A 68,106-nucleotide genomic window follows, 5' to 3' on the forward strand; every position below is an offset into this window, starting at 1 on the left:
TCTATAACTTTGGAGCCTGTCCTGGAGCTCTCTGTAGACCAGGCTGGCCTCGAATTTACAGAGATCCACCTGTCTCTGCCTCCCAAGTGCTGGGATTAAAGGCGTGTTCCACCACCGTCCAGCTTAAAGGAAGATAGTGCATACAGAAGTAATTTTATTAAAGGAAACAAAACAAAAGATAGAGCCTCGTTGCTGAAAGCCAGGACTGAATCAGGGACCCTTAGATGTTCAGTCTGACCCTCTCCTAACTGGGCTATTTCAGCCTCCTGCTTGTGTTCTGAGACAGGGTCTCTCTACACAGCCCTGCCTTGCCTGAAACTCACTCCGTAGACCAGGCTGGCCTCGAATTTGCAGAGATCTGCCTGCCTCTGCTTCCCGAGTGCTGGAATTAAAGGCGTGCACCACCATGCCCATTGCCCTGGCCTACTGAGATTACATTTTGAATCCATCAAGTGTTAATTAAGGCATTCACTGGCTGGTTTTGTGTCAACTTGACACAAGCTAAAGTCATCAGAGGACTCAGCTGAGGAAAACCTCCATGAGAACCAGTTGTAAGGCATTTTCTCAATTAGTGATCAACACAGGAGGGCTCAGCCCACGTTGGGTGATGCCACTGTCTTCACCTAGACCCTGGGGATCTGAAACAGCTCTGAAAAATGACAGAACGAGGAAAACCAGACCTCCCTCTTCTCCTGCCACAGGAAAAGGCGCACCGGGCAGTGAGGGGGCCAGCACGGCTTGGTGGGAGAGTCGTTGCCTAGTGAGAGTGAAGTCCTCGGCTCTATCTCCAGTACAGAGAATGAGGAGAGAAAAGACGCAGAGGGGAGAGGAGGGGGAGGGGCCATAAAGGACCTCCCTCACATTGCTAGAGTTCCCACAGACAAAACTTATGACTGCAGATGAAGGGAAATCAAGTGTTGGGCCTGGGGAGTCGGATCTACCTGTAAGGGACCTGCCACTCAGGCACCAGGACCTGAGTTCAGTCCCTGGTGCAGAGGAGGATCTGAAAGGGATCGCTGGCCCTGGCCCAGAAAACAAGTTAGTCAGAAACAAGAAAGGGGGCACTGTGGGCTTGAGAGATGGCTCAGCGGCTAAGATCACTGGCTGCTCTTCAAGACAACTCAGGTTCAATCCCCAGAACCCACATGGCCACTCACAGCTGTTTGTAACTCCAGTTCCCGTGGGTCTGATTCCCTTATATATACATGCAGGCAAAACACCAATGCACATAAAGTAAAAATAAATGTCTTTAAAAAAGGGAGGGTCGGGGGGGCTGGAGAGATGGCTCAGAGGTTAAGAGCATTGCCTGCTCTTCCAAAGGTCCTGAGTTCAATTCCCAGCAACCACATGGTGGCTCACAACCATCTGTAATAGGGTCTGGTGCCCTCTTCTGGCCTGTAGGCATACACACAGACAGAATATTGTATACATAATAAATAAATAAATAAATAAATAAATAAATAAATAAATAAATAAAAAGGGAGGGTCGGGCGGTGGTGGCACACGCCTTTTATCCCAGCACTCGGGAGGCAGGGTTCCAGGCCTGGACTACAAGAGCTAGTTCCAGGACAGCCAGAGAAACCCCCAAGCCTAGACAGGGTGAAGCCCCGCCTAGAATCCCCCAGTGAGGGGCTAGGGGTGTGGTCAGGGTAGAGCACCTTCTTCTGCTAGTGATGAAGCATGGGATGCACCACTGTGCTCAGTACAACAGGGGTCAAAGGAAAGTTCTGCACCCTCTTGACCTGGAAGTGACTTCCCACAAGCAGATGAACGGTGCCCCAATTCCTTCCTTCCTAGCGGACCCAGAACAAGGTCAGTACCCGCCAAGTCCACATTCACTCCCCCGTGTGTCTGGACCACTTGTCTCCAGTGTTCACCTGGACCAGGTTGTTCAGTGGTCACTCAACTGATGGCTTCGGTCACCCGAGGCTCCTCGTGAAAACAGGCTGGTGGCAGGTCACAGTGCGAGCTGCAGCCTCTCCTAGCCCTAGGTAACCCTTCCCATAGAAGAGAACTTTTTTTTCTGGTTTTTCGAGACAGAATTTCTCTGTAGCTGTGAGGTCTGTCCTGGAACGAGCTCTGCCTCCCGAGTGCTGGTATTAAAGGCGTGCATCACCCCTGCCTGCTCTCTTTAACCAGGCGTGCGAGTGTAAAACATTCTCAACTTTTTTTGGTTCCCCCAACCACTCCCTTTGTTACTCTGGATTCGCCCCCGTGGCCCGAAACCTGTCCCTTGTTCCCGAGGCCCAGTTCTCTCTAGTAATTTATTCTTGTAGCCCATACTGACTTTGAACTTGTGGCAATCCTATTGCCTCAGATTTGCTACTGCTGGGATGCTCTGCACACATTCGATTTTGCCGCGTTTCTGGAGGGTTCAGCCCAGTTTCCCAATTCCTTCGTCCCACACAGTGGCGTCAGAGCCGATTCCTGGCCACGGTGACCGTGGTGTTCCCTCCAGCGGTCCACTAATCATTCTCCGCGAGGCCCGGGTCAAGTTTAGCGGTTTGTGAAGCGTTTGATAGCTGCAGCCGCGACTCCCCGCCTTCGGGCTCTGATTGGACAAGTACATGACCCTAGACACGAGCCTCTGACTAGACTGTGTTGTGATTGGGTGGCTCTCCTAGACTCCGCCCTTCGGACCTGACAAATGCTGCACTCAGCTCCTAAACCAGTCCTCCCTTGCCACGCCCCTGCAGCTTGATTGGCAGCCCTTTGCTGGCACCTGATCATTGCAACTGAGCCAATCTGGTGGCCACTGGGCTTCCCCTTTCCGACTGTTTCCCATTCAGACGTGGCCATGAAGGGATTGGACAAGGCAGGGTTCCGGGTGACCTGCACCAGGCATTTCCATAAGCCTCTCACTGCGGCACGCAGGAGGTGGAGGCACGAGGATTAGGGTTTGAGGACAGTCCAGGCCACACAGTGGGACACTTCCAACGCCCGCAGGCCACAGCACGGACTACCTGACCGTTGAGGTGACTTAAACCTCAAGTGAGCAGGGGAGAGCCAGTGGGAGAGACACTGTCCCGCAGTGCGACACTCTGGGTTCAATCCCCAAACCCAGAAACAACGTGGACCCACGCAGTCAATTGCCACTCGGCCTCAAGGATACAGCGGTGGGGTTCTGTCAGCGAAGCACATGGGCCCCAGGTCCACCCAGCACAAGAAAGCCGGGGTCACTCGGGCGATGCCTGTCTGAGGAGCCTGAGACGGGAGTGTCCCTGGGGCTCAGTGACCCGCCACCTGTCGCAGAGGACGGATAGCCAGGGTTACCTTGGTCTCCACGCGAGTGCATAAGTCACTTGTCTGGACCACGGTAGACTCCCCGAAATCCAGAGACTCACCAGTGACAAACCACTAATACAGAACCCGCACACATCCTTCCCCGGACTTCATGGCAGCTCTATTGTGGGAGGGGGAGTGAGGCGTAGAGGATATTACTCCAAGCCGGGCGTGGTGGCGCACGCCTTTAATCGCAGCCTTCGGGAGGTGGCTCTCTGTGAGTTCGAGGCCTGCCTGGTCTACAAAGTGGAGTTCCAAAAGTGACTCCAGAGAAATTGCTGGAGTCTTCTCTCTTTCCACCGTGTGGGTCCCAGGACTTGAACTCAGTTTATCACGCTAGGCTTTTATTTTTCTATTTTTTTTTTTTTTTGTGGCTCTGTGGGGACCCATACATTTGCCCCGCAAGGACGCTGTACCTCGCACTCTAATCCAAAGTCACGACCTCCCGAGCACTCAAACGACCACTCTTTACAACCAAATCCGCAGCCGGTGACTGCCACCGCGCATTCGGGGCTCTGGGCACCTCAGTCAGAGGAGGGTAACTTTGGGTCAAGAGCCCGGTTGCGAAAGCGACTAAGACCGTGGCGACGGAGCACCACATTTCCACTTCCGGACAGGAAATCGACCTCGGAATTGGTAACTATTGCAGGTGGGCTGGACTGCTCAGTCCTCCACTAGCGGCTGATCCGGAGCCGCCAGTGCCCGCCTCTACTCAAAGGCGATTGGATAGCGGCGCTGTCAAAATGCGCTGGCGGCGGCGGGGCTTAGCTTTGACACCGTCCCAGAGCGTGGGGGCGGGGTCAGCGGGTCTTTCCCGGATGCCCGGATGCTCACCAATGGTCAGGTCCACTAGCAGGGCTAGAGGGCTCGGCGGTGGGGATGCTTGCAGCCAAGCCTGAGAACCCCAGTTCGATTCCCAGGTCAGGGAAATGGGGTCCCGAGCCCCGCGGGTGCTGATTCTGACATCCATCGTGTTCTCTGCAGCTGTCCATCCACACATGTACTCAAATAGACTGATAAGGCTGGAGAGATGCTCCGCAGTTAGCGGTCCGCTGCCCCCGCAGAGGACCGCGTGGGCTCACCACCGCCTGCCTCCAGCCCTGGGCAGCCGACGCCCCCTCCCGGCCTCCGGGGGTACTGCACGCACGGGGTACAGTCCTGGGGACCCCAAGCTCCCTCCCGGCCTCCGCGGGTACTGCATGCTGTGCACATGCGCAGGTACAGTGCTGCGGCCCCTGGAAAGCACACAGTATGACCAACGCAAGGCCTTATTCCTCCTGGCTTTCAACATTCTCTCTCCCTCCCTCCCTCCTTCCCTCCCTCCCTCCCTCTCTCTCTCTCTCCTCTTTCTTTGGTTGTTTTTTTTTGTTGTTTTTTTTTTTTTTTCCACTGAGATTCCCCTGCCTTTGCTTCCCAAATACTGGGGTTAAAGGCCTGTGTCACCATTGCCCGGCTTCACTTTGTTTCTTCATTATAATTTTATTCTTTGTTTGAGACAGAGTCTCACTCCATAGCTCAAGTTGGTCTCAGACTCACAGAGAGATTCCCCTACCTCTCTGTTTCTAGTACCTGAAAGACAGGTGAAATCTCTGCAAGCCCTACAATCAAAGCCCCATCCCGATCCACTCCCCCACTTCACCCCACCCGATTCCCACACTCCTCACCCACCCCAAGCCCGCACAACTCCCCCATTTCCCACCCCAGCCCACCCCACTCCTCACCCACCCCCAGCCCCCTCCCACACTCCTCACCCACCCCCAGCCCAGCCCACTCCCCCACCTACCCACCCCCAGCCCTCTCCCACACTCCTCACCCACCCCCAGCCCGCCCCACTCCTCACCCACCCCCAGCCCAGCCCACTCCCCCACCTACCCACCCCCAGCCCTCTCCCACACTCCTCACCCACCCCCAGCCCACTCCTACAATTCTCACCCACCCCCAGCCCACTCCTACAATTCTCACCCACCCCCAGCCCACTCCTACAATTCTCACCCACCCCCCAGCCCACTCCCATACTCCTCACCGACTCCCATCCCGCCCCACTCCTCACCCACCCCCAGCCCGCTCCCACACTCCTCACCCACCCCCAGCCCGCCCCACCCCTCACCCACCCCCAGCCCGCCCCACCCCTCACCCACCCCCAGCCCACTCCCATAGTCCTCACCCACCCCCAGCCCGCTCCCACACTCCTCACCCACCCCAAGACCGCCCCACACTTCTCACCCACCCCCAGCCCGCTCCCACACTCCTCACCCACCCCCAGCCCGCCCCACTCCTCACCCACCCCCAGCCCACTCCCACACTCCTCACCCACCCCCAGCCCCTTTCTCAGCTCTGGAAGCCTGCGGTGTCCGGCTGCTGACAGCAGGTGGCGACCGTGCTCGCCTGCGCGTGCCGCCGTGATCCCCGCAAAGCTTCCCAAAGGAACAGACGCGACCTCCGCACCCGGACTGAGATCTGCGGTGACAACCGGGGTCACTCAACGCAAGACACCCTAAAGTGCTTGTGTGTCTCTACGGAATATTCAACCAACGGTTACTCCCCAGACGACAGCCGGGAGCAGGAGTGAACGAAGCAGAGCCTGGGACTCTGGCCCACCGCGGCGGGGACTGTGTGACAAGCCCGCCTCCAGGGGAGACACGCCAGCCTTCACCTCCGCCCTGCGCGCCTTGCTTCTCAAGTCTCTGTCCTCCGAGAACCCAGCTACAGTAATTCCCAGAACCTGATGCAGGAGGATCACAAAGTCCTCCTGCATTCTTATAAGAATAAATTTTAGCGGGCGGTGGTGGCGCACGCCTTTAACCCCAGCACTAGGGATGCAGAGGCAGAAAGATCTCTGAGTTCGAGACCAGCCTGGTCTACGGAGTGAGTTCTAGGACAGCCAGGGCTATACAGAGAAACCCTATCTTGAAAACCGCAATAAATAAATTAAAATTGTAACAAAATAAATGCAATAAAATAATAAAATGATACAATGGCTTTAAAAATTAAGTAACTCAATAAATGAAAGGAAAAAAGACAGACAAAACAGTAAATAATATTTTTTTAAAAAGAGTAAGAGTAAGTTAAGAACGGTCGCGGGGAAGCGGGGGGATGGCCTAGAGAGATGAATCAGCACTTAGGAGCACTTCCCTTCCCTTTCCCAGCACAAAGGCATCAGCGTTGTCATGCCCACGACTCCGCTGCATGCCGTCTTCTGGCAACTGCAGACAACCGCACTCCCATACACACAGCCCTCCAAACATACACACAACTAAAACTCCTTACTTCGATATTTAAAAGTAAGGTTATAACATAAAGTAAATAAAATAATTAAATATGGGGCTGGAGAGATGGCTCAGTAGTTAAGATCACTGACAGCTCTTCCAGAGGTCCTGAGTTCAATTCCCAGCAACCACATGATGGCTCACAACCATCTGTAGTGAGATCTGGTGCCCCCTTCTGGCCTGCAGGCACACATGGAGGCAGAACACTGTGTACGTAATAAATAAATCTTAAAATAATAATTTAATTAATAATAATTAAAATAGTAATAACAATGACTAGCATATACAATGCCCTGGCTCTCTAGGACTGGAAAAAAATAAATGAAATGGATTTGTTATTAATGCTGGGCGGTGGTGGTGCACGTCTTTAATCCCAGCACACAGGAGACAGAGGCAGGCAGATCTGAGTCTGAAGCCAACCTGGTCTACAGAGCAAGTTCCAGGACAGCCAGGGCTACACACAGAGAAACCCTGTCTTAGGAGAAAATTTTGTAATTATTTATTTATTTGTCTGTTTATTCATTTATTTGGTTTTCTGAGACAGAGTTCATCTGTGTGTAACCCAGGGTGTCCTGGAGGCTTCAAACTCGGAGACCTGCCTGTCTCTGCCTCCTGGGTGCCGGAATCATTATTTATTCTTATCATTATTATTTATTATTTGCTATTATTATTAGTACTAGTATTGGTGTTTTGAAACACATTCGCACTCTGTAGCCAGCTGGCCTCAAACTCACAGAGATCCTCCGGGCTCGACCTCCCAAGTGTGCCACCTCCCCCAACAAAGGAAATGCCGGCACCATGACTGGAGAGTTCTGCAGTAGCAGCCGTGGTGGTGACGTCATCTCACGTAGTCATAATAGGCATGAGCGCCACACAAGGGAGAGACACCCCTCGACCCCACACCCCCCCTAGGCCGGCTTCAGCTCGCAGCCCAGCCCCGGGCTCAGGAGCAGGAGATCTATGGTCCTGCCAGGGCCTTGCAGTGACAGTCATGGCTAAAACAGATAACGACGGCTTGAGAACTGACCTAGCACGTGCAAAAGCCCTGGTCAGGAGCAGGACCAGTGGGGGAAATATATATCTGGAGAGCGGGCTCAGAGGTTCCCAGCACTGGCTGCTCTTTCAGAGGACCTGGGTTAGAGTCCCAGCACCTACATGGTGGCTCCAGTTACAGGGGATCAGACACTCTCTTCTGGATTCTGAGTACCAGGCACACACATAGTGCACATGCATGCAAGCAAACATTTATACACATTAATTTAAAATGTTTTATTTATTATGTGTAGTGTTCTGCCTGCATATACACCTGCAGGCCAGAAGAGGGCATTACAGATGGTTAGAACCACCAAATGGTTGCTGGGAATTGAACTCAGGACCTCTGGAAGAGCAGGCAGTGATCTTAACCTCTGAGCCATCTCTCCAGCCCCTTGTTTTTGCTTTTTTGAGACAGGGTTTCTCTGTACATTAATTTTTTAATGAAGGGAAAGTTACTGAAACCCGGGTCTAATTGAGTTAGTTACTCTCTCTCTCTCTCTCTCTCTCTCTCTCTCTGTGTGTGTGTGTGTGTGTGTGTGTGTGTGTGTGTGTGTGTACACGCCCGTGTGTGGTAGGGTGGAGGGCATCCTCGCCTTCTGCTGTGTGGGGCATAGGGATTGAACTCACGCCATCAGGCTTGGCAGCAGTCCCTTCACCCTCTGAGCTCTCTCACATCCCACTCGTTCTGTTTAGACCTGCTCTTACTAGGGAGCTCAGGCTGGCCCCAAACTCACTGTCACCTCCCTGCCTCCGTGTACACTCTCCATGCAACTGGAGTGGCATGGAGGTGGAGGAAGGGGCTCCAGACCAGAGTCCACTTCACCCCAGGGTGCCCTGTGGAGGGCTAGAATCTGGCTCTGAGGTCCTGCCAGAGTCCAGGGGTTGACCCCCCACCTTTCTACCCTTGAATTTGGAAGTCTGGTGATGTAGCTTTGTGCCCTCAGCCTTTTCTGTTTTTCTTGTAGTCCAAGTTAGCCTGGAACTTGCTGCGCGTCCCAGGGTCCCAGGATGGCCTTGAACTCTTAACCTTCCTGCTCCCACCTTCCAGTGCTGGGTCCGAATTCAGGAGATGCTGAGGATAGGGTCTTGGGCGCGTGCGTGCCAGCCTGGCTATGCCCCCCCCCTTTTTTTTTTAAATTTCTTAACCTTGCGACTAAATTGAGTCCTGATCCTTGGGCTTCAGTTTGCCGAGGAGCAAGGGCTAGCCTGTGTCACACAGGCAGGTCAGTATCACTTCACAGGACACGGGAAATTTGGGGGGTTCTCAAGCTACGATTTCCACTCCATCAGCACACCCCAGAATTCCAAAAGTGGGCTCTCTGATTTTTTTTAATTTTTTATTTATTGGAGATTTTTGTTTGGTTGGTTTTTCGAGACAGGGTCTCTCTGTGTAGCCTGGCTGTTCTGGAACTCTCTCTGTAGACCAGGTTGACCTCAAACTCACAAGAGATACGTCTGCCTCTGCCTTCAGTGCAAGGATGAAAGGCATGCGCCACCGCCCGGCTTTGAATTAATTCTTCTGCATCTTATTGTATGTATACAGATGTCTTGTCTGCATGTATGTGTGCGCACCTCTGGAAATGGAGTTACAGATCACTGTAGGACCACCACCTGGGTGCTGGGATCGAACCAGGGTCCTGTGCAAGAGCAGCCGGTGCTCTCAACTACTGAATTATCTCTCTAGCTCACCCAGATTAAAAGGAAATTAATTCGTGTGTGTGTGTGTGTGTGTGTGTGTGTGTGTGCGCGCGCGCGCGTGTGTGTCTTCCAACATGTAGATCCAGCGGATCGAAATCAGATCAAAGGTCTTGGCTGCATCATCGCCACCTGCTGACCCCTCGCATGCCCCAAATATTCAGCCTTAACCACCCTGAAATCCTCTCCCAGCTCCCAAACGGCACCGGGGATGCGGGGGTTAAGCCGAACCTTGGAACTCCGTGATTGACAGCCGGGCCACAGACTGAACAATGAGCAGCTGGGATCGCGGGCCACGTGGGCTGCTGGCCTCCTGATTGGCCAGCACCTGCTGAGACGGCTCGTGCAGCCCCGAGCCCACGTGCACCCGTGGCCCGGGCACTGATGCTTCTCTCAATGGGTGCAGGTGGGAGCGTGGCTTGGGGCGGGGCCGAGCGGGGCGGGGTCGGAGGGGTCAAAAGGCCCGAGGCCCAGCAGGAGGGGCTTCCTCCTGGCCTGAACTTGGCTGACCTCTGTGGCTTCCTCTGGGGTCCCTGGGGCCTCCCCCGTCCTCTGAGGTGGTGCGTGGGGGCAGCCCGCTTCCTGCAGGCAGTTTGCGCGGGTGGGGGAGGAGAGGGAGCTGGAGGGGCGTTGACCCGCACAAAACTGACTTCGGCAGGGAGTTTGCCCATGTTGAGTGATGGGAGAATGCACCAAATGTCGCTCCTCTTGTCTCCTAAGTTCTTTTTTAAAAATATGTTTTCCGTGTGTGCCTGAGTGTTTGCGTATATATATGTACACCACGTGCATGCTTTATTAGTACGCCTGGCAAACTCTTACTCGTCCCTCAAAACCCTAGGCGACTCACCACATCCGTGACTGCTCCTGGTACGCTTTCCTCGGTATCTGAAGGGATGAGCCCCCCCCCCCCCCCCCGGTTACCTGGGAGCGGTGGTTCTGGAACCGTAGCCCCTGCAGTAAAGACGGGGCTTTGGGCATGCGGAGGCTTCCTCCGCAGCTGGGTCCTGACCCTGGGGAGACTACAGGGATGGGTGGGCGTAGGCTTTTCCGTCTAAACCCGAACCTGCCCCCTGCAGGACTCACCAGACTTGTGACTTCCACAATCTTTAGATGACTTCCTACAGCCAGAACAATGGCACCGCTGGTGGAATTTTGGTGAGAGGTGGTGAGGGGCGGCGGGGTGGGGTTGTTTGGGGGTTTTGGAGACCGAGTCTCACGGAATCCGCAGCAACTCTCGTAGACCTAGCTAGGAAAACAGCCCCCCGCACAGTGCCTGCACCTGTGACCCCGCTGCGCAGATGAAAATGAGCGGTGAGGCCCGGGCCTGCTCTCCCAATGTCAATCACCTGGACTTCACCTGCTCCAGAAAGCAGGGGGTGGGCCTGCCTACTTGGGGCCCGGGTCAGGGTGGAGCCCCGCCCAGCGTCCCCAGTGAGGGATGGGGGCGTGGTCAGGGTGCAGTCCTGCCTAGCATGCTGGTCCTATGTTCAGTTAACACTATTCTGTGATTAAAGTTGGCGCACGCCTTTAATCCCAGCAGTCAGAGGCAGAGGCAAGCGGATCTCTGAGTTGGAGGCCCGCCCAGTCAGGACTATATAGTGAGACCCTGTCTGGAAAAACACATACAAAATAGGCTGATATTCCCTGCTCCTTCTCCCTCTTCCCTTCTCGGTCAAGGCAGTGTTAGGCACAGGTCTGCCCTGAGTTGACGCCAGGGTAGAGGTTCTCAGCATGTGGGTCGTGACCCCCTTGGGATCATATGAAATATCTTGCGTATCAGTTATTTACGTTATGATTCCTAACAGTAGCAAAATTAGTTATGAAGTAGCAAGGGAAGAAGTCTGTGGTTGGTGGGTCTCCGCAGCATGAGGAACTGCCGTCTTACAGGGTCCCTGAGAACCAGGGTCTAGATCTAGAAGGCTCTACCATTCCCCCTTTATGGCTGGTCCTGTACCCCAAGAGTTCAGGGCTTCGAGAAGCTGGACCTGACTGGAATCTCAGGGGCTATCTGGGAGCTGGGAGTGCTGCAGACTTCATGGTTCTGGCTTTTGACCTTTCCAGCCTTCCAGCTTGTTCGAAAGGTACTCTTCCATCATCAAACAACTGCCGGAGGAACTGGACAGGTGAGGGTTTCCCTGGGAGGGGGGGCACATCCTCGGGGTAGGGGCGGCCTGAAGGAAGGCTGGTTTCTAGTGGTGTTCCTTCAGGTTTGTTTTCAAGCTGGGGTGTTGATTTTGTAGCGGTGCAGAAGGATGGCCAGTTCCAGGCCTGCATGGGTCACCCAGCCACCAAATCCTGTCCCCAAATGAGCAATAGCAGAATGCATGCTTTTAATGTGTGCAAACTCCCTGCATCAAATAGAAGGGTTTTGGTGGCACCCTCCTGTGGTCCTCCTGAGGTTTTTCCCTAGGGCAGGTTCAGGGTCTATTTCTATAAGGATGCTCAACTGCTTTCTCCGCCATCAGTGTTCTCTCTGAGATGATGGTCCAGCTTGACAACATCTCCATCTTGGTAAGCTACCCGTGCCGGGGGTGTGGGCAGCAGGGAGGAGGCCTGTGTGTGCACTAGACAGGGGAGGTTGGCCAAGGAGCAGGCAGAGCCTGGGAGGCTGCAAGGAAGACTTGGGCTTGATTTCCCACTGAAAAGGATGTGGTGAGTAATATTTTATTTAAAAGCAGAGCTAAACAGCTAATGGGTGGCCCAGACCAGTCATCCCAGCCCAGGGAGGTGGAGGCAGGCGGGGGAGGATCGCTTGCCTCTGCCGTAGTGAGTTCAAGGCCAGGCTGGGTTCCATGGGCCTCTGTTGTCTCAAAAGTAAAGGAACCGGGATCATGGAGGTGAAGGGGTCACAGACCCACTCACTCCTCATCTGCTGTGATTTCAGATATCCAAAATCAATCAGTCCTTCCAGGAGCATCACAAGCAGGTGAACTGGAGCTGGGGACCAGAGCAGGGGTGGCGGGGTGGAGGTGGGGAGATGCAGCTGGTGATCAATGTCCTGGGAGGAGGGGTGGAGACAGGACTCCAGGGAGGTGGGAGCCACCCTGGGTTGGTGACAGGTAGGAGGGAGTTGATTCAGAGTGCTTAGGCCTAGCTGTGGCTCATCTTCCTGCCCGGGTCCCAGGTGCCCCGCAGTTTCTGGGTCAGGGGCTCCCAGCTCCTCCCCCCGCCCCGCCCCAGCCAAGGCACGTGCGTCCTCATCTGCCTCCCCTCCTGCCACCTGGCCTCTTTCCCAAGGGCACTGACAGGAAGGAAGCGCTGCCCAGGGCCAGATGTCACTGGTGGGCAGCCAGGGCCAGGACTGCAGCTCAGTGGGGGTGGGGATAGGGCAGTGGCGGGGGTGGCGGGTGGGCAGCAAGGACCGGAGACTGAAGGGGGTTAGTGGATGGGTGCCAAAAGCTCCAGGCAGGGTCTGCAGCTCAGGATGCTTAGGAAGGTGCACTGAACAGGTCAGCAGAGGGCAGAAGAGATGTTCTTGTTTGGGAGAGTGACATTGTCCAGGCAGGAGGAGGAACGGCCCTCTGCAAAGGCCAGAGGCAGGGGTCCCGTCCTGTCGTCTCGTCACCCCCCCCCACCCCCGGCGTGGGGGCAACTGGAAGGAAGGAGGCAAGAGTGACAGGGCGTGCAGGGCTTATGGGGGCTGCAGGGAGCTCCGGGCCTTGACCCCGCCCATTGAGCCTTAGGAGCCCTGGAAGGCAGTGGTTGGAAGAGCCAGGGGACTGTTCTAGCATCAGGTGCAAGAATGAAGGGCTAGTGGGGGGCTGGGCTGTAGTCACTGAGGGAATGATTGACAGGTACATAGGGCCAGTCACTGCCTGTATCTTGTGATATCCCGGGCAGCTCCCTGCAGCTCCTGGTTTCCCCAGTGCCCCGCCCTACAGCCTCACACCCGGGAACACAAGCCTCCCTCCCCCAGGAGCAGCAGGGGGGAGCCGCAGCTCTCCCTCCATTTACTCTGAGCACCAGGCACACTAAAGTGCCAGTAAATTGCACGTTAATGAGCCGGGGGTGGGGGGGTGGATCGGGAGGGCTCCCCTGGGTTTTGTGCAGCCCCCAGGCTGGTGCTGCCCTGGAATCCATCATCCCCTTCCAGGGAGGCAGCTCCCTGGGTCTGCAGCCTCCATCCAGAGGGCTCCCCCTCCATGGAGGGGGGGATCCACAAAAGCTCAAAGAGGAAGGAGCAAGACTGCTGAAAAAAATAGCCCCTGGCTGCTGTTTGAGTCCCTCAGTTTCCCCACGTGCAAAATAATAAGGCCTTTGATCCATGCTGGGGAAGGGCCGGTTGAGTTGGGCAGGCGGGGTTGGGGGTGTGGGGGGGGGGGCTTGTACCTCAACGGCTGCATCCCAAGTCCTATTTGTGGTCTTAACTGCTCTTTTAGTTGAAGGTTTTTGTTTTGTTTTGAGACAGGATCTCAAACTCAGTATGTAGCTGAGGATGATCCTGAACTCCTGATCCTCCTGCCTCAACCTTGCGAGGTGGGCAGGTGGACACAACCATGCTTGGGTGTGTGTAAGGTGGTTTATCCCCCAGTGCAGAGCTTGCCTCTGTACAGAGAGGTTGCCAAGCGCAAAACATTGCACATTGCCACACTCCTTCCCCACGTTAGTGCCTGCTGTAAGGCTCAACCCTAACTTATTCCAGGTGGAAAACTTCTTCCAGCTGGTGGAGATCTTCAGCAAGTCCCCCCGTATCCTGGAGATGATCAAGGTGAGTCTGCCCTAGAGCTGGAGGAGACAGACACTGGCTGGCAGAGTCCTGTGACTCAAGAGGTCCATGGGCTCTGTCCAGGCTGTCCAGAGTTCGACTGAGAAAGAAGCCAAGCAGGGCCCAGAGACCACGGCCCCCCAGGACCCCGAGAAACTCAAGGCCACCCCGGGGCCTCAGCTGTTCACCAGACGTCAGTGCCTCTCCGAGACAGAGGAGCAGCAGGACCCACAGCCTGTGTGGGACAAGGAACCCACGTTCTGGAGCCATACCCTGACCCAGGAACTCTGGGAACTTTTCAGGGAAAACCCGGAGAACCAGCAGGCACAGGAGGGTGAGGGCCCCTCACTGACCAGCTGGGGCGGGGTGGGGGGGAGTGCCTTGGTGTCCAGGCAAACCTCATTGCTCTCCATCTCTCCTTCCTCCTCACCGGTTGTCATGGCGATAGAGGAGCTGCTGGGACTGGTGAGTACCCTCGGCTGGGACCCCCAACATCTGCCCTACAATGCCCCTCCCACTTCATCCCTGCACTCTGCTGGGTGCAGCCCTGGACCCCCAGGCATCTGCTGGGTTCCCCTGGGTCATGTGTCCCCTAGCTGACCCAATTCTGTCTCCCAGGAAAACAAAGACTCCTGCCTGACTGACTCAGAAAGAGAACCAGAGTTGGAGCCCAAGCCCAGAGGCAGCCTGAGTGACTTCTGTAGGAAGGCAGGGCCTGGGGCGTGGCGAGGCAGGGCCATGGAGGGGCAGAGGTTGCTGGGTCCCCCTAAATTCTGTTTTCTCACACAGCCCCTATCCTGAGTGATACTTCCTTGGGTCTGCTTGGTATTTCCCAAAGAGACATCAGCCAGCTCCAATGTGAGACCCAGGTGAGCAGGAGTCCCGCATGCAGACATGGCTGATAAGTCACAAGCCAGCAGGGTCAGCTTCTTTCTTTGCACCACAGGAATCTTCTGGAAGTGCTGGTCCATTTCTGAAGCCTCTGTGAGTAGGGGGAGAGCAAGATTACCATCACCCTGCCCCTCCATTCCCCATCCTTGCTCCTCTGTGTCCTCACCCCTGTCCTTACTGGTGGTGGGAGGGGAGGGGCCAGGGCCAGTGAGAGGGCTCAGTGAGTAAAGGGGCTTGCTGGCAAGCCTGGAACTGAGTTTGATCCCTGGACCCACATGACTAAAAGTGAAAACTGACTTCCACAAGTTATCCTGACCACACACAGACGCAAATTAATTAGTAAAACAATAATTTTTAAAGCATTGGAGAATGAATCTCTCACTTAAATCTCAACACAGATTCTCCCAATTCTGTAGTCAGAGAAAACTACTTGGAAAAGGGAAAATAATTCGGGCCATAAGAGGGTGCATGAAAGTTTAGTCTAATTGGGAAAACATTTTAGATAGGATGGGGAAGCAGATGTGGCTATGTCAAGAATTGAGAACTCTGTGTCTCCTTGCACTCGAGGGGCAGGCAGGAGGATCAGGAGTTCAAGGCCAGCCTTGGCTACGTAGGGAGTTCAAGGCCAGCCTGAACCTATCTTGAAAATCTCATACCCTATATGTCCCCCACCCATTCCCGTCCGCTCGACGTCTCCCCTCCTCCTGTCCCCAGGTCCTGGGACTCTGAGAACTTAGAGCCCAGCTGGGAGAGACCAGCTGCATCACTCTGGCAATCAAAGAGGCTTGCTGTCCCCCAGGCCCTGCAGAAGGTACGAGTGTTGAGACATGGGGAACTCCTGTTGGCGATGGCCGTGAGCTGCTTCACACAGCACGTCTTCACCTGTTGTCGGAGTGGCATCAAGGTGTGGAGTCTAACGAACCAGGTGGCAGAGGACCGATTTCCCGAGAGCCACTTGCAGTGTGGCATCCAGGTGTGCGGGGCAGGGAAGGTACCTGGGACGGGGTCTGGAAGCCACCAGCGTGGATGGACCGTCACTCATGCGGCCGTCCTCTGCAGACCAACGGGGCCTACCTGCGCACCTGCCTGCTGTCCTCTAACAGTAGGACCCTGTTCACCGGCGGACACAACCTGCCATGCGTGAGCGTGTGGGACCTGGCAGCCCCGTTCCTGTACGAGAAGTGCCAGCTGCCCTGCAAGGGCCTGTCCTGCCAGGTGCTAGCCAGCACAGAAGAGAACATTACCTTCGCTGGCTTCACAGATGGCAGGGTCAGGATGTGGGACCTACGGAGTCAGGGGATAGTCAGGTGTGGACACAGGGACAGGAGCAGCAACTTCTACACACCCTGAGCCTCTTCCTGACCCAACCCCTCTCCACCAGAGTGGAGCCACGCCCCCAACCCCTCACTGGAGGATTCTAGGCGGGGCTCCATACCTTGACCACGCCTCCAGCCCCCTCACTAGGGAATTTTACCTTTTGTTTAGGATAACTTGCTGGTAGTCCAGGTTAGCCTCAAGCAGAGGATAGCCTTGAACTCCTGATCTTCCTGCCTCCACCTCCCAAGAGCTGTGTGTGCGCCTAGCCTATTCATTGTATTACTTGTGGATGGGGCCTAGCAGGGGCTCACAGCAACCCACAGGATCCTCCTCCTTCCATCGAGTGGGTTCCTGGAAATGAACCTCAGGTCACCTTTCCCGCTGACCACTTGGGAGCCATTTGGCAACACTTTTACGTTTAGTCATTTATCTGGTACAAGGTCTCTGTGTAGACCGCGCTAGCTTTGGCCTCCCAAGTGCTGGGATGACAGGTGCCGTTGTCAAGCACTGTGCAGTTCATGAGGTTAGACCATGTGAAGCTTGCAAAGCTGATACTGAGCTCACTCTGTAGCCCAGGATAGCTCTAACTTGCAATCCTCCTACCTTAGCCTCCTGAGTAGCTGGGATGACAGTTTTGCATAACTGTGGCCGGCTTTGGTCTCCCCACTCCTTTCTTGAGGTGGGTTCTCACTATATATCCAGGCTGATCTAGAACTCATGACAGTCCTCCTGCCTCAGCCTCCTCAGTGCTGGAATTACAGATGAGGGCCAGCACACTCGTGTTGGTTTGGAACATTAGGTGCAGGGACTTTGGGATGATGTCACTGTCCCCGTCTTGCCAAAGGTAGAAGGCGCTGCCTTCGTGACCTGTGGGATCTCGGGAACATGGACCCCAAAGCTAGGCTCACTCCCTTTGCTGTATCTCTGGCTAGGGACCTCGAAGGCCCTGTCAGTGCAGCCAAGAGCCTGGTGGTCAAAGATGACAATGTCTGGATGGGAGGTCTGGATGCCTGTCTACGATGCTGGGACCTGCGCATGGTCAAGGTGTCGCTGGAGTACAGATTCCAGTCCCAGGTGCGCAGACCCCGCCCGGGCTGGATGGGCATGGGCCCTGGAGGGAGAGGACAAGGTGGACTCAGCATGGGGAGCTGGGACATCCCAGATCAGCTCGTGATTCTGACATAGAGGTCAGCCAGGCAGTGGTGGTGCATGCCTTTAGTCCCAGCACTCAGGAGGCAGAGGCAGGCGGATCTCTGCGTTCAGGGCCAGCCTGGTTTACAGAGCTAGTTCCAAGACCGCCAGGGCTACACAAAGAGAAACCCTGTCTCAAAAAAATTTTTTTTCATAATGGGCATGGTGGTCCAGACTATTATCTCAGTACTCAAGGCAAGAGGATAAAAAGTAGGAATCTATCCTGGGCTACATAAGGAGACCTTATCTCAGGAAGGGGTAGGTCAGGCTTAGTGGGTACAGAGTTTTCTTAGGGTACTGGGTCCTATCTCCAGCATTGTGCCACACTATACCCGATACCCCAGCACTTGGAAGATGGAGAAAGGAAGATCATAAGTTCAAGGTCATCCTCAGGTACATGGGGGGGGGGTGAAGGCTAGCCTAGGCTACAGAGGGAGACCTTGTCTCAATAAAACCAAAAAGGGAGAGAAACAGATCCTTTGCTATCCTATTTTAGCCCTGTAAAGTTCATGGCCCTTTTCCCATCTCAGATTAGCAAAGGGAGACCCAGGGACTATGACAGGAAGCAGCCGGGGTGGTCAGTCCGGGGGCCCTTGCTACCTGCTGGGCTGGAGTCTGACCTCCATGACTCTGCCCTGTTCATCCCAGATCATGAGCCTGTCCCACAGTCCACAGGAAGACTGGCTGCTGCTGGGCCTGGCCAATGGCCAGCACTGCCTGTATGACAGCAAGAGGAGGAGCGAGGTGCTCCCTGTGGGCACCAAGGACAAGACCATCTTAGGCCTCAAGTTCTCCCCAAACGGTAAGGAGCCCAAGGACAAGCGCACACGGCAGCATGGACTTTCCAAAAGCTTCCACTGTTTGCTCAGTGCCCGATCATCGCTTTGAGACCCATCACACTGCAGCATCCCTCTGTAGCCCAGGCTGCCCTAGAACTCTCTGTAGACCAGACTGGCCTGGAACTCAGAGATCCACCAGCCTCTGCCTTCCAAGTGCTGGGATTAAAGGTGTGCGCCACCACCTATTGGCATAAACCACCCTCAGTAATCAGTTCAGGGTCATCTTTGGCTATGTGGGGAGTTTGAGGCTAGCCCTTGGCTATCAAAGACTCTTGTTAAAAACACCAAAAGCAAACACAACAAAAAGGCGGAACAAGAAAACTTCATTTTTTTTTTCTGCCATTTTGTTCTTTTGAGGCAGAGCTTTAGGTAGCCCAGGCTCATCCTCATCTCAAACTCTTGAATCCTCCTGCCTCAGCCTCCTGAATGCTGGGTAACAGGCACTTGGCTGCCAGATGAGAGGGTGAGTGGGTGGGGTCTTGTGTAACCTAGCTGTCTCTCCACCTCCTCCCAGGCCAGTGGTGGGTGAGCGTGGGGATGGACGACCTGGTCACCATCCACAGCATGCCCTCAGGAAAGAAACTCTTCCAGGTACCCCCGTGCAGGGTCGGGGAGAGGGGCTGGGCTCAACTGGGGCCCATGGGCTCATTCGGCCTACTGTCACACAGGTCCCTGAGACTGCCGCTGTCACATGTTGTGACGTGACAGCCAATAGCAAGCTGATTGTCACGGGTTCTGGGTACTGTGCCTCCGTGTACCAGATCAAGTACTGACGGCTTCGACTCCTGACTCCTCTCTCCCAGCTTCACAGTGGCGGGTGAGAGTCCTAAGGGTGTACCCGACCCCTCATCACATGTAGTAAAGCAATTGAGAAGGCAGAGTGGTCTGTTCTGTCCTCAGAAGAGGCATTCTTTTGTTTTTCGAGACAGGGTTTCTTTGTAGCTTTGGACCCTATCCTGGAACTCGCTCTGTAGACCAGGTTGGCCTTGAACTCAGAGATCTGCCTGCCTTTGCCTCTTGAGAGACTGGAGGATCTCTGAGTTCAAGGACAGCCCAGTCTACAGAGCGAGTTCCAGTACAGCCAGGGCTATAGAGGGGCCCCAGATCCTGCTGGGAAGATCATTTAGTGGGTAAAGTGCTTGCCAGGCAAGTCTAAGGACCTGAGTTCAAGTCCCTAGATCGCATGTTTTTTAAAAGAAAAAAGTGCAATGGCATGCCTGTGATCCCAGCTGTAGGTGTGGAGACAGGAGGATCCTGGGGCCAGATGACCTGCCTGCCTTGTCAGTGAGGTCAAGATCCTGTTTGAAAAAAAAAAAAAAAAAAAAAAACCACTAGGGGCTGATACCCAACTGGCTCTGCCCTCGCACGCTTGACACACACACAAAAGGAAAGCGAGTTGATAAATAGTTATATTTCCCCAGTGCCTCCAGCCCCACCCAGCCAGGAGGGAGGGAGCTGTCTGCGTGGCCATCCTTGGGCAGGTGACCTGGAGGTGTAGACAGACCGGGCTCAGTACACCACCTCGTACACAGTGGCCTTCTTGTCCCCTGAGCCTGTCACAATGTATTTATTATTCCTGGAGATGTCGCAGCTCAACACGGAGGAAGACTCTTTGGACTGGGACAGAGAAAGAGGTGAAGGCCAGCCTGACCACCACGAAGTGCACAAGCAGGAAGCCTGGTGCTTGAGGGACAGTCAAGGCTGATGGGTGTGGGTGTAGCCAGCCCCTTCTAGCTGGGGGCAAGCCTGACAGGCCACTTAAGATATGGTACAAACTCAAGGCTCGCCTTCAGATAGCTCAAGGACATGGAAGCACACTTTTGCAGCCACCTGCCTTTCCTCCTAGTCTCAGTCTACACACTAGGCTGGCCTCAAACCAGCCATGCCCCTGTCCCACCCACGTGCTGGGTACCAGGGGTACAGTGGTATCCCTGACATGTGAAGGATTGATAGGAAGGGGTCCCAACAGCACTAACTCAAAAGAACAATATAAGGATTGGAGGTGGTTGGGGAGGATGGGAAATCTGGAAGACAGCTATGCCACGTCGTCGGAAGGAGCTTCAAGAGACTTAGTAGAAGCTGCAGTTGGAGCCTGGGGCTGACTGGGGAGAGTGCTTACCCAGCACACACACAGCCCTGGCTCCATCCCACCCTCGGGTGACTGAGCAGGACAGTGAGGCCCTTTTCCAAACCTCACTTCATCTATGAAGTAATGAGACAGCAGCGAGAGGAGGTGTAGGCTGCACTGCGGGGGGCGGGGGGGTTGAAAAGCGCCCCTCACACACACTTCAGGAATATCGCTCAGCCATGGACCGGAGCACGGCTGTGACACTTGCCACAGACTGGGCCCCGGGGGACATTCTGCTCAGCACAGAACCCAGTGTGGGGCTCCTTAAAGGGAATGTCCGGGACACAAGAGTGTAGAGGCAGCCACCGGCTAGGGAGGGTGGGTACCTGGAAAATGCTGGCCCCATAGGGTGTCCTCCAGGCATTGAGCAAGTTGTCCTTGCCTGTGCTAACAAACCAGCGTCCTGGGGAGGGAAAAGAGACCAAGAGACCCGTAGTTACAGAGACGGGGACCTCCCAGGGGTAGGGGCTCTGTGCCTGAGCCTTTGAAAGTCGGCCCGCCCCACCCTGCCACTCTACAGTGTTAACAAGCCTGGAGAGCTGCCAGTCAAACCCCACCCCCACGCTGACTACCCAGACTCTCCTGGAACTCGCTCTGTAGACCAGGCTGGCCTCGAGCTCACAGAGATCCGCCTGCCTCTGCCTCCAAGTGCTGGGATTAAAGGTGTGCGCCACCTCATCTGTTCCATCCTTTTGTGACATGTGTGTCTGGGCATTTACCTAAACCGACTTTGACCTCAATAAGTGGCTGGATGGCCAGGCCTGGGCAAATCGTTCTAACTTGAGCCGTTTGGGGGTGGCCCATGCTCCCTCTATTGTCCCGTGGGGTCTCCCAGGCTGTACCGCAGGAAGCGAACTTGAGCGACAGCACGCAGCTCTCATGCAGGCGTAGCTGGTACTTCTCAGGTTTGCGCACGTGCAGGACCTCCACATGGCTGCTCTCCATCCCCACAGCCAGCCAGTCCTGGTTGGGACAGTGGCCCAGCGAGAAAATCTAGGGCAAGAGACAGCACTGAGACCTAGGGGTGCCCTGCGTCTCCCATGGGGACAAAAAAGCCGGTGATGTGTCACATTTTAGCGCTAATATGAAGCACAGGCGCTCTGACTGCGGGATTCTGGGTCAGTCTGTGCCTTGGTGTTTTGGATTTTTGAGACATGGTCTCACTATGCTGCTTTGGCTGTCCTGGAATTCACTCTGTAGACCAGGCTGAACTCACAGAGATCCACCTGCCTCTGTCTCCTAGTGCTGGGATTAAAGACATGTACCAGACATCTTGTATTTGAGGCAGGGTCCCTCACTGAACCGGGAACTCACCTATTCAACTAATCTAACCCTCCAGCCAGTCCCAGGGATCTCTGTCTCCACGTGCCCCAGGTAACAGGCAGGTGCCCGTTAATACCCGGCTTTTTATGTGCATTATAGGGATTTGAACTCAAGTCCTCATACTAACTAGGCAAACGCTTTACCCACATAGTCCTGTCCTGGGCCTGGGAAGGGCACCCTGGGGGAGGCGGGGATGGCAGGTGCACCTGGGAGCTGAAGTCGTGCTGCTGAAGCTGGCGGCCCTCCCGCAGGTCCCAGCAGCGTACTGTATTATCCAGGCCCCCAGTCCACAGCCGGGTTCCATAGTCCGATATGTCTATGCAGCTGGCCCCGTCCGTGTGGCCCTGAAATTGCCTGTAGGTGGAGGACAGGCATCCACATCCATATCCCCGTGCCTCCCCCACCCTACCCCAGGCCGCACTACACACCTGACCATAGCCTGGTTCTGCAGGTCCCAGACCACGATGTTGCCATCGCTGCAGCAGGAGAAGCAGACTTTGGCGTCGGGGCTGACAGCCAGCGCATAGCAGGCCGGGGCGGAAGAGGTCAGCTCTGCCTTAATTCGTGGTGTGGGTGCTGCCAGGTCCCAGATGGACAGGGTGCTGGCTTCGCCTCCCACTATCAAGCTCTGCCCGTCTGGCAGCAGCTTGCAGGAGCGGATGTAGTTGTCGCGGTTCTGCCGCAGTGAGAAGCAAGCCAGAGCAGAGTTGGGGCCACCCAAGTATTCACAGACCTACCCTATAGACCACGCCCATCCCTACAGACCCCGCCTAGTCCTGCAAACGCCGCCCAGCCCTGCAGGCCCCGCCCTCACCAGGCAATCCAGCTGAGCCACGGGTGTCTTGCTGCCCGGCTGGCCCACGTCCCACACCTTCACGCAACCTTTGCCGCCCGTGTACACGTGCTGTGTGGAGCCACTGATGGTGACTGCACACACTACCTCGCCGTGGGCCAGTGTGTGTAGCTGCCGAGCATGGCGAGGGATGCCCGTGCCCACCAGAGCATCCGATGGAAAGGGCACCGGCTGCATCTGGCCATCCGCAGACACGTGGAAGGAGTAGGCCCTGCAGAGGCCGCAGATGCGGGTGGGTGGCCCACCCCACCCCACCCCACCCCACCCCAGCACAGGTGTTCCCAGGAAGATGGGGACCCATGCCTCACACACACCCTGGTGACAGCACAGCCCACGTGCTACTCACGGCTTCGCCCCAGGGATGCCAGGCAAGGAGATGGACGAGCCTCGGAGATGCGGGTGTGACTCAAATGCCATCTGCCAGAGGCCAGAGATGTGACCCAAAGGCAGGGCGTCCAGCACCCCTCACCCGGGTCCCATCCCATGCCTGTCTGTCCCTCAGCCCCTCCCCAAGGAAGCAGAAAGATTTGAAAGCTTACTACTATACTTTTAAAATAACCTCCTGGGCCAGGCTTTTTAAACCCAGCCGCATTCCTTTTGATTTTGCCCACAGTGGCCGTGCTACGTGGATAAGGTTCGGGTCATCTTCCCACACACATACTGGACCAAGCCTCCAGTTTCTCCTTTATTTCTTTTTTCTTTGTTTTTTTTTTTTTGTTTGTTTTTTGCTTTTGCTTTTTTCAAGAAAGGGTTTCTCTGTGTAGTCCTGGCTGCCTGGAACTCACTCTGTAGACCAGGCTGGCCTCAAACTCAGAGATCTGTCTGCCTCTGCCTCCCCAGCACTGGAATTAAAGGCGTGTGCCACCACACTCCCACCCCCATTCATTTTGAGACAGAGACTCATGTGGTATGGGGTAGCCTCACGCTCCTCATCTTCCTGCTCCCCAGGGCTAGGGTGACAGACGGGCACAACACGGCCCGTTTATGTCGTCCTGGGAATGGCGCCCAGAGTTTCCTGAGTCCCAGTGTTAGTCCCTCCTTTTTACTAATTCTGAAGTAGGTTTCTCCATGCCCCCACCCAAAGACCTCCCCAGATCTGCTGACCATCCTAGCAGTCTGGAATCCGAGGACTCACCAGGGGTGAGCGTCCGTACACGACAGAGCTGCTGACCTGGGGGGACAGGTGGAGGCTGACGTAGGAGCTGGGCATGGAGAGGTCCCCGTTGAGGGTGCTGTGGGAACCCAGGCTGAAGGACGAGGTGAAGGGGCTGGACAGGGTCAGGGGACTCCTCAGGGCTGAGTGAGAAGGGCCAGGATACACATTCAGACACCCAAATCCCATTTTTCCTGTCTTTCAGCTGACGAACTCCCACATCCTCCAAACATCCAGACTCGGTAAGAGGAGGACAGGAAGTCACGCAACTAGCCTGAGGTCACGCAGCAGGTGAAGGCCCTGACTTCTCTCACAATCATTAAGCTGGGAGTCACTTTGTTTCCCTGGGCTTCAGTTTCCTAGACTAAGAAGTAGCCAAAACAAGAAGACTGAGGCCCAGGGTGAGGCAGCACCTGGCTGGGGGTGGATCTGGGGTCTGAGGTCCGACCCATCAGTCTCTCACCCTTCCCTCACTTTTTCTTTTTCAGACAGGGTCTCACTATGTAGACCAGGCTGGCCTCGAACTCACAGAGATCCGCCTGCCTCTGCCTCCTGAGTGCTGAGATTAAAGGCGTGCACCACCACTGCCAACTCTCTCATCCTTTCTATTCTGGGGAGTCCCTCTGTATGAAAGGCACACCAAGCAGGAGGGGACTTACCGATGCTGTCTGTGGATGGTGCTGGTTGAGCCACCAGCTGACAGAGGTGACCGGCAGAGCTGGGTCCCGGGGTGGACGCATCCTGGGGTGGAGAGGGACCACATGACCTAGAGGCAGGAGTGCCTGTGGAGAGATCATTCTGTGGAGAACAAAGGGACACTAGTCACTTCAAGGGCCACTCTAGGGCCGACATAGGGGAGCATGTGGCTGCCGGCTGGTCTCTCAGGCACTAGGTGGGCACACAGCTGAAAGCCGAGTAGACCTAGGTCCGTGGTGCAAACACAACCTCGGGAGTGTGGGTATAAACTGGGTCCACAGAAGAGAATGCATGCAGACAGGTGGGAACGCTATTCTTTTTTTAAAACTACCTTTCTTTTTTATATTTATTTATTATGTATACAATATTCTGTCTACATGTATGCAAGCAGGCCAGAAGAGGATGCCAGAGCCTCCATATGGTTGCTGGGAATTGAACTTGCGACCTTTGGAAGAGCAGGTGGGAACTCTTTGGGACAGCAATGTGTCGTCATCCAGAGACAGAGACAAAGTCTGAGGCCACTGAGCTGGCAAGATGTCTCAGTAAGTAAAGATGATTATGGCTAAGCCTGACAATCTGTGTTCAACCCCTAAAACCCACATGGTAGGAAAGAACCGACTCCCAGAGTTGACCTCTGACCTCCATGTGTGCAATATGGCACACACACAGCATGGCTTTTTCTTTTAATGTTCACTGGGCAGTGGTGGTGCACGCCATTAACCCCAGCACTTAGGAGAGAGAGGCAGGCGGATCTCTGTGAGTTCAAGGCCAGCCTGGTCTATAGAGTGAGTTCCAGGACAGCCAGGACTACACAGAGAAACCCTGGCTTGAGAAACCAAAAAAAAAAAAAAAAAAAAAAAAAAGGTTCAAATTTAGAGGCTGAGCAAGGTGCGATGCACACACCTTTAATCACGGCGCTCCAGAGCAGAGGCGGGGGATCGCCAGGCCAGCCTGGGGTACATAGTGAGATCATGTCTCAATAAACAAAGAAACTGACAGGCTCTTAGGACAGTGGTCCCTTTGGTTCCAGAGGTCCCTGGTGTCCTGAGGGGGAGATCTGAGGAAGGGGCCACCAGCCAGGCCTCTGCTTTCTGTAGGCATATTTTACCAGACAGGGTTCGGGTAGCTGAGCCTAGCCATGAGCTGACATCCTACAGAGGAAGATGACTTTGGACTCTGGATCCTCTGGTGACCTTGGTGACGTAGCTCCTGGAAGCCTGTGGGACACCCTTGAGGGTGTCTCCAGCTAGACCTGCCCCTACTGCCAAGGTCTCCCTGGGGGGGGGGATTAGATAACACGGGAGCCCACAATGACTGCTGGTTGCCATGGCAACCTTCGGGGGGGGCTAGAAACAGATCATCTCTAACCCTGGGTGAAGTGAAGGGCAGAGGGTCTGGGCAAGACCCGGGAGGGACCCCGGACTTTTGGGGACATCTGGGGTGGGGGAGGGGAGGTCTCTGCCAGGACCCAGTGCTGCGGCAGGGGAGTGGGGGTGGGGGGTGGGAGTAGGGGGGTGGGGAGGTAGTTCCTGCCATTGCAGGAAGTGAGTGATCCAACTAGGTCCTATTTCTTTGCCCAGTTTGGTCATCAAGTTGCTTTTAAAATGTTTTCTGAGACTCAGCAGAATCTTCTGTCTGGGGGTGGGGGAGGAATGAGGAACGCAAAGAATCAAGAAAAAAGGTCAGGTGTGGTGAGTCATCCGTCCCCCCAGTACCGAAGAGGTAGAGGCAGGAGGATCATGAGTTCAATGCCATCCTAGACTATATGAAGAGTTGGCGGCCAAGAAATATTGTCTCAGAAACAAAACAAAACATAAAACCAACCATCAAAACCAAACAAACAAAAAAAATAAATAAAGAAAGCAAACAAAAGACAAATGAGAAAATCTCGACTGCCCTAGCCTGGCTGATCTGCTCCTTGCAGGCCACCCTGGGATGATGGAAAAGGGGTTTCACGCACGCCCCCTTCCGTACCAGGGCTGGGTCTTTGCTTCTGGGGAGTGGTGAGCCCAAACTGGAGGCCAAGGAGGCTGGGCTATCCGCGAGGTCCCTGCGGGCAGGGATGCAGACGGGCGCCTTTCCACAAGGGGTGGTTGCAGGGCTGGGTGGCTCTGAGGGTTGGTCCTGAATTCAAGAAGGTGACATTGAGAGGGGACTGGGTAAAGAGGAAAAGACGCCCACAGCGGCCATGTAGCCCCGCCCTCCACAGGAGCAAGGAGAAGGGCTGGGCCTCACTTCTGGGGAGCCTGAAATCCAGGAAATGAGTGGCCCACCTCCACTGTGGGCCTCAGGGTCCCCACCTGCGCTGTAGCAGGCATTCGAGTCCTGCAAACCGGTGGCCCACGTGTCCCCTGTCTGACCTCACCCGCTAGAGACAGACGGGAACTCTCTCTCTCCCTCCAGTCCCCCTTCCCTGCCCAGCCCCAACATCTCACCTCATCCACCACCAAGTTATAGTCACTCTTGTCTTCATCACTTTCCTGGGGAGGGGAGAAACAACAGGGGGCACAGAGCCCGTCATGCCCCTGCCTCCACACCACACCTCTCTGGAAGGTTTGTCTGTCCACCTCTGACCCACCACCTCCCCTACGCCTAGTCTCGCTACCTTCAGGGAGCCTTGACCATGCTCGCCCAGGGAGACCCCTACAACCTCGGTACCTCTGCACTATAACCTCTCAGGCTCCCACTGCCCTCTGGAGGGACACCAAGCTCCAACTTCATTCCCAGATGCTGAAAAAAGCCTTTCCCGACCCAGAGAGCAGGACAGATTAAATTGGATGCACAGGGAGGAGCAAAGGGTGCAATCTGAACCGAATTCTACAGAACCACTGTCTCCGGCTTCCCTCCCAAGTTCACTAGCCCCTGAGCTGCTGAGGGTGATGCCTAGGGTCTCCTAGAAGCCCTCTGTCCCTAAATCACTCCCCCAGTGCCTCACAAGAGGATTCTAGGTGGAGCTCCACTCTTGACCACGCCCCCAGCGCCTCACTGGGGATTCTAGGCGGGGCTCCACCCTGACCACGCCCCCATCCTCTCACTGGTGGATTCTAGGCAGGTGCTCTACCTCTGAGCAATACCCCGCAGTTCAGCTCCTGGCGGAAATATATCAAAACAGCTGTTTGTCTCTTTGGCTACAGACACTTAGCAGTGAAGCCTGGTAGGACAGTGTCTTTTGATTGGCAGGTGCTCCGCAAGCAATGGGAGGCTACAGAAGGCTGTAGAGTGAGCATCATGGACACGGTTCCCAAGGCTCTGCTCAGGGGTAAGTCTGGGTCCATCTCTTTTCACCCCAGTTTCTGCTTCTCTCTCTAGAACTCACATAAGTCCCTGACAGATCCTTATCTTCTGCTCTCTGCTGCTTTCCATTGCCACCTTGGCTGCTAGAATTCTCCTCTTCCACCAGACTCTCAGGGGGCGAAGGGGAAGCACTCTGCAGGGAGACAGGAAGCGGTAAAGGGCGGGCTTGAGGTGGTTCTTCGACTACATTCTTGTCCAGCCAGTACTGACTGAGTGCCCCTCATTGGGGAATTCTGGGCGGGGCTCCACCCTGACCACACCCCCAGCCCCTCACTGGGGATTCTAGGCGGGGCTCCACCCTGACCACGCCCCCTGCCCCCTCACTGGGGATTCTAGGTGTGGATTCTACCCTACCTCAGCATCAGTTCTAAATTCTCTGGTCTGTACAGATGGGAAACTGAGTCCCACAAAAACGCCCACCAAACACTCATAGCTAACCCCTTGAGAATGGGGGATGCGAACCTTCCCACAAAACCTGTGCCAAGCAAGGAGTGCACCTGCATGAGGACCCCAGCCCGTTTTTCTGAGGCACACCCATTATAGTAGAACTTGAGAGACTGAGGCAGGAATTGTCATGAGTTCAGAGTAGTGTAGGCTATAAAGCAAGACCATGCCTCATATTAAAAAAAACCAGAGCTGAGCCGGGCGGTGGTGGCGCACGCCTTTAATCCCAGCACTCGGGAGGCAGAGGCAGACGGATCTCTGAGTTCGAGGCCAGCCTGGTCTACAAGAGCTAGTTCCAGGACAGGCTCTAGAAACTACAGGGAAACCCTGTCTCGAAAAACCAATAAACAAACAAACAGACAGACAAACAAACAAACAAATAAGTAAATAAATAAATAATAAGCCAGAGCTGGCTTGGTAGTGTACAATTCTATCTCCAGAAACCAAGAGTCAGAGGCAGGAGGATCTCTGCGAGCTCAAGGTCAGCTGGAACTATACAGTGAGACCCTGGGCTCCCGCCGCCCCAACACCCCGCACCCCCTACAGCCGCCACTGCCAGCCCAGGTGAACTCACCCTGCTCGCAGCTCTGTCCACTTGACGGAAGCCGAGAGAAAACACACAGAATTAGGGATTGGACTCGGCGGTGCATGGAACAGTTCCTTCCCAGCTCAGAACCCTTCCAGGAGATGCCCAGGACATGACTTGAACCCCATGGCTGCAACCCCTACTATCGGTTACCCTGCCAGTATCAGCCAGGGCCACCCCTACTCACCTCTGGATCCCTCGGCGTCCACACCCATGCGTTCTTCCTTGGCTGCAGCTGCCAGCTGAGCCTGCGCAGCCAGCGCCCCGGACAGGGCCAGCAGCCCCGAAGCCCCAGTGCCCACCAAGCCAGCTGGGCGTGGGGTGAGAGGTGCAGGGGCGGCATGGGACAGCGGCTGGAGCTGATTCTGCTGCTGAAGGGGGAGAGGATGGCCAGGGGGGCAAGGGGTGGGGACAGGGGTGTGCGGAGGGGGGATGAGGGGGGTGTCCCTGAGGCGGTGGGCTTGGGTGACTCACCCCCAGGAGGCTGTTCAGTTCCCCCACGGTCACCTGCTTGGCTCGGTCCACAGCCTGGAGAACCTGCTGCTGGTGCTGCGGGTGGAGGGGACGCTGAGCGGGTTGCCGTGGGCCCTGGCCCAGGCTGTCTCTCTGTCTCTCTATGCCTCTATCTTTGTATCTGTCTGTCTCTCTGTGTATGTCTCAGCCCATGTCCCTTTGTCTTTATCTCTCTGTCTCAGTGCACATGAGGGGAAGAGGTGGGTACTGGCTGTCTTCCATCTTGTTTAGAGCCCAGGTCTCACAGCCCAGGGTCCCCTCCATACCTGGCACTGGCTGCCGTGCCTGGTGTTGGGGATTTGAACTCAGGTTTTCATGCTTGTGTGGCGAGCTCTTTACTCGCTGAGCCACCTTCCTGGCCCCTTCTCTGGCTATTTTCAGTATCATAACCAATTTAGTCAGGTCTCAAACTCCCAGCAATCCTCCTGCCTCAACCTCCTAAGTGCTGAGATGGCGGGAATCATCCTGGCTTCCTTCCTTTGCGTTGCAAAACAAAACAAAACCAGGAAAACCAGGAATGCACCTTAGCTGATGTTCAGAAGTTGGGCCAGGAGGACTGGACCAGGTACCCTAACAATAAAGAACTTTATGAATAAGCACCATGCACACAAACGCCTGCTGCCAAGCACCCACCCCAGAGTGGCAGCTCGGGCTAGTCCTGAATTTCAGCAGCAGCTCCACCCAGCATGTTCATCCCCAACACTGCAACATTAAATATGGAGGAATTCGATAAATTTGAGCACTCGTGGTTGGCGACCCCACACGGGACACAGGGTGGAACCCAGGCCCCCCAGCCTTACTGTGAGATCTTCTCTCACCCTCAGGAAAGGGGGGCAGCAGGTCCCACAGAAGAAAGCAGGGATGTTGCATGGAGTAACCGGGGGTGCCTACACCAAGGTGATACTCATTCTCATGTCTCTGGAGGAACCTCTCCAGGCAGAAGTAGCAAAGGCCAATACCAAGGTCCTGTGGTCAGCAGGGGCCAGGAATTGCTCACACAGGACACAGAGCTTTCTGATAGTTCCATGAGCTGTTCACACAGGTCCCCCTGTCAGCCCTGACTCTGTTTTCAACATCATTGTACTAAAAACACCTAACAAAATTTACTACTCTGAACCAGTCCAAGTGCATGGCTCAGTGGCTTGAAGCCCATTCTCACTACTGTGTGGCCTTCCCGCTATTCGTCTCCAGAACTTGCCAACTCCCCACTTTGAAGTGGTGTCCCAGGTCTCTCCCCAAGCCCCACTCACCCACCATCCCACTTCCTGGCTCTGGATCTACTAACTCGAGTGTGGAAACCTGTGGTGTGTCCTGTGTGTGGTTCATTTCACCAAGCATCATCTGTAAGGATTAGCCCCATAACTGCTCACCTAACCCTCAGGATACCCTAAGCAGGAGCCTGCTGTAGGAACTCCTTCAGCCAGTAGACTTTAAGTTACCCGCCCATATAACTTGGGTGTGGCCTCTTATACTATAAATGCCGATGTCAAGCACACACTCCCTCTCTCTTCTGGCTGCTGGATTCAGTTCCTGTTTCCCTGTTCGTGCAGAGGACTGTGATCTGTGAGTCCACCCCTAAATAAATAAACCTTTATTATACTCGATTCTGAGCTAGTGTGGGATTTCTTTTTAGCTTCCTTCCTCAGGAGGTAAGCAGAGAGGCACATATCCTGCCAAAGGTCACACAGCTCAGGTCTGTGAGCAGCGAGGTACAGGTGCACCCCTAGCTAACCATCCAGAGCAGAGAGCCAGGGTTAGAAAAAAATGGCTCGGTCAGTACAGGGCTTGTCAAGCAACCATGAAGGCCTGAGTTCAGTTCTCCAAGAACCCCGTGAAAATCCAGGCATGTAGTGTGCGCCTGTAATTCCAGCACGGGTGAGGAGACAGGAAGACCCTGGGACTCACTAACTCAACAGCAACCCTTACTCAGCAGATTTCCAAGCCAGAGTCCCTGTCTGGTGGGGGCGGGGTGGTTCATCAGGGGAAGATGACTGGGGTCAAGCCCTACGACCTTAGTTCAATCCTTGAAAACCCTTGAATGGGTGTAAGGAGAGGACCCACTCCCGCAAGCTGGCCTCTGATTTCCACATGTGTGCCATGGCCCATGCATCCCCTCCCAAAAATAAATATCGGGTTGGCCCAGTGGTTAACAGCACGAGCTGCTCCTGCAGAGGAGCGGGGTTTGGTTCCCAGCACCCATTGGCCGTTCACAACCTTCTATGACGTCATCTCCAGGGGACTCTGCAGTACTGCATACACATGATGCCCAGACACACAAAATTAAATACATATATAAAATTGTAATAAAAGCAAATGGAGGTGAATGGCACCTTGGGAAGGACACCAAGACTGACCTCCGGCCTCCCCACGCATACGCATGCAGAAACGTGAAGAGCGGGAAGTCCCTGGTCCACACCTTTGATCGCGTGGCCTCCATTGCTCCAGGGTCAGGGACCCCACCCTGTCCCTTCCCCACCCTCTGCACAGGCTCACTCACCTCCTGTGTGAGGAACGGGACCATCTGGGCGCAGATGGCACTGAGCCGCTTCACGATCTCAGCCTAGTGACAAGAGGCATGGGATTGGAGGAGACGACCATCTCCACCACCCCAGCACCCACGGTCCTGAGCATTTGGGAAGCTGTCTGACTGGGGAGTCATGGCTTCCTGCTCCCCCTTCCTCAGAGATATGGAACTTAGATGGATGGGTTCCCAGGCACTGTGGGATCCCACTGACACCCAGAGAAGCTGTGTAAAGGGTGGGGGTGCCCAGCTGGCATGTTCCAGCTCTCCTCAAGTCTTTGGGGGTGCTCTATGGTTGCCTCTGATCCCCCACCAGGAACCAGGCGATCAGCACTAGACCAACAGAAACCAGTAACATACGCAGATTGGCCCTCCAAACCCTCCCACTCCTAGTCCACTCCGTGTCTAACTGCAGGGAGCCCAGTGTGGGGCTCTGCCGTGAATCTTAGGTCAAGAGGCTATGACTCCATTCATCTAGAGGTCTCTGAGCCCTCAGAACCCCCAAGACCACTGGCCACTCTGGGGACCAGCATTGGCTATCCACCTCTGGGATTAATTTCCACAATGTAAAGCCCATCTCAGAACCCCAACACCACTCGCTAGAGCCTCAGGAACTCATTGGGTCAAACCTTACAACCTAGATCCCTGTCTCAGCACTCTAAGCCCTGAGAATCTTCAAGGCTAGCTCAGAACCTTCAGGGCTAGCTCAGAACCTTCAGGGCAAGCTAGAACCTTCAGGGCTAGCTCAGAACCTTAAGAGCTAGCTAGAACCTTCAGGGCTACCTCATCAGAACCTTCAGGGCTAGCTCAGAACCTTCAGGGCAAGCTAGAACCTTCAGGGCTAGCTCAGAACCTTCAGGGCAAGCTAGAACCTTCAGGGCAAGCTAGAACCTTCAGGGCTAGCTCAGAACCTTCAGGGCTAGCTCAGAATTTGAACTCTACCTCAGAACCCTGAGGGCCATCTCAGAACCTAAACCCACATTCAGAATCCTAGTCTCAGAATCTCACAGCCTAGGAGTTCATCTCTTCAGAGACAGACACAAAACCCTTTGGTCTGTCTCTGAAGCACAAGACAGGCTGAGCCCAGGCAGCAGGCCGAGCACCTAGAGAAACAGCCATTCCAGCCCTCCAGGCCACTCTCATTAGGGTCACACACAACAGACTCTAGGGGTCCATCACAGGCTCACAAGGTCCATCACAGGCTCACAGGATCCATCACAGGTTTCCAGGGTCCACCACAGGCTCCTAGGATCCACCACAGATTCCCAGGGTCCATCATAGGCTCCCGGGATCCATCACAGATTCCCAGGGTTCATCACAGGCTCCTGGGATCCATCACAGACTCCTGGGTCCATCACAAGTTCCCAGGGTCCATCACAGCCTCACAGGCTCCATGTGTCCCACCACAGGGCTCCTGGGATCCATCACAGGTTCCCAGGGTCCACCACAGGCTCCTGGGATCCATCACAGGTTCCCAGGGTCCACTACATGCTCCTGGGGGTCTATCATGCAATTGCAGAAATTTGGCTCTTCAATGAAGTCCCTGCTGGAAGGGAAGTTGCCTCCAAGACTTCCTTGGCCTACAGCCCAGGCCCTTCTCCATGGGGACACTCCATTCCTCTGCTGTTCCTGCTCAGGCCACTGTCTCTAGATGCTGAGAATACTTTTTGTTACAAGATTAAGATCTCTTCCCCTGGCCTTGGGACAGCCCTCTGAGGCCTCCAGAGATGTTCAAAGATGAACTCTGCCCCCACGGAAGTGCTCTGCCCCTTCCCACAGACCCCTGTTCCCAGAATGGTCACCTGTTTATTCATCTCAATGTTGAGGCCGTAGGACATCTCGTAGTACTGTCAAAGGAAGACAAGCAGGGCCAGTTGTGTAGCAGTCGGCCTCACCCGGGGGACACAGTCTTAACCCACGCCTCGGGGGTGGGGAGTATCAGGGCAGAAAAATGGAAACCCTGAACCTCATGCGGGAACCTCAGAACAGGGAACCCAGAAGGCGGGTCACAGTTGGGCTCAGACAGAAGAGACAAGCAGGCAGTCCCCAAGACGGGGAACGGGAGGCACCCATAGAAATAGCACCTGATACCCCAGACCCCAGGCTGCCTTCTTTAGGGAGAACACGAGGGTGGGGGCAGCAAGGGCGGGGACCCCTACCATCACGTAATGCCTTTGCATCTCTGTCTTCTCACTGGCCAGCTTTTCACACTCCAGCTTGAGGCTGGCAGGAAAATTGGACAAAAAAGGGGGATTGCCTCACCACACCCCACGTGGGTCAGTTTTCTCAGTGACAGGTAGGGGCTGCCTACCTCCTGCCCCCCTCCTGCCACGTCTTTAGAAACTGCCCTGGTCCAGGCCTACCCTCCTGGATGAGATAAAACCCTTCCTCAGGAAGGCTTTCCCAGAACCCACACACCGCACCTTGGGAGCAACACCTCCACCAGGAAGCCCTCCAGTAGACCCAGTGAGCCCCGCCCCTTGCCTTAGAGACCACGCCCCCTTCATAAGTCGTCGTCCTCCCCTCCCCCAGCTGCTGTGGAGGGGGGGCCTCCCAGTGCCCAGAGCTGTCCCACCTCACCTGTGGTATTGAGCTTGGAGAAACTGGAATTCCTCTTTGATTCGGTCACAGATTTCCAGGACTGAGAACTTAAAAGGCTGGCCGGACTGCAATGGAGTCTGAGGGGGACAGAGAGTAAGGACACAGGGGTGGGAGGTGAGTTCCGGGGAACCAGGAGGCATGGATCCCTTCCTCGTCCTCCCCTCCTGTAGCCAGAAATAAGGGTCTTGGTACTCACCGGGTGCCTTCCCTGGGGGTACATCCTGCTGATGAACGGGTGGGAGAAGGGGCCCCCCAGCTTCGTGGAGGCTTGAGGATGTGGCAAGAGGAAAGCTGGGGTGCAGAGGTGGAGCTGGGAAAAGAAATTTAGGGTGCAAAGCTGAGGTTGGGAGTAGAATGTGGGAATGCTAGGTGGAGCTGAGGGTAGAATGTGGGGTGCGGGGCGGAGCAGAGGGGCAGAATTTGGGGTGCTAAGCTAGAGCTGGAATGCGGCGGGACTGAGGCTGGAGAAGCTGGGAGAGAAGCCGGAGCTGGGGGAGGGATTTTCACGCAAAGAAAGAACAGCCAAGGAGAGCCTGCCGGGGGCAGGGGACCCGGACCCCGCGCTGCGCCCCACCTCCCGCCAGCGCGCCCCGGTCGTCCAGCCCGAGGGCAGCTGCAGCCCACGCCGCAGGTCGGTGGCCGCCCGGGGTCTGCGCTGGTGGCCAGTGGCCGCTGTGGCTGCGGAGCCGCCTCCCTCCGCGGGACTTGGCTGGGAGCCGCGGGCGGGACCCGCCTTAAGGTAGCACCGGTCTGCTTCCTTGGCTCCTAGACCCGCTGGGGAAACTGAGGCTTGAGTTATAGCCTAGTGTCCCCACCCCACCCCCACGCGAAAGGAAAAAAAAGAATGAAGGAGAAAAACAAGTTAGAAAAGAAAATTTCCTTGCGCGCTCCGGGAGCCCTGGGGGGCTGCAAGTGGCTTATCTGAGTCAGTGACACAGTGCTCCATAAAGGATCAACACCCCCAATAGCGAAGCAGAGACACACATGGATCCCAGAAAGTGCAGATTCTGGCTATGCTCGCCAGCCAATGCTACCCATGGGGACCTCACGAGGGGCCTCTCTGAGCATCAGGGGTGAAGGACTAGGCAGCCTGACTTGCATGTTTGTGACACCACCAGCCCACTGGGTGGCTTCCTCTATCAGACAGGACTCCCTAAGTGACCAGACAACTCAAATTAGTACACAGAACCTCAGCTGTGGGGACCAAACCTGAACACTAAAACATCTTGGGGGGCTCCACCCCTGACCACGCCTCCAGCCCCTCACTGGGGGATTCTAGGCTCCAAACCATGCCCACAGACCTCCTTTTACTTTTGGAGATGAGATCATGCTCCGTTGCTCCTGCCTTGGTCCCTACTGTAGCTGAGACAACAGGCTCAGCTCTGACATCAAGCTTAAGTGTGTTCCCAGAGCTAAGAAAGCCACCTGTCACCTGGGAACCCCTCTCTGGGACCATTTCTGGTTTCCAACTCTGGCAGAACAAGAGAGCTCTTACCCCATTTCACAGAGAAGAAACCTCAGATCTGGTCCATCATTAAGTCAGTCAATAAGCATATGCCTGATGCTACTGTGGACAACTATGCACTGGGAAACAGCAGGCAGCAAGGATCATCATAGTAACGTTTGGACCTCTGTGGGCAGCAAGCCAACTACAGGGGACAGAGGCGTTTATGAGACTCTGCAGAGGGAGGATATCAGCTGAGACCCAGGGTTTCCAGGATAGAAGGACAGACTGCCACCCTCTCTGATCAGACTCTGGGAGATGAGCTACAACCAGCCAATATCACAGCTCAGGTCCGGAGCAGCATGTGCAAAGCAAGAATTTAGACGAGCGATAATAGAGACGAGCACACAGGAGCCACCGGTGCCACGTGTGTGGGCTCAGTGAGGTTGACATTGTAGATGGAACCTTAAAAATTCCGTGTGGGACCCAGGAAGTGACAGCACTCAAGAGTTTGAGTGTTCAGTAACTCCCTGGAGCCCCGCCTAGAATCTCCCAGTGAGGAGCTGGGAGCGTGGTCAGGGAGGAGCCCTGCCTAGAATCTCCAATGAGGGGCATGGTCAGGGATGAAGCCCCGCCTAGAATCCCCCCAGTGAGGGTTTGGGGCGTGGTCAGTATGAAGCCCCGCCTAAAATTCCACAGTAAAGAGCTGGAGGTGTGGTCATGGTGGAGCCCCCTAGAATCCCAAGTGAGGGGCTGGGGGCGTGGTCAGGGGTGGAGCACCCTCAATATCTGGACCACCAGGCTCTCCAACGCCCCAAGCCTAGTCCAGCACCCCTCCCCCAGGCCTTCGAAGATTCTGTACAGTGCACAGGCCTTCGACAGTGGAACATTCCCCCCCCACACCGTTCCCACCACTCAGATTCTGTTCAGGGGTCCCCTGAAGCATCTCCTAGCTCAGTTGCTCTCAACCTTCCAGATGCTGAGACCCTTTAATACAGTTCCTCCTCATGCTGTGGTGACCCCCAACCATAAAACTATCTCACTGCTACTTCATGATTGTAATCTTGCTACTCTTATGAGTTGTAATGTAGATGTCTCTGCTTTCTGGTAGTAGGCCCACAGGTTGAGAACCTAGTACCTGCTGCTTTGGAGCACATCATCCTACTCCTCAGTCCTGGTTTCTGCCGGACTGGTTTGCTCCTTACTGATCATTTTTCCTTGCATGTCGTTCTGTCCCCGTGGCGTGTGCCTCCCTAAAGTGTCGGGACCAAGCCACACACTCCCAACCACCAGGGCCTGGCTCAAAACTAAAGCGGGCCGACCGGGTGAGACCAAGGAACACACCAGAAATCCCGGGCACACTGCTGGGGAGTTTGAGAAAACACCGCGTCCCCCACCCTGTGCCCAGTCGCCAGGTGGCCTGGGATCCCAGTACCCCCTTTCCCTGCGCTTTTGCCAAACCTCACCATCTCCCAAAATCAAGCCTGTTTGTTATTGGCGGTAGCCCAGGCTGGTCTCAGCGTCTCCTGGGGAGTCAGGACCGCAGGTGCGTGTCACCATGTTTTACACTGGAGTCCTTTAAGCCCCCACCCCCACACAACACCCTTCCTTCTAATGACCCTCAGCCTCTGTATTCTAATCCGGTACAAGCTGCCACAGCTCTCCGCTACCCAAGGACTCGGTCCCTCCTAGCGGAGCCCCTGCTCTAGGTTCCCAATCCCTTGTGATTTAATTTGAGTTCTGGCTCCGGGACTTTCTCTGGGGCTTCCAGGAATCCCCTCCCCCTACTGTCTTCAAAGATGAACCCAAGGCCACCTTGGGACCCGAGGGGGACGTCCAGGAGGAGGGAACCACTGTCCCGCGATTACGCGTCCTGGGAAGCCACAGACTCCGCGCTTCCGTGGGAGTTGCGATCCCTCAGGACTGAACCCCATTACACCGGGAAGTGGGGAGTACCGTGGAGTATCAAGTCTGACTGGTCCCCGAGTCCCTCCACTATGCAAAGTGGAGCTCAAAGGCTCGCAGTGACCCCCTGTCTTGGCGGCTCTCCAAAAGTAAAGAGGGGGAAAAGCCGAGACTGGGAGCCCGGACCGGGACTGCTCGGTCCACCTTAAATCAGACTGGCCGCCCGGGCAGCAGGGGACCGGCCTATCTCCGCCGCGGTTGGCCGGACGCGCCAGCCAATGGGCTCCCGCAGCGCCCACATGGGTCTCTGACGTCATTGGGAGCACTGGCCAATGAGTGTCACGCTCCCGGCAGCCAATAGCAGGAGGCGGTGGGCTGGGCTGGGCCAATAAGAAAGCTCCCGTTGGACTGGGGCGCGCGGCTCCCACCAAGCTCGCCCCCACCCGCCCGGAGAGAGAGGGGGACTCGCGTGGTGGTCCCTGAGAATCTTGAATCCCCCCCTTTAAAAATAAAAAAAAAAAAAAAGCCCCTTTAGCCAGCCTTGGTGGCGGATTCCTGCTATCCCAGCACTCGAGAAGCTGAGGCAGGAGGATGGTTGCGAGGTGAACACCTACGTGGGTTACTGTCTCAAAACATTCTATATTAAAAAAAAAAAAAAATAAGTCCCGCGACTCAGTGGTTACCTTGCCAGGCTCGGCAGACAACGCGCCCTCGGGCCTGTTTTAGACGTAGGTAAACTGAGGCAAAGAGTACCGAGAGCACCTTGGACGCACTAGGATGGCTGACGTTCGTTTGTTTGTTTTTTAATCTCAGCTCGCGTCCCAGGGTTCTTTCGTCTAAATCACGGGTAGCGGTGGATAGGCTTACTTTACAGGGAGACCGGAGGTTGGACGCGCTGGGCGTACCTCAGTTTATCAGAACCGAGATTGCGAGGAGCAAGGTGAGGAAAAGAAAAACTACGTATCCCAGCAGCGCCCGGGCGCCTCATCGCGCTCGGGCTGTCAATCAAAGTAACGTGGGTCCGCGCAGCCCGCGCCCCCGCCCGCCGCTCCCGCCTGCCAGCCAGCTCCCGCTCCCTCCCCGCCGGCTCCCGGCCCGGCGCGGTATAATTACAGCCCATTGATCCGACCCGGGCCGGGAAAGCGGCTCCCTCAGGGAGGCCAAAGCCTTTGGCTCCCGACAGCGCCAACCTCCCCCTCCCCCGCGCCCCCAGCTGAGCCACTGGGCCACCAGCCAGGCCGACCCCCTCCTGCTGGCCCAGGGCTCGCGGGTGACCTCTGAGCCCCAGTTCCCGGCCAGGCTTGACAGGATAAAAAGAAAAATCACGCACACGCGCGCGCGCGCACACACACACAATCATTTTCTCCCTAAGAACATGGGGGCGTCACCTCCTCCTTCAAACATAGTACCTGGTTTTGTGAGAGAGATGCCCCCTGAGGTAGCCTGGGCTGGGCTAATGACAGGACTCTGCAGCGGGCAGAAGCCCCAGGAAGGCTGAGTCTGGGGTCACAAAGCTGCTTAGAAAATTCCCAAGACTTCCCAAGATGTGGGTGTTTTATACTAGGGTCCTGAAGAGAGCATAAGGGTTGCCTCATTAGAAATCTCCCTAATTAAACGCTGGTCAAATTAAAATGGGAAGTTCTGAGCGCTGACCTTGCCTATGGGCCCCCTTGCTTCTGGCTGTCGCACCTGGGGGAGTAAAAGGAGGGTGGGGTGCAGCTGGGCGTCTCAGAAGGCACCGGGGTCCACTGAGATTGGGGTCTTGTTGAGCCCCTAGCAGACAGAGGAGGTTTGTGAACCCGAACACTGCACCAAGTGGACCCCACTCTAGGCCTCCTCCCTAACCTGGAGATCCCCCCCCCCAAAAAATGACTTAGAGTGGGATTAGAAAATGCCTAACTGCAGGGCAGGCGGTGGTGGCGCACGCCTTTAACCCCAGCACTCAGGAGGCAGAGGCAGGCGGATCTCTGAGTCTGAGGCCAGCCTGGACTACAGAGTGAGTTCCAGGACAGCCAGGGCTACATACAGAAACAAAACAATGCTTAACCAATGTGACCATGCCCCACCTGCCACAATAAAGGGCCATTTGCTGCCACCTATACCTCACAGAGAGACTGTGACTTCATTTCCCCAACACTTGTGATCACCGGCTTACATGTGAATCCCATCTAAACGTTCCCCCTAAGCTCCAGAACCTTCCATAGCTTCCCATTGTCTCCAGAAATTCCCCCAATCTGCTCAGCTCTGTGTGGCAGGGGGCTGTAATTATCCATAGGGGAACAGCAGGGCCCTTGCGCCTGCTACGAAGCACAGGACTTTGTCAGCAGATGGTCTCGGGGCGTGGCCAGGGTGGAGAGCAGGCCTAAGGTGACACGCCTGGGTCCCCACACACACTCTGCAGCTACACAGCTGCTGTCCCCCAGGTGGTCACCTCTTGGTCAGGGCTCCCCCGGCCACTGTGAAATCTACCATGCTTTCTTACCTTCTTTCCTGCCCGCTACCCCCCATTTTGTGGGTTCCCTGAGGCAGTTGTAGGTGTCTAATAAATACCCAAGTCAGCCATGAAAAGAACATGGCTATGGGGTAGGGATTGGTTTAGTTAGTTTTTAGGGTTTTTGGACTTTCTGGAGGTCTCCTTTCTGGTGCTGGGGATGAACCCCGGGCCTGGCCCATGCTGGGCAGGAAGTCACCCCTATTGTGTCGTCTACTGGGCCTTGGCCTTCCTTCATCCTCCTGGGTTGCAGGGCGGTCAGACTAGAGGGTCGCTGGGCCCAGAGAAGACTGTCTGGGGCCAAACAGCAAAGTGAGGTCCACTCTTTGCATGACCCTGATTTGGGGGCCACCACGGTGGTATCAAAGACAGGCCACTTGCCACCTCTTCCCCTGCTCCCTAACATTAGGCAGAGCAGAAGGGAGAGTACCACCCAGCAGGTCCTGCAGCCATGGAAGGGGAGCTGGAAGGAGGAGGTGAGGAGGAGGAAGAGAAATGAAGCTACAGAGGGATAGGAGGAGGGGAGGGGAGCAGGGGAGGAGAGGAGAAGAGGAGGGGAGGTGGGGTGGCTGCTGCGGGAGGCGGTCAAGGTTGTCTGGGGCTTGGCTGGCAGCCAGCTGCTGGGCCCAGGGGGCCAGGCGGTAGAGCAACCGACAGCAGGGGAGGGGAGGGGAGGTAAAAGGAGGGGAAGGGAAGGGAGGTGACGCGTGGGAAGAGGAGGAACCCAGCAGGAACAGCAAAGGATAAAGAGCTTCACAGCCTGTGGGAACAGAGAAGGGGGGTGCAGATCAGAGCCAGAGCTGCAGGAGGACCCCAAGAGCCAGCCACAACACGAGGTTCTCTCTCTCTAGAGCCCAGCCTCAGTTTCCCACCTTATCCTGGTCCGTCCGTCTTCACCCCCCACCCAGCTGATCTTGTGCTTCCCCCATCGACACCGCAGGAGGACCCAACTATCTGAGATTTGGAGGGAGCCCTATTCTCAAGCACTGAGCATCTGCAGGAGACACTCTGGACCCTGGAGACACAGCGGTGTCACCCAGTGAGAGCAGTCTGTCTTAGACTTAGTCTGGCTGTCCCCACTTCTCGATTCCTTTATTCCATGTCGACCCCATTTTCTCCTCATACACTAAACAGCTCTTTAAAAGATGGGTTTCTGCCAGGAGGTGGTGGCGCACACCTTCAATCCCAGCACTCGGGAGGAAGAGGCAGGCGGATCTCTGTGAGTGTGAGGCCAGCTTGGTCTACAAAGCGAGTTCCAGAACAGCCAGGACTATACAGAGAAACTCTGTCTCAAACAAAAACAAAAAAAAAAAAAAAAAAAAAAAAAAAAAAAAAAAGGAAGGAAGGAAGAAAGAAAGATGGATTTCCATGCACACACTTAACTGTCCTGATCCAGTTGCTTGCAGTTCTGGGCCTTCTCCTGTGATACACAGCAAGTCTTGGTGCTTTAATGTCCTGCTGGTTTGGGGGTGCTGCCTTGGTCTCCCCCGTGCTGCCCAGGCCTCCCGACCCAGAGGGAACCTAGTGTCTTTCTGTAGCCTTGTATGATTTCCTGCGCTTCAGTGGGCCTCAGTTTCCCTGTCAGCACAACAGGAATTTCGCCATCTTCACCCCAGGATTAATTTTAAGGTACAGCCTTCCAGGTCAGGTGGAGGGGACAATCACTGCCTGGAGTCTACTCCTTGCTGGTGACAGGATGGGGTCCCATTGGTCCTGGGCCCTCAGCTTCCACAGAGCCTTAGGGACTGGGACCTGGCCCTGGGGTGGGGACCCACAATCCCAAGAGTCCCCTAGCCAGAGGCTGACCCCAGAACAGAGTGGATGGGGACACAGTGACATAGAGTGGCAGAAGGTCTCCCGTGGGACTCTACAGACCCAGCCGAATCCCCAGGGAAGCACCTGGAGAGGTCACTGGTCCTCAGTGGGCATGAGGAGCTGGACGTCTTACCCTCTCCCCATCCCATCCCACCCAATCCTTCCCTGTCCATCCCCCTCCCCTGTCCCCCCTTCATTGGGCGAGCAGACCATCAGCAGATGAATTACCCAAGGTTAGACTAGCTCAGTGATCTCCCTGGGGTCCCTCCATCCCAGCCCAGCTGCTGGCAGGAGTCCCCCTCCCCCCACCGCTGGAGGCAAAGAGACAGTTATCACCCGGGCCCCTCAGATTAATCTTCCCAGGAGCAGACTCTGGCTGAAGAACCCAAGTGGGCACAGCAGCCCAAGATCCAGGGTGAAACCCAGGCCTTATGGTCCTTAGGCCTGGGCTCTAGCAAGAATCCACCTCAAAACACAAAGGTGGTCAGGGCCCGGTGGCACAGAGGCAGAAGGGTCTCTGTGAGGAGTTCCAGGCCAGCCTGGGCTACAGAGACCATGCCTCATAAAACAAACAAACTAGCTAATCCAACAAAAACAGGGCCACTGAGATGGCTCCACGGGTAAAGACGATTGCAGTGAAGCCTGACATCCTGACCGTTCGATTCCCAGGCCCGCATGGTGGAGAACAGACTTCTGTACAGTGTCTGAGCAAACACCTAACAAACCAGTAATGATAAAAAATAAAAACAGGTAGAGATTCATGCCAGGGCCTTCCCACAGACAGCCTAGCAGGGCCCAGTCACGTCCCCACTGCCGTGAACGCCACAGCCAACTCTGCTCCCCTGTGAACTGTGCTGTGGGACCCCACGTCAGTGGCTCACCACCGCTTGCACACCAAGGGATCTTTAGTCCCCGGATGGGGGTGTCCTGAGGAAAGGGGTCCCCACCCCACGAGACAGAGGCAGGGACACAGCGGCCAACCTTTTCATGTTTTTATTTTAAAGGCACAGCTAGACCCCACCCTCAGTACAGCCATCTCCCTCTGTGGGGAGACCAAGACGACACACCAAAGCTAACTATATACACAGACTCGTGTGGCGCTTCGGTCTTTTAACTCTTTCCTCTTTTTCTTTCTTTAGATCCCCTTTCTTAGAAGACAAGCTATAGAATACTGGGGCAAAAAAAAAAAAAAAGGAATAATAAACAAACCAAATTCAGAACCCTCATGTTTATTTGGGGAAGGGGAGGAAGGGAGGTTTGTGGGTGCCCACCCCCACTGCAGTCCCGAGCCTTCATGTCATGTCCTCTGTCCCCCTCCTTCGTGGGCGAGGGAACTGGACTGGGTGAGTTGGGGGGGGAGGTCTCGACCTAGCAAGTATACAGTGTGGGGAAGCAGAGATGGGGCACGGGGAGGACTCGGGGCGCACAGGGCGGAAAGGGGCAGCTAGAGTTGCATTGTGTACATTCTGGGCCAAGACTGGTGGCGGTGACCCGGATAAATGTTGCAGGTGGAGGATTTCTTGCTGCCCTCTGTAACCTGGGGTGTCCCTCTGAGGTCCCCTAGGCCCAGGGTGCAGGGCAAGAAGGCTGGAACCGGGACTGGGGGTGGAAGCTTGGGTAGTGACCGAGCTCTGTGCTGTGTGGCCCTCGGAACACTGCTCCCTCTCTGTGCCTGTCTCCCCTGTGCCCCCCTCCCCCCCTCCCCCCTTCCCAGGAGCTAATCCGACTTCTCGCCGTCATCCTCCTGGTGGGTGTCCCCATCATGTCCATTCTTGTCCTCCTTAGAGAGGTGTGCCTGAGAGCCCAGAGCCGAGAGCGACAGCAGGCCGGTGCCCGCGCTGACTGCAGGGAGTGATGGCGGCTGGAGCCCCACGGGCAGCGGCGTCAGGGGCAGGGCCAGCGCCTGCAGCTGGGACAGCTGGTGAGCCTGGAGCTGCTGCTGCAGGGGGGGGGGGGACGGGATCAGTCCAGGACCCTGTCCCCTGCACATTCGGGTCATCTGCCCACCCAGGGCACCGGTCAGTCACCTGAATTACTGAGGGACCCCACGTAGGTCCTCATCACCATCAGCTACCTGCCCATCTGAGTCAGGCATCCATCCATATGTGTCCCTGTCTCCTGTCTCCTGCCTATCCAGGTTACCTGTCAGTCACCTGCCCTCCCCGTCTCCTGTCATCAGTTCACACGGATCACCTGTCGTCTGGCTGTCGGAGTCACCTGCCCACCTGAGTCACTGTCCCCTGCTCACCCAGGGGTTCTGACTTACTCGGATGATGGAGTTCAGCTCAGGAGCCGTGACCTGCTTGGCTCTCTCGATGGCTCCCAGGACCTGTTGCTGATGCTGGAATAGGCAGGGGGAGGGGGCAGTGACTCTCCTCTCATGCAAAGGGACAATTGCAGTGGGCAACCGCTGGAGTGCACAGGGAAGCCCTGCCCTGGGTACTCAGGGGGACCATGAGAGGATGTAGGGTGGCCACGGCTAGGAATCCAGCTCGGGAAATTTTCTCTTAAAGCTGATCTACAGGAGTCACCTGCCCACCTGGGTTCCCCATCATCTGCCCTCCCTCCACCTGGGTCCCCCTTTATGCCTTGGTGTCACAGGGGTCTGTCCCTACCACTTCACTTCCCTGCTAAATTCAGAGTGGGCAGTTTTGTGCCCCCAGGGCAACCAGCAGGTGCGGAGGGAGCCCCATTGCCCCCCCTTCCCTCTGGTAGCTTGCTTACCTCCTGTGACAAATAGGGCAAAACCTGGGCACAAATCCCATTCAGCCTCTTCACGATTTCAGCCTGGAACACACATAATTTCCCTCAGTACCTGGGGGACACTTGAGGAGGTGGGGACGGGGCTGAGGCCATGCCTGCGGGCCAGCCAGGCCCACCAAGAAGGGCTAAGATGTGGGGGTGCTGGGCCCGCCTCTAGGGGGGGGTCACAAGAGTAGTCTTAACTCTCAGTCTGGAAGTCACTGGGCGCTGAGGTGATGAGGGAAGCTGAGGCTCACCTGTTTATGCATCTCGATGTTCAATCCATAGGACATCTCGTAGTACTGTAGGGTGGGAAAGGAGACAGGTATGTCAGGGACCAAGGGCTGTGACATTCTGGCTCTCTCTGCACATCCCAGCATTCCCTGTGTCCCTCCCATCCACTGAGTTCCTATTTGTTCTTCAAGACCCCTGCCACAAAGCCCTAAGACCCCACAACCTCCCCTGCAGGGAACTACAGGTCCCATGGGGGTTAGGAGGGCTCCGGCCATGGAAGGGTTAAGGGATGCCTCTCGGGATGGCCGGGAGGGAGGGGACTGGTGATGGCTTCCCAGTTGCTTCCTGCTGGCTGGCTGGCTGTGGCTGACTTCCACTGCCGCCTCCTCCAGCTGCAGCCAAGGACAGCAGGGTCCTGGCAGGCCCAGGATGCAAGTCAGTAGTTTGGCACCTCAGCCACTACCCGGGCTGGCGGCGGCCAGGCCACCCTCGGCCACGGGGACTTGGTAGCAGGCACCTGCGCTGTGTGGGGAGTCTGGGGTCACCCGCCCAGACCCCCGGGTCCCCGAGGGGTCTTTACCATGACGTAATGCCGCTGCATCTCGGATTTCTCGCTGGCCAGCTTGTCACACTCCAGCTTGAGGCTGAGGACACACAAGGGTAGCTCAGGTCCCCTCGGCCCGCCTTCTGGAGGGTCCAACTAAAAACTTTTTGGTTTGTGTTTTTGAGACGGGGTCTCATGTAGCCCAGGCTAGCTTCCAACTCACTATGGAGCTGAGGATGACTTTGAACTCCTGATTCCCCTGCCTTAGCCCCCTGCATGCTGGGCGGCAGGCCTGCAGGCTGAGAAGTGGCCAAGCACAACATCTGGCTGCATTTAAGGACACCCCTTAGGTTTTCTGCAATCCTGGGCAGGCAGGGTTGCCTCAGTTTACCCTACTGTGAAACCATGAGAACAATCTCAACGAAATAACCACCACCGAGGCAGAGGTGCCTCTGCGAGCAGCCGATGAGGTCTTGTCCTTCATCTTCACAGGTGACCCAGTGGGTGCCCAGAGAGGGTGAGTGAGCAGTTCAAGGTCACACAGCTGGGCGGTACCCAAGAACTTTCTCCACACGCAGACAAATGAAGAGACTGAGGGGCCCAGGGCTGAGGGGGACAGCGGGAGAGGCCCCCAAGGGATCCAGACTTCAGGAGCCTTCGCACCGGGCCCTGCTGTCTCCCTGGTTCCATTCTGGGTCACCTGCTTTACTTCTCTGGGTCCCAGTTACAGCCAGGATAGTGAGGGGCCAGTGGGGTCAAAGGGTCTGGGGCTCGCTGAGGAAGGAGGGAAGTGACACCCGCAAGCTGTCCTCTGACCTTCACACTGTACCGTGGCACCCCCCCTTAAGTGTATTAAGAAATATTTCTTTTTAAATCCAGAAAAGAAACAAGCAAAAAAAAAAAAAAGAAAGCAAAACAAAACAACACTTCGGAACATGAGAGAGTGAACAGGAGGGCAGCCATGAATCCTACCCTGTCTGAAAATTAAAAAGTCCTGCACTTGCGAAGCCGGAGCAGGAGAATCTCTGAGCTCGTGGCCAGACTGGTCTACAGAGCAAGTTCCAGGGCTGCATAGAGAGACCCTGCCTCAAAAAACAAAACAAAACAAAACAAAAAAGGCCAAATATATATAAAATAAAAGCAGCCGCAGGACGTCTCATGCTGTCAGGGAGCCAGGATCCCACCCTGGCTGGGTCCCCAACTAGTCTAGCCTGGTCGCACAGCCGACCTGTTCTCACAAAATAACTGAGTATTGAGGTGAATGGGTTGCACCAGAGCTTAGCAGGTCAAGTGACTGCGGCTCAAACACAAGGATCCCAGTTCGAATCCCAAAGCCAGACTGGGGACACCCAGGCTTGTGTTATGTTCTCCCAGGAGATGAGGACTGGGGGAGATACAGGAGCTCAAGAGACCAAGAGGGGCACTGCTGTCACGTGGTGGACACACACACACACACACACACACACACACACACACACACACACGCCCGCACATAAATAATAGTAAGTTCAGGCTGGGCGTGGCTCAGCATGAGCACCAAGGGAAAGGGTGAGGGGGGAACCGACACAAAAACTATCCCCAGGGAACTTATTCTCAAGCTGTGGATGTCGCTCCCACGTGGGATGTCCCCCAAAAGGGAGCCCCTTCACCCCCACCCCACACAGCAGGGGACCCAGGCCCAGCACATAGCACAAGGCAGCTCAGAGAAAGAATCCATCCCCCTGGGGGGACAGCACACCGGCAGCCTGTGGATCTTGACGAAGTCGGCCAGGTTCGCCCAAAGCCCAAAGCAGGGCGGGGTCACAGACACAAGTGGGGACGAGAACCAGGAGAGGGGAGGGAACCTAGTAGGGTGGCCCAGTGGGTAGCCTGCTGGCCTAGCACAGGAAGCCCTCTTTGCCTATCTACTATGAGCAGCTCAAGGTCCTCTTCTAGCTACAAAGGCAGCTGGGGAAAGCCTGGGCTACATGAGACCCTGTCTCAAAATAAATACCAACAAGTAAAAATATAAATTTAAAAAATTCACAAAACCTGAGATTCCCTCTTTTTCATGGAAAAATCTGAAGGTCCTTCAAAGTCTATTATTGTTATTATTATTATTACTACTGCTACTATTATTATGTGGTTGTTATTTTTTTTTTCTGAGACAGAGGTTTGCTCTATATCTCAGGCTACCCCAGAACACCTCCATCCTGCTGCCTGTATGTCTGAGGGCTGGAATGTCGGGCCTGGCACCCCCATGCCCAATCACCGTTGGGTTATGGAGTAAAATGGGGACCCTGAGCCACCCCAGCTTCAGGCTGCTTCTGTGCTGTGCAGACCTTTGGAAAATGCTGACGCCTCTGGGTTTCAGGGTGATCAGTTTCACACATGAGAAATAGGAAGAGGATTTGTGGGAGCCAGCCAGCTGGAGGGTGTGGGGGACACCAGCAAGCTCCCCACTCCACAACTGGCGAAAGGGGTGGGCTGTGTGGGCTCCATGCTGTCTGTGTCACAGTGAGAGCAACAGGGTCTCTGAAGCCACGAACAGTGTGTGCCTCCGTTTCCTCCACACTATGGGGCTGCCGGTTTGGTTTTGGACCCAGGGTGGTATGTAGCCCAGGCTGGCCTCCACCCCCACCAGCCTTCCTCCGGGTGGGTCCGGACAAGCCCTCTCCTCAGGGTGCGCCCCGGCTGGGCTCACCTGTGGTACTGTGCTTGCAGCAGCTGGAACTCGTCTTTGATGCGGTCGCAGGAGTCGGAGGTGGTGAACTTGAGCTGCTGGGGGAGGTGGGAGGAGCCCTGCGGGATGCGGGGTGGGAGTGCGGGAGGGTGAGTGCCCCGCCCTCGCCCCACTTCCTGGGCTGCGCTCTGCAGGCCCCGGCAGCCCTCTCTGAGGGAGCCTGGAGGGCGCTGGGAGGCCCCCAGGCAGTGGGGTGCTTTTAGCGCGGGTCATTTGGGGAGGCAGGCACCCATGGGGAGAGGTGCACCCCTGTCCTCCAGCCGTCCCAAGGAGTCCCCTGGAAGCCCCTCTACGTTAAGCAGGGCACAGGCCTGCCTTCAAAGCCAGCTTGGAAGACGAACCTTGCTACCACCCCACCTTTCCTGGGGGTACCCATCACACCTGTTTCCTCGGGTGTGCTATTCCAGGAGGGGACCCCAAAATCTGCCCCACCCCAGGGGTCCCTCGCGGGGTTCCTCCAGGCCCCAGCCAAAGCCAAGGGAGGAAGACAGGACTGGGAGTCAGAGAGGGAGCCTGTAGCTCTGGGAGGGGGGGCGGGGGAGGACAGAGGGGTGTCCCTGGGGCCGGCATCTGAAGACACTGGGCCAAGAGTTGGGGTGTAAGATCCTCGGATTTGGGGAGCAGAGTTAGCGTCTGGGAGAGCAAGGCTGGGAGCAGGGAACGGGGAGCAGAGCCACTGGGAGCTGGGGTGGGAGGCAAGATGGGCCGGGCTTGGATGTGTGGGGGGACGGCGCCAGGAGCTGGAGGGAGCAGACATGGGGGGGGTGTTCCGGGCTCCGGACAGGGGCAGGCACACACTGGGAGTTACAGGGGTGCAGGGTCCCACACACCCCGGTGTTGGCACGATGGGGGCTGGGAGGAGGCAGGCCTCTGGGATGCAGGGCCTGCTGCTGAAGAACGCAGGGCCGGCCAGGCTGGGGGGTGGCGCTGGGCCCGGATGGTGACGCCAGGCCCGACCGGGCTGAAGGGAGAGGAAGGGGATGCGGGGCCTGGATTCGGGGGTGCTGGGCAGCAGACTTAGGGACAGGACAGATCTGAGGTGGAAGGAAGTGCGGGGCCTTGGACTTGGGGGCAGGCCGGTCTGGAGTCATTAGCGAGCTGGGCCTGGGGGGTGCAGAGCCCAGAGTTGGGCGTGCAAGGTCTCAGGCTGGAGGACAGGCGCCGCCTGGGCTTGGGGTGCTGCAGGGCCTGTGCCCCAGGGCTGGGAGACAGGCCTGATGCGGCTGGAGTGGGGTGCGGGGCCCTGGGCTGGGAGACAGACTGGTCCGGAGCCTGAGGGGGGGAACCCTGGAGTCGGGATGGTCAGAGGGTGGGGGGTCTCGGGGCCGGGATTCAAGTTCAGGGATCCGGGCTGAAGGATGCAGTGCTGGGCCGGTGGAGTGCGCAAGGCCTGGATTATGGGGGTGCAAGGACCCTGGGGACAGACCCCCCAGGACTGGGGGACAGGCCTCTGGGAGCTGGGGGCGCGTAAGGAGCCCCTGGGACAGGCCCTGGGCGGGGAGACAGGCGGAATCCGAGCTACGGGGGTGCAGTGAGCCGAGCTGGGGGTGCAGGGCGAGCTCCGGGGTGCAGCGCGCGGGGTCCCCCTTACCGAGTGCCGGCTTTGCGGAAACATCATGTCAGTCGCGGGGGGCGCGGGCTGCGCCCCGGCTCGGGCGGCTCGGGGGGCGCCGGGCGGCCGCGCTTTGTCCCCGATCGGCAGCTCCGGGGCCCCGCGTCCCGCCTCCTGCGCCGCCCGCCGCCCGCCCGCGCCGCCCGCGCTATTGTGTAATGGCGACGCGGTGCCGCCCGGGCTCCCGCTCCACCTGCCGCGCCCGGCACTGCGCAGGCCCGGACGCCCCACCCGTGACCTTGGCCCCGCGCGCCCCGCCCCCGCCGCGGCCCCGGCCCGAGGCCTGCCTAGGTGTCCCCTTCCCGTCCCGCCCCAGCCCCCAGGCCATAGACCCACAGCCTGGGCGTCCAGGCGCCAAGGTGCATTTATGGAGCTCTTACGGTGTGCCTTGATCTCTCTGAGTGGTAAGGGTTGGCACGGTTGGGGGACACACTGGGCACCATGGTGACTGACACCCGTCCCACAAATGGGTGCCAAGCTTGTCATGCAGTGACTGGGGTGTGGAGGCAGAAGGATCAAGAGTTCCAGGCCAACATGGGCTACCTGAGATTGGGTCTCAAAACAAGGAAAAGTAAAGCAGGCTTTGAGGGGTGGTGCAAGGCGTTAACCCTAGTATGGAGGAAGGTGGACGCTAGTCCAGTCTCCACGTCAGTTCCAGTACAGCCTGGGCTGCAAGCCCCTATCTCAAAACAACAAAAAGTTAAAGAGTTCCACAGGAACTGTTGGTGGTCAGGCCTTTAATCCCAGTACTCGGGAGGCAGAGGCAGGAGGATCTCTGTGAGTTCCAGGACAGCCAGGGCTACATGAGCCCTTTCTCAAAAATAATTAAAAAAATGAAACATAAATAAATATATAAAAACAAACTAGTTCCCTGGGCTAAGACCCATTATCCCAGCATTCCATAGCAAGCTGAGGCAGGGGGGTTCAAGTCAGTCTGAGCTGTAGAACAAAACCCTGTCACATACCTGAGATAGCCGGACAAATGTCATCAACTGTTCAGGTGGCCCACAAGGTTGGAGGAGAAACAAGTGGCCAGCAAGGCCTGGTGTACTGTTTTGCTGAACCCCAGTGGGGAGCTGGGAGGTGGGGAGGCAGCTGAACCATAGAGGACAAGGGCAAGGCCCCCAGGGCCACGACCCAGACCCTGCTCATGACAGGGCTTCCGTAAAGGTTCTACTGTTGAGTGTGACATTGTCTTATTTTATTTTATGAGAATACGGTCTTGTGTAGCCCAAGCTGGCCTGGAAATCTGTAGCAGAGGATAACCCTGAATTCCTGTTCCTCTCATATCAGGTCTGCTTTCCCTGTGGCCGTCCTCCTGTCCCACTCTGGGACAAACAGATCCTATTTCTTGGTGGCACCTTCTGATTCCAACCAGGCCAGCATCTTCAAGTCCTAGAAAATCAAGTTTCATGGCAGCGGCTGGCCCTGTGTGGTCACATCCCGGCCCTGCCCTTCCCAACCACAAGGATGATACAAAACACAAAGGCCTAGCCACGCACTGTGGGGTCTGAGGAGCAGAACACAGCCTGACACAGATCACAGCAGGCTGCTGCGGACCCACCAGCACCCACCAGCACCGTGAGGCTCCTTCTCACATGCCTGCAAGTTGTTTTGCTTCCTTCCTTCCCTTCTTCCTCCCTCCCTCCCTCTCTCCCCCTTCCTTCCTTCCTCCCTCCTCCCTCTTCCTTCCTTCTTTCCTCCCTCCCTCCCTCTCTCCCTCCCTTCCGTTAGCCAGGGAACGGTGACAAACTCGGGACCTTTAATTTCAGCACATAGTGAGACCCTGCCTCAAAAATACAACAAGCAAAGTAATTAATTAATTAATAACTAGATGAACAACGTTCTAAACCATGCCGGGAAGGACGCATTGCAGTTGGGTGTGTTGAATGCGTGCGTTGACATTAATTGACTGGGGAGTCTGAGGGTGTCCTCCTGCCGGTCTGGGTCTATGTGACCCTTTGGGTCTGGACTCCGCCCTGAGCCAGGCCCCAGTCTACTTTTCACTCTCCATTTTGAGACTGGGTCTCCCTAAGTAACCCATGCTGTCTGTCTTGGGACTTGCGGTTCTTCTGCCTCAGCCCCACAAAAGCTGGAATGGCAGGCCTGGGTCAGGGTGTTCCTGTTTCTGGTTTTTATCAATACTTCAACAGGTTCTTCTTTTTTTTTTTTTTTCCCCCGAAACAGGGTTTCTCTGGTTTTTTTTTTTTTTATATTTATTTATTTATTATGTATACAATATTCTGTCTGTGTATGCCTGCAGGCCAGAAGAGGGCACCAGACCTCATTAAAGATGGTTGTGAGCCACCATGTGGTTGCTGGGAGTTGAACTCAGGACCTTTAGAAGAGCAGGCCATGCACTTAACTGCCGAGCCATCTCTCCAGCCCGGTTTCTTTGGTTTTTATCGATTTTGTACATCCCAGAGTCTATGTCTCCACACCCTGTATGTGTATTCAGTACCCATGGCGGCCGGGAGGGGACTGTGCCGGCAGAGGCCCGAAGAGGGGAAGAGGGCATTGGGTTCCCAGAACCGGAGTCACTGGCAGTTTGAGCAGTGTGGTGGTGCTGGGAATCAAACCCAGGTCCTCTGCAGGGGCTGCCGGTGTTGGCCGGTGTGCTGACCGCTGAGCTCTCTGTCCAGTTTCTCTGTCTGCACCAGACTCTGGTGTAAGCACTTGAGCTGGAAGGAGCCACCAGTGTCCCCAAGGGAATGAAGAGCCAGTGGCACAGAAAGGGTGGTTGTCCTGGCCAAAATTACACAGCAGGTGGCCGGGGCATGTAGACTCAGGTTCCATTGTGTTGGTCCTTTTGGAGGGTGGCAGGTGACTCTGAGACACTGGCTGCTGCTGAGCCCAAGAGGCACTGAGATGCCAGAGTCCTCTGTACGTGCTGGGCCCTGCCCACGCTGACCCGCTGTGCCTGCCTTCCACCTCAGTTCCCAGCTAAGGCCTGGGTTCATGGTGAGTGCTCACCATGCACCATGGGAAGCAAGCAGCAGAGGCAGGGGGATAAGCAGTTTGTCTGAAACCATCCTGGGCTACACGAGACCCTCCCAAAAGAGCCTTGTCTAAATATCTCAGAACAGGGGCTTCAAGCTATCATCATCCGAAAAAGAGCAGCTCAGGCCGGACTGGGGGAGTCTGGGCGCCTCGATGCCCATCCCCCGCCCCATACTTATTCTGCAGCTCTGCACCCTCGGAGTCCTCCCCACTGGACACAAAGGAGCACGGGGCTGCGTGATGGACAAGTGTCCAGTTAGTGAGGCCAGCGCAAGCAAGGCCTCCTTGACCCGGGTGGGGGTAGGGATGGGAGGGGGTGGGAGAGGGGCTCCTCTGTCCATTTGTTTCCTCGTGAGTATTTACTGAGCCCTGACCGCAGATGACCTTAAAGCTGAGAAGGCACCCACAGGCTTGAGACCTGAGTCCTCTCCACCCCCGCCAGTACTCCTCTAACAGTCCTGCCCCAGGGCCTGTGCAGAAGCCCTGGGCAATTCCTGTGTCATCCAGGCGAGTCAGACCTGGGTATGTGGACAGGCTGTAGTCTTAGGACTTAACGTTACATTTTCCCCCTTTTAGAGCCAGGTAAAGCGGTGACAGGCACCCGTCATCCCAGCTCTTGGAACACAGAGGCGCCAGAAGTTCCTGGACATTCTCAGCTACTTAGTGAATGTGAAGCCGGACTGTGCTACGCTACATGAGTTCCAACGTCAGACACCTAAAGGCTGAGGTGTGGCCCTGGCCTCTGGGTGAGCAGCCCTGCCGTCTCCCACACTGCAAACAAACACACAAGCCAGACTGCACCCTCGCGGGCCTCCCTGGGGTCCTGTTCCTCCAGCACCCAGTGGCGGCTGTGACCTCTGCCCCCACCACCTATTGGTGTTCTGTACATCTAGGTATTTAATCTGTTCATTTTGTCTTTATTCCTGCTCCAAAACCTAGGACAGGGCCCAACTCTCAAATGACTTGGTTTTGTTTTGTTTTTAATTTCTTTTTGACGCAGGGTCTCATGTAGCCCAAGCTGACCCCCAACTCCTTCTGTAGCTGAGGCTGACCTTGAACATCCATTGCCCCTGCCTCCATCTCCAGAGTGCTGGGAGGCCAGGTGTGAGCCACCATACCTGGTTTATTAAGGAGCTTGGTCTGGCCATGAGTATGGGGAGGGGACGGGGGACAGTGGGCTGGAAGCCCTCCCCCCCAGCCTCCTCAGGGGCAGCGAGTTGCATCCACGATTTCTCTCTGCTCAGGGTCAGGCACCTGACACACCTGTGGGGCGGACACCTCAGATCAGGCAGGCACTTGGGGTGTTTCAGGCCTTGCCCAGACTCCCTGGGGACCATTGGTGTAATTTTGAAGCTGAGTGTGTCTGCAGGGACACCTAGGTTGGGGGAACAGGAGGCTTGGGCTACTCCCCTTGGCCTTCTCTGGTCCCCAAGATGTCCCTCTCCGGGCTTCTGTTTGTGGGGTGGCCCACAGGAGGCTGAGGAAGAGGGCTCGCGACTCCAACTTGGGCTACTGATGTGAGTTTGAAGTCTGGACTCCATGAGACCCTGTCTGAAGAAACAAAAGGGTTGCAACTGGGAGCTCAGGAGGGAGAGGGCTTACCGTGTTGCAGGAGGACCCGGGTTCGAGGCCACACGTGACTGGGTGCCGTGGCACAAGTGGTGGTCCAAGGTGCAGAGCTCGGGGGTGGGGACCACGGAAGGATCCCAGGCCAGCCCTTTCTGCACCCCAGGTGCAGAATAAAGTAGATGGGACTGCAGAGAAGCTCAGTGGTTAGCTCACTGGCTGCCCCTACAGAGGACCCAGGTTTGGTTCCCAGCACCACCATGGGGCTCACACCGCCTGTGACTCCAGTTCTGAGGACCCAAGGGCCCATTTTGGTCTCTGAGGTTACTGCACACATAGCTTACAATCCCGGGGGCATAATGGTCCCTTCTAGCCTCCATGGGTACTACACACCACGTGCACAGACATTTGCAGACAACACACACATGAAATAAAAATGAATCTGGGGCTGGAGAGATGGCTCAGAGGTTAGGAGCACTGACTGCTCTTCCAGAGGTCCTGCGTTCAATTCCCAGCAACCTCATGGTGGCTCACAGCCATCTGTAATGAGATCTGGTGCCCTCTTCTGGTGTGCAGAACACTGTACACATAATAAATAAATCTTTCACCTGGTCAGTGCTGGTGCACACATTTAATCCCAGCACTCGGGAGGCAGAGACAGCTGGGTCCCTGAGCTGGAAGCCATTCTAGGCATCCTAGGCTACACACAGAGAAGTCCTGTCTCTAAGAAATGGGGAAAAATAAAAGAATTCAAAACGCTAAAATAAACAGACAAAAAACCAGCTTGGTAAGGAGAGGGGCCAGACCGCATCTTTGCTTCCTGCTTCCCTGATTCCGCAGGGTGAGCCCGGCCCGCCCCTGGGACACCCAGTGTCCCGAATGACCAGGGGCCGAGCGCGTGAGTTCTGTAATCTGGAGGTGAGTATTCTCTGAGTAGAAAGCTGCGGCCCTCAGAGGGGCTCAGAGAGAGGTTAATACAGAGCTGTATGGATGCAGTTTCCTGGGAAGAACGAGATTCAAACTGAAGCCGGCCTCAGAGAACTGTCCCCAAGTGCTGGCACTGAGCTACCGAGAATGTGTGATGGCCAGGAGTCCAGCTGTGCAGGGACGGTCAGCTCTTGCCTTGGTCCCACCGTATCACTGTCCTCTATGGCCTGTCTCTTTATCTATATCGTGGGTGTGAGTGTGAGGCCGACCCACTTCTCAGTCCGGAACTAGCCAGCTCCTCAGGTGCATTAACTCCTAACACTGGGCCCAGAGGCCGTAATTCCCAGAGAATGCCCTGCTTAGCATCATAAGACCCCTTTCCCCCGTGACTGAGCTGGTACGCGGACACGGGTGATATCCCAGCACCCAGGGACCCGGAGCCCGTGGACAGGACCACACCCAATTTTTATTTAACATCAAAATTGCTAAAATGCCAGAGTCAGAAGGCTGCATTTCCAGAACCGTCCACATGAGGGCGGTGGCTCCCCAGAATTAGCTGCAGCTCACCACAAGGCCGGAGGGTAGTGACGTCATTTCCGGGTTTGGAGAGCTCAGGCTGCACCAGGGTACTTCAAGACTAATGCGGCCTGGACCCGAAGGCTAGGGCAGGGGCTCCCCTGGGTGATGCAGACACTGCACTAGTTTCTCCCCAATGGAGTACCTTGGACTCTATAGGGTGCTGAGCTGTGTCTCCGCCTCCACACCCAGTTCCTGCCGGGAGCTCCTCCAGTGACAGCTACATTCTGGGGTCTGAGGGATTGACCCGACGACCCCTCCCCTGACCACGCCCCCAGCCCCTCACTGGGGATTCTAGGCGGGGCTCCACCCTGACCACGCCCCTAGTCCCTCTGGGGATTCTAGGCGGGGCTCCACCCTGACCACGCCCCCAACTCCTCACTGGGGGATCCTAGGTGAAGGTTTTATGGAAGACCCCATAACCTATCACAGAGGAGTTTTGTTTCACACTATTCATCATCAGAGTTCCTGAGATTGGGTGTCATGTGGCTCTGGCTGCTCCCCAACTCATCGTGTCTGAAGATGGCCTCCAACAACTTCTCACCTGTCTGCCTCCAAGCGACAAATGTGTGCTATGCCTGGTCCATGTGCTCACGTGCACTTGGGACGGAATCTGAGACCTCGTGTGGTCAGGCCCTGTCTCCTGCAGGTGTCGCTGGTGACTGGCACTGTAATCACTCTTTCTGCTGCAGCTAGGGTACACACTTGCACACAGCTCAGAGACGGGCAGCCCCCGGGATGTCACTCCCGACCGGAAAGCCCTCACTGGCTCAGGACTGTCATCACGACATACAGGAGGCAGAGATTGTTGTGAGTTCCAGGCCAGCCTCTGCTGCATAGTAAGATCTTGTCTTAAGATATTTTTTTGAGGGGACTGGTGACATAGCTCAGCAGGTAAAAGCAGAGGACCTGGGTTCAATCCCCAGCTCCCACATAGCAGCTCACACCTGTCTGTAACTCCATTTCTAGGGACCCAACGCCCTCACACGGACACACATGCAGGCAAAACACCAATGCACATAAAATTAAAATAAATAAAAGTTTAAAAGCAACATCAGAACATTTTTTAAAAAGATATTTTTTAAAAATGAAAATAGGCCAGCACTCGGAAGGCAGAGGCAAGTGGATCTCTGTGAGCTCCAGGCCAGCCTGGTCTACAAAGCAAATTCCAGGACAGGCTCCAAACCTACACAGAGAAACCCTGGCTTGGGGGAAGAAAAGGAGAAATAAAGATGTTTTAATTCAGGTAGTACAGGGTGAGCTCGTCCCTAGGGCTCTGAGCGGACAGCCCTGTGTGTCACAAGAGGCAGAGGTGGCTCTGCAAGGACGTGTCGCTCAGCGCCGGGTGGGGCTTGGGGAACAATTTCCAGGCTGTGCAAAGCCCTGGATCTCCACCCAGTGTCCTGTGAGCTCCCTGGGGCCTCCTCACCTTCGTCTGAGCTTGGAGGCAGGGAGCGGCCTTGTCCCTAGCCTTGTCCCCGGCCCACGTGGGTTCCATAAACCCTCCATCCTGGGTCCAAGGGCAGGGCCGGGAGGAGGGAGCGGCGGTCCCGGCGTGGTGGCCTGGACTTCGGCTCTGGGGCCTCAGGTGCTGGTGGTGCCAGACCATTGCCTTTGCTCTGGTCTTCATTTCCCTCGATTGCCCCCAGTGCTCTTGAATTTGAAATCGGGCTCATTAAGTTCATAGGGTGACTCCTAGTCTCTCCTGCTAGGCAGGCTAGCCCATCATCCTCCTGCCTCAGCCTTCTAGGGGCTAGGATGACAGGCATGCACCACAGGGCCCCACCTTTTGAATTCTTCAATTTAATTAATTAATTAATTAATTAATTAATTAATTTGTTTTTTTTTTTTTTTTTTAGACAGAGTTTCTCTGTGCAGCCCAGGCTGTCCTGCAACTCGCTCTGTAGACCAGGCCGGGTTTGATTTTGTTTTTTTGGCTTTTTGTTTGTTTGTTTGTTTTTGTTTTTGTTTTGCTTTGTTTTTGAGACAGGGTTTCTCTGTAGTTTTGGAGCCTGTCCTGGAACTAGCTCTTGTAGACCAGGCTGGTCTCGAACTCACAGAGATTCACCTGCCTCTGCCTCCTGAGCGCTGGGATTAAAGACCGGACCTACCATGCCTGGTACTTTTTGGATTTTTTTTCATGATATTTGTTGAGCTCTACATTTTTCTCTGCTCCCCTCCCTGCCTCTCCCCTTCCCCCTTCAACCCTCCCCCAAGGTCCTCATGCTCCCAATTTACTCAGGAGATCTTGTCTTTTTCTACTTTCTACTTCCCATGTAGATTAGATCTATGTAAGTCTCTCTTAGTGTCCTCATTGTTGTCTAAGTTCTCTGGGATTGTGGTTTGTAGGCTGGCTTTCTTTGCTTTATGTTTAAAAACCACCTATGGGGGCTGGAGAAATGGCTCAGTGGTTAAGAGCATTGCCTGCTCTTCCAAAGGTCCTGAGTTCAATTCCCAGCAACCACATGGTGGCTCACAACCATCTGTAATCAGGTCTGGTGCCCTGTTCTGGTCTTCAGGCAGAGAGAATATTGTATACATGATAAATAAATAAATATATTTAAAAAAAAAAAAATAAAAACCACCTATGAGTGAGTACATGTGATAATTGTCTTTCTGGGTCTGGGTTACCTCAAAATAATGTTTTCTAGCTCCCTCCATTTGCCTGAAAAATTCCAGCTGTTGTTATTTTTTTCTGCTGTGTAGTACTCCACTGTGTAAATGTACCACATTTTCCTTATCCATTCTTCGGTCGAGGGGCGTTTAGGTTGTTTCCAGGTTCTGGCTATGACAAACAAAGCTGCTATGAACATAGTTGAGCGCATGTCCTTGTGGCATGATTGAGCATCCTTTGGATATATATCCAAAAGTAGTATTACTGGGTCTTGAGAAAGGTTGTTTCCTAATTTTCTGAGAAATCACCACACTGGCATGCCAAGGGGCTGTACCAGCTTGCATTCCCACCAGCAATGCAGAAGTGTTCCCTTTTCCCCACAACCTCTCCAGCAGAAGTTGTCATTAATGATTTTGATCTTGGCCATTCTTACAGGTATAAGATGGAATATCAGAGTTGTTTTGATTTGCATTTCTCTGATAACTAAAGGCTAAAGATGTTGAATGTCTTTCAGCCATTTTAGATTCCTCTGTTGAGAGTTTTAGGTCTGGACTCCATTTTTTTATTGGATTATGTGATCTTTTGGTGTCCAATTTCTTGAGTTCTTTGTATATTTTGGAGATCAGACCTCTGTCTGAGTAGAATTGGTGAAAATCTTTTCCCATTCTATAGGCTACCATTTTGTCTTATTGACTGTGTCCTTTGCTTTACAGAAGCTTTTCAGTTTCAGGAGGTCCCATTTAGTAATTGTTTCTCTCAGTGTCTGTGCTGCTGGGGTTCTATTTAGGAAGTGGTTCAATGTGTTCAAGTGTACTTCCCACTTTCTCTTCTATAAGGTTCAGTGTAGCTACCCTTATGTTGAGGTCTTTGGTCCATTTGGACTTGAGTTTTGTGTATGGTGATAGATATGGGTCTGTTTTCATTCTTCTACATGTTGATATCCAGTTATACCAGCACCACTTGTTCAATATGTTTTCTTTTTTTCTTTTGATATTTTTTGCTTCTTTATCAAATATCAGGTGTTTGAAGATGTGTGGATTGATATCTGGGTCTTCTATTCGGTTCCATTGGTCCTCCTGTCTGTTCTTTTTTTTTTTTTTTTTAGATTTATTTATTTATTATGTATACAACATTCTGCCTCGATGTATGCCCGCACACCAGAGGAGGGTGCCAGATCTCAGTACAGATGGTTGTGAGCCACCATGTGGTTGCTGGGAATTGAACTCAGGACCTCTGGGAGAGCAGTCAGTTCTCTTAACCTCTGAGCCATCTCTCCAGCCCCTCCTGTCTGTTCTTATGCCAACTTTTTTGATTCTTTACTGGTGGTGGGTGCCCACACCCACACTCACAGAGGCTCAGGGTGTCACCATCATGGAGTTAGCCTGGTTCCTGTTCCTAAAAGGTCCCACAGCACTGAGCACAGCGATGGAAGGCCATTCGCTGGCCCAGCCTGTTGGAGGCTTAGGCAGGAGGATTGCTGTTAGTTCCACGTCAGCCTGGGTTACAGAACCTCTGTCTGTCCCTGTGTCCATCCCTCCCGCAGTGGGGCAGTCTCATGGTTGCGGATGGGCTTGTCCAAGTGCAGCCACATGGAGACTGGAGATGCAGAGGCCACGTGGTGTCGTTGGCCACTTGGTGACCAACTTGGTGACCCACGTCTGCTAGGCTGTCACTCAGTGCCATTTGAGGGCGCTGGATTTGAACTCAGGTCCTCACGTTTGCATAGCGAGCACTCTCACTGGCTGAGCCCCCTCCCCGCCCCCCGGCTCAGCCCCTGGGACCCTGTCTTGAAGACAATTTCCCAAGTGTTGATCCCTGACTCATGAACTCCAAACAGAGCAGAGTTGGGGTAGGGGTGGGGAGAAAGGGGGGCCAGAAATCCAACTCAGAAGTTCAGGAGCTGAAGTTACAGGGTTGCAACCACGTGGGTGCTGGGACTGAAGCGAGGTCCTTGGCAGGAGCAGCCGGTGCTCTAACTGCTGAGCCTTTCTCGACCCTCTGCACCCCTGCCCCGGGCTCTATTTTTTTTTCTTCTTCTTAATTTGCCATGTTGCCCAGGGTGACCTCCTGTGCCCATATATGGTTTGGTGACACATATGTTCCTGTGGGAGAGGGATCCTATCACTGGGGCACAGTGGTTAGCACACCTGCTACTCCTGCAGAGGACCCAGGTTCGGTTCCCAGCACCCACATGGGCTCACAACCACCTGCGACTCCAGCTCTGGGGACCCGACGCCCTCACGTAGACATGAATGCAGGTAAAACATCAATGCACATAAAATAAAGGCAAATTCATTTAAGAAAAGGTGCCGGGTGATGGTAGCGCACACCTTTAATCCCAGCACTCAAGAGGCAGAGGCAGGTGGATCTCTGAACTCGAGGTTATCCTGGTCTATGGAGTGAGTTCCAGGGCAGTCAGGGCCACACAGAGAAACTCTGTGGGGAAGTGGGGGGGGGAGGAAAAGGAAGAAAGGGGAGCCATGGATACACACAAAAATAAAAGTGAGGGGCTGGAGAGAGGGCTCAGCAGTTAAGAGCCCTGGCTGGCTGCTCTTCCAGAGGACCTGGGTTCATTTTCCAGCAACCACATGACAGCTCACAACTATAACTCCAGTTCCAGGGCACCTGACACCCTCACGCTACTGCACATAAAGAAAAATAATAAATAAAATTGACCGGGTCTGATGGGGCATGTCTGTCACCCAGTGTTCAGGATGCTCAGGTTGAGCCTCTGCACCTGTGAACTGCAAGGCTTACTTTGACCTCTCTGGGCCACCAGGAGCCCATTGTCTGGACTGTGAACACCTGAGGTGGGGTTGGGCCCGACAGAGAGTTTCGGGAAGTGATCTCCCCACACCCGCAGTCGGCTAGTAAATGGGGACTTTGACCCTCAGGCCCCTTATCTCAAGGCCAAGATCAGTGTCCCTGGCCAGGGACAAACCCACACCCCAGAGAGCACCTGGCTTTTGAATTCTTGGTCTCTTTTACTAACATACCAAACGCAGTGATTGAGCCCTGACTGTGTGTGTACTCGCGTCTTTCTGGAAGCAGAAAACACTTCCCAGGTCTGTTAGTCCGTCCATGCTTAGGGAACTGGCTCCACTCCAGCCCCAGGCAGCACAGGTTGGTGCTTGGTATACAGTCGGCAGACCTAATGCTTATACCTCACCTGGCAGTTAGTAGGGTGATGCTAATGCGTGGTCTACAGGAAGCGCTTTATAATGTCTGGTATGAACAGGCAATGCATATACATCAGTGCTTAGTAGAAGTAGGTGGTGTGCTAATGTCTGGTATACAGCAGGCACAGCATCCATGCTTGGCATACGTTGAATATTGAAAAAAAACCACTCAGCTCATTTTTTGTTTGTTTTTTTTGAAACAGGGTTTCTCTGTGGCTTTGGAGCCTGTTCCTGAACTAGCTTTGCAGACCAGGCTGGCCTCGAACTCACAGAGATCCGCCTGCCTCTGCCTCCCGCGTGCTGGGATTAAAATTGTGCGCCACCACCGCCCAGCCGGGAATGCATTTCTGACCGGCACACAGTAGGCCTGTTTAAGAATGGGCGGGCGGGTGAGCCAGGCCAGCGCATTTCCGCACATCCTCACGCAGCGATGGCCGCGGCGGGCGCTCAAGCCGGTTTCGAACTTCGATCTCTGTTCCCCGCCCCGCGCTCCAGACAGGAGCCGACCACGGCCGAGCCGCACCTCCCCGAGCCGAGAGGAGCCGAGCGCAGCCGAGCTCAGCCGAGTGTAGCCGAGCGGGGCCTTGCTAGAGGATCCTCGTAAAGCCCCTTCCCGAGAGGAACCGAGCTCGGGCTGGCGTGTCTTCCCCATTCCCACAATCCTCGGCGCTCGCGCCCAGCGGCCGAGCGCTCTGCTCCTTCCCACGTCGGCGCAGCCGCACGCGCGCCTGCGCCGCACCATCCAGACCCCGCCCCCGAGCGGCGAGGCCCCGCCCCCGGCCGGTTCGCCAGCCCTGTCCCTGCGGCGCGCGCGCAGCCGTGCGGCCCCTCCCATTGGCCGCGCCGCCTGCCCGTCGCGGGGCCCGTGGCAGCCCTTCAGGTCGTCGGGCGCCGGCGCTCGGTGGCGGCGGCTGCGGGTGGCGGCGGTGGCGGCTGCGCTGCGCGGCGCGGACGGCGGACGCACGTCTGGGGCCGGGCCGAGCCTTGAGGGACCGGGACGAGGCAGGGCCGGGCCGGCGGCGGCCGGGGGACCGCGACTATGACTCTGGAGTCCATGATGGCGTGTTGCCTGAGCGACGAGGTGAAGGAGTCGAAGCGCATCAACGCGGAGATCGAGAAGCAACTGCGGCGGGACAAGCGCGATGCCAGGCGCGAGCTCAAGCTGCTGCTGCTCGGTGAGCCGCGTCCCCGTGCCGTGGGACCTCTGTCACGGGGGCCGGGTGGGCGACCGGGGCATCCGGGCCCTGCCGGGGGTCCCCACGCGCGCAGAGCGCCCGCACCCGCCGGGGTCTCCGGTCTCGGGCGACCCTGCAGCGCCAGCAGCGCTAGGTGACAGTCTCTCGCGACCACCTTCCCGCCGACCCCGGCCCGCTGCCCATGGCCGGCCGGGCCACCCCGGGTGTCCCCGGAGCAACTGGTCAGCGCTGCCCTGCAGCGGTCAGCCCTTCCGGGATTGCTGCACCCTGCGCTGTGCAGGTGGCCTGGGCCTGCGGTGGCCAGTCTCCGCCGTGCCGTCCCCGGGGCTCAGCCTGTGCGACCCTTTGTGGCCAGCCTGCCTGTTGCTCAGACTTCAGATTCCTTCGGGGTCAGCCTCCTGCCTCTATATCCGAGGAGACAGGTTTCTGCATCTCCTGGCCACGTCGGTCCTCAGCACACTTGGGGACTTGCTTTCTCTCTCTCCTGAGAATTCTTGCAAGGCGCTGGCCTCTGGCCCTGCTGCACCTGTCTGCTCTCCCCTCTCCCCACATATCCTCAGGGTGAACCCTGTAGGCTGCCCTGCCCTCATGACACCCCTTGGGCTTCCAGATTCCCCAGGATAGTTCCCACTTGGTTGCACCCTCTTCTCTGCCTCCAAGGACTAGACCCCCAAAAAGTCCTGCTTTGCTCTAGGCTGGTTCCTTTCATGGCTACTCCCCTGCCTCCCTCCCTGTTCTGTAGATCTCCGAATTCCTCCACATTGGAGCTGGGTGCAGGAGAGTGGGTGGCTCTCCTTCTTTGGGCTTCTGTTCACCCAAACCCGGTGGGTTGTCCCAACAGTCAGCCTTGCAGCCTCCCTGCCCATCCCTCTAGGGTCCAGTCTTGTCCTTTCCTCACGCCGTCCACCCCAGAGAAGCTCAGTGAGTGTGTCCTGCTCACTGGGGTTCTGACTCCTCAAGGCCCACCTGTTGCTGGGAGCCAGGGAGCCCAGGTCCAGCTGTCCCCTTGTTGTAACCCCAAATAATAGCCCCAAATGAGGGCAAGGTGGCCTGGGCCCTGTGGAGGTTTACAAAACAGACAGACTGGGGAGCCCCACCACCCCTCCCAGCTCCTTGGTGAGCCGAGCCTCAGTCCAGGAACTGAGGCTCAGGGCAAGAGGTGGCCTTGGAGAACCGAGGAAGGGACTGTCTGGAGCCTTTGAGTAGGAGGGTGGGAGCAGTGGTACTGGCATTCTTACATGGGAGGGGACAGGTAGGGGCACACTGTGTCCTGTTGCTGTGGCCTTTGTGCTCTAGGGTAGAGGAGCCTCAGTTACTTCCCCCAGCATGTTGGAATTCCCTCAAAGCTGCCTTCCAGGAAGGGAGGGGTAAGGAGAGGACAGGCCCAGGGCGAACAACAGTGGCCCCAGGGTAACCATTTGGGGGGTACAGTGTGGCTCTAACTAACCTCTGCCAAGGGTCAACTTTCTCTTGGGGACAGTGGTAAGCTGCTTCATAAGGATGACCTCCGGTGACCGAGTCCAGTGGTGTGTCATCCCAGCTCTGTCCCTTCCCCAGCGCTGGCCTTGAAGTCCCCTCAGATTCAGGGGTGCTCCCTGGTCCTGTGCTCTGGCCTGGCTGAACTGACCGGCAGCTGAGGGGCTCTGTGTTGACCTGCACGTGGTACAATCTCCCCACCCTTCAAACTTGTTCTTGGTGCCCCCTGTGCCCTCACACCCTTTCCACAGAAGCATCTGGGGGCTGCTGCATAGAGACGGAGTAGAAGAGGGACAGTGTTCTTGAGTAGGACACGCGTGAGCATTTGGCATTGCTCAGTGCCTTGCTGGGAGGGCTTCCCAGAGGAGGTAGCCATGACCTTGGCTCTTGGAGCTCAGAAAAGTGACCATCCTAGCAGCCTTTGGTCCCAGCCATTGGAGGGGTTTCTGTGAACAGGGCAGGGAGTCTGCTGTGGAACCTGCTCTACCCTCCTGCACGCATCACACTCCCAACACTGTCCCTCATCCCACAGTGGCTGTCTGCAGGGGGACCTGTGGCCCTGCTGCCAGGGTCCATCTGACCTCCAGAGCAGGCAGGATCCCCACCTCTGTACTGGATTCTGGCCTTATCCCCCAGGCTTGCAGCCGCCGCCCTCACACTGACTGTGCATCTGTAGGGAACGGTCTGGGAATGGGTTTTGTTCACTGGTGTGTCCCGTCACACCCTGCCAGTCCACATGTGGCCTGGGGAGATTGTTCAGCCAGGCAGAGAGGTGACTGCCCAGTGTCCCATCTTGTTCTTACGGTGGGCGTCCTGGCGCTGCAGGGTAGTGAGACGCATCCCTGTACATCACCCAGTGTCCCCAGGCTCAGACCCCCGCTCAGTCACGCATGGTGGTGTCTGGTGTAAAATAACAACTGGTGACCAGAGCAAGTTCTCAGAAGTGAAGCCACACAGGGCTGACTGCGCACACCTCCCATTGCGGGGTGCCACACTCCCGGCTTTTCCTGTGACACTCCAGGTGGTTCTTGTGATGACAGTGGTGCACACGGGACTAACCGGAGAGGCCCTTCTAGCAAGCAAGGCGTCCATTTCCACTCATGTCGCCACTGTTCTGAGGTCCTCATGGTCCTCAGACTCTGCTGAGCCTTGGGGCCTCTGCCTCCCTGTGTGACTCCAGGCTGGGACAGAGCAGTCCTGCCACTGGGGAGCCAGCCACCCAGAGGTCTCACTTGGAAATCCCTGTCCCTGAGGCTGGTTAGGGCTGGGCCCAGCTTTCTAAATAAAGCAGGCGGTTGGCTCCCAGCTTCCTGTCCTGAGCCGCGGGCTGGGCGGCCAAAGGCCGGGGATCCGGCGGGGGTGGCCCAAGGGCTGGGCTGGCCTCCTGCCCTGGGAAGGAGGCCTCAGCTGGCTCCCTACTTGCTGCTCCTGTCCCAAGATCCTGGTGGCTTCAGGCCACTCCTCAGGAGGCCAGGATGTGCCGCCCCTCCCCCTGGGGTCCTTGAACTTATTCCCAGCTAGACACACAAGACACACAGAGCAGATGTTGGGGCACAGGCCTGGGAGGTGAAGACACATCAGGAGTTCAAAGTCCTTTTAGGTTACATAGGGAGTTTGAGACTAGCCTGGGCTACATGAGACCCTGTCTCCAGAAGAGGGGAAAGGTTGTATCTCTAAGGTGTCCCCACTTTGTGATGAGACCTATCCCGAGTCAAAGGTGACCGGGGCAGTGGTGGCCTCCTCAGCCCTGTGCCAACAGTTCCCTAAGATGTCTGTACTGCAGCCTGCTGCCTGTGGGAAGCACAGCTTACCTCTCTACTCAGGGGCCACCTGCTCCAGCTAGGACCACAGCACTGATGGCCCTGCTGGGGACAGGCTGTGGCCTGGGAGCATGGTGAATGAAGAAAGAGAGGTAGCTCAGCCCTGGACCAGTTGTCCACTCTGTCACCCCCTGACTGGGTGTCTTCAGAGACTCCTTATGTCCCCAGGAGGAAGCCGCCAGGGTGTCATTGTAGGGACAGCAGGCTGGGGATGTGTGCTGCTCTGCTGGAGATTTCTGGGTTCAGGTGTAGCTGGCCCCCACAATCACCAAGGCTCAGAGCAGAGTTGAGGTGTCTACAGGAGCTGGACTGTAATCTCCCTGGACCCCAGGCCTAGCATGGAGAAGACCTAGTGTGTGCAGGGTGGGCTTCACTGTTCATCATCCCCGCAGCCCTGTGTAGCTGTGTGTGCAGGTCTGTGCCTCAGTTTCCCTGGGGCGAGGCGGGTTGAGAGCTGGGGGGCGCCTCATCCAGCCACTGCTGAGCACAGCCGTTTGTCATCGTTGGGACTTTTTTCCCCCGTTTTCTTGGTTCATCTCTTAGAGACACTCTCCCCAGCTTGGGTGGCAGGGTCACTGTACCTGACCGTTCCCTGTGGGGCACCCCAGTCCCTGTAGGACATTGAATAGTGATTCCTGCTTCCACCCACTGTGCCAGGAGCTCCCCAGTGTGACGGCCATGCATGTCCTCAACGTGCTTCTGGGATGGGGTCCAGGAGCAGTGCGCTGTCCAGGCTACCACTGTTTCCATGCTGTGTCCTCTGCTTCGTACATGACACCCACACCCGTGGGCTTTGATTCCTATGGAATGGACCCCTTGGTCATTGGAACCAGCTACTCAGGGTGCATAGGGGACAACCTGGGCAGTCCCCCTTCTGGTCCTTCAAGCTGCCCCATGTGAGGGTGTGCCTTGGTTGAGACCACGAGTTTTCTTTGGGTATCCTGGCCTCAGTTTCCTCATCTATCAAGTGGGAACATTGTCCCTGCCTGGTAGAAGTGCTGTGGGATTCAGTATGAGGCAGCGTGGCACTTACTGCAGTGTCCCCTGCACAGTTGTGTGTCCTTAGCGACTGCCTGGGGACCCAGGTATACCCACAGCAGTGTCCCCGGGATCTGCGGTGCTCAAGAGTGCCAAGCTGCTAGGTGCAGGTTTTGTTTGCATTATGCATGCCCAGGCCGGTGCACCGCTGGCCCCAAACCCACCTCTGTAGGGGGCTGAGCACCCCGGCTTCTGGGTCACCACAAGGTCTGAGGGTGGCTGTGTGACAGGATGTGGTCACTCTGGGGAACACCGTGCTGTTGCATCATGGCCATCCTCAGAGGCTCCACACGGTCAGCGGTGGGCCCCTGCCTTGGACCTGTCTGCAATTGACAGCTCTGAGCACAGGCTATTCTAGCGTCTCTGTGGCTGCTAGGGGCAGGGGCAGGTTCTGGACTTCCTGATGTGTCCCCTCCCCTAAGTAACGTTGTCACATGAGGATGTGATGGCTCGCGAACTGGGCAGTCCAACTCTGCCCCTTTGCCAGAGTACTGGAGTTTGAGCCCACAGGGTGTCCTGAAGGGCCATGTGGTGGGTACAGGGTCACTTGCTTGGCCCTGTTTGGAGACAGGAGGTTGATGGGCTTCATGAGGTATTTGCAGGGAAGCCCTGAAGGGGCTGGGGACCCAGCCCTGCCTGTGCATTCTTTGTGCCTAGTCACAAGAATAGGGTTTGATTTTCTGTCTCATAGCCCAGGCTCTCCTCACACTCACTATGTAGCTGATGGTGACCTTGAATTTCTGTTCTTCCTGCTTCCACCTAGGAGGAGCAAATGCTGGTGAGCTTGGTTTGTGGGTGCTGGGGATGGGACCTGGGGCCTCACGTGTGCCCGACAGGTACTCCACCACTCAGCTGATTTTTCTTGAGACCTG

General features: G+C 55.9%; 3 protein-coding genes and 1 long non-coding RNA gene across 10 annotated transcripts in view; 3 read left to right on the forward strand and 1 right to left on the reverse strand.

Annotated features, from left to right (window-relative positions):
• Window positions 1-9,760: 9,760 nt before the first annotated feature.
• On the forward strand, window positions 9,761-19,099 carry Tle6 (TLE family member 6, subcortical maternal complex member). Of its 4 annotated transcripts, none has more exons than XM_038319476.1 (17): window positions 9,761-9,838; window positions 10,355-10,433; window positions 11,340-11,401; window positions 11,744-11,789; window positions 12,163-12,204; window positions 13,921-13,986; window positions 14,068-14,317; window positions 14,432-14,448; window positions 14,602-14,683; window positions 14,773-14,852; window positions 14,930-14,967; window positions 15,589-15,847; window positions 15,934-16,181; window positions 17,124-17,265; window positions 18,031-18,184; window positions 18,736-18,812; window positions 18,890-19,099. In XM_038319476.1, the coding sequence occupies exons 2-17, from the start codon at window positions 10,389-10,391 to the stop codon at window positions 18,992-18,994; spliced, it is 1,713 nt and encodes a 570-aa protein (XP_038175404.1). In that variant the 5' UTR covers window positions 9,761-9,838; window positions 10,355-10,388; the 3' UTR covers window positions 18,995-19,099. The 4 variants fall into 4 exon arrangements, with proteins under 4 accessions (XP_038175404.1, XP_038175418.1, XP_038175411.1 ...); XM_038319483.1 differs by lacking the exon at window positions 9,761-9,838 and adding an exon at window positions 9,897-10,159; XM_038319490.1 differs by lacking the exon at window positions 17,124-17,265 and having other exon boundaries at window positions 15,934-16,143.
• On the reverse strand, window positions 18,649-49,981 carry LOC119807460 (TLE family member 5). 4 transcript variants are annotated; one of them, XM_038319467.1, is made up of 21 exons: window positions 34,908-35,027; window positions 34,530-34,643; window positions 34,313-34,410; window positions 33,892-33,955; window positions 33,535-33,579; window positions 31,709-31,771; window positions 29,173-29,247; window positions 28,886-29,069; window positions 28,687-28,706; window positions 27,691-27,801; window positions 26,810-26,854; window positions 26,349-26,498; window positions 24,338-24,476; window positions 23,661-23,821; window positions 22,872-22,942; window positions 22,487-22,736; window positions 22,101-22,348; window positions 21,879-22,026; window positions 21,192-21,342; window positions 20,676-20,752; window positions 19,613-19,838 (listed from the first exon to the last, which is right to left on the reverse strand). In XM_038319467.1, exons 2-21 carry the CDS (start codon window positions 34,551-34,553, stop codon window positions 19,731-19,733), a joined length of 2,232 nt encoding a protein of 743 aa, XP_038175395.1. In that variant the 5' UTR covers window positions 34,554-34,643; window positions 34,908-35,027; the 3' UTR covers window positions 19,613-19,730. The 4 variants fall into 4 exon arrangements, with proteins under 4 accessions (XP_038175377.1, XP_038175395.1, XP_038175372.1 ...); XM_038319449.1 differs by lacking the exons at window positions 19,613-19,838; window positions 33,535-33,579; window positions 33,892-33,955; ... (1 more) ...; window positions 34,530-34,643; window positions 34,908-35,027 and adding an exon at window positions 18,649-19,519 and having other exon boundaries at window positions 31,709-31,820; XM_038319444.1 differs by lacking the exons at window positions 19,613-19,838; window positions 33,535-33,579; window positions 33,892-33,955; ... (1 more) ...; window positions 34,530-34,643; window positions 34,908-35,027 and having other exon boundaries at window positions 20,508-20,752; window positions 23,697-23,821; window positions 31,709-31,823.
• A 128-nt stretch (window positions 49,982-50,109) lies between these two features.
• On the forward strand, window positions 50,110-53,801 carry LOC119824176. Its single transcript, XR_005287092.1, has 2 exons — window positions 50,110-50,246; window positions 53,419-53,801. It is a non-coding gene; the product is annotated as an uncharacterized LOC119824176 (long non-coding RNA).
• An 8,797-nt stretch (window positions 53,802-62,598) lies between these two features.
• Gna11 (G protein subunit alpha 11) overlaps window positions 62,599-68,106 on the forward strand; it is a 16,438-nt gene continuing 10,930 nt past the window's right edge. Inside the window, exon 1 of the mRNA XM_038349957.2 lies at window positions 62,599-62,879. Within this exon, the coding sequence (XP_038205885.1) occupies window positions 62,744-62,879 (136 nt within the window). The 5' untranslated portion in view covers window positions 62,599-62,743. The remainder of the gene's footprint in view (window positions 62,880-68,106) is intronic.

The sequence above is a fragment of the Arvicola amphibius genome, chromosome 1 (assembly GCF_903992535.2).
Source record: "Arvicola amphibius chromosome 1, mArvAmp1.2, whole genome shotgun sequence".
Taxonomy (NCBI): Eukaryota; Metazoa; Chordata; class Mammalia; order Rodentia; family Cricetidae; genus Arvicola; species Arvicola amphibius.

What these genes read in the sequence shown, in the direction of transcription:
- Tle6 (XM_038319476.1), top strand. Translation starts at nt 10,389, where the DNA reads ATGACTTCCTACAGCCAGAACAATGGCACCGCTGGTGGAATTTTG. An exon ending in TTGACAACATCTCCATCTTG is followed by an intron (nt 11,790 to 12,162) that starts GTAAGCTACCCG and finishes CTGTGATTTCAG; the next exon opens with ATATCCAAAATCAATCAGTC. An exon ending in ACTTGCAGTGTGGCATCCAG is followed by an intron (nt 15,848 to 15,933) that starts GTGTGCGGGGCA and finishes CGTCCTCTGCAG; the next exon opens with ACCAACGGGGCCTACCTGCG.
- LOC119807460 (XM_038319467.1), bottom strand. Translation starts at nt 34,553, where the DNA reads ATGTACCCCCAGGGAAGGCACCCG. An exon ending in TGGACAGAGCTGCGAGCAGG is followed by an intron (nt 27,802 to 28,686) that starts GTGAGTTCACCT and finishes GTCTCCCTGCAG; the next exon opens with AGTGCTTCCCCTTCGCCCCC. An exon ending in GCTCAAGTTCGCTTCCTGCG is followed by an intron (nt 20,753 to 21,191) that starts GTACAGCCTGGG and finishes TTCCCTCCCCAG; the next exon opens with GACGCTGGTTTGTTAGCACA.